At 38.3% G+C, this 60,948-nt stretch overlaps 1 protein-coding gene across 1 annotated transcript; it reads left to right on the top strand.

Moving 5' to 3' along the window:
- Positions 1-5,896: 5,896 nt before the first annotated feature.
- IL17REL (interleukin 17 receptor E like) lies at positions 5,897-49,553 on the top strand. The gene is made up of 17 exons (XM_054280275.1): positions 5,897-5,998; positions 24,128-24,155; positions 30,029-30,178; positions 30,920-31,029; positions 32,446-32,560; positions 34,264-34,308; positions 35,106-35,245; positions 35,510-35,581; positions 37,896-37,950; positions 38,624-38,787; positions 41,049-41,096; positions 41,752-41,809; positions 42,185-42,330; positions 44,778-44,837; positions 45,877-45,934; positions 48,502-48,556; positions 49,526-49,553. The coding sequence occupies exons 1-17, from the start codon at positions 5,897-5,899 to the stop codon at positions 49,551-49,553; spliced, it is 1,434 nt and encodes a 477-aa protein (XP_054136250.1).
- Positions 49,554-60,948: the final 11,395 nt, after the last annotated feature.

Here is a 60,948-nt window from a genome sequence, read left to right as displayed (position 1 = left end):
AGGTTGATGGTACCCTATTTTTTTGAAATTTGCAAAGGAATAGTTACAGTTCTACCTAAAAATAAACATCTAACTTCCTAAATCTCATGCATGAAACTGGAAAAAGACTGTAGACAGTGTAGAAGTTCTTAATGAATCATTTAAAGTACAAAGATATTAATTTTAATAAGAATAGTGTGAACATAACCATTTCCTTGATGGTTTGTTTTACTTTATATGGTAAAACACTTCTACAGATCTTTAATAGATTATCTCTATGTTTTCTGTCAAGTGAAGATGGGCATTGGTTTTTCAGGTTAGATATAAATAGATATTACTTTTGTAAATGATTTAGGTGGGCAAAGAAATTAAGGGAAGTTGCACAGCTGATGGAATTTCCTTTCCACAAAATGCTTATATCAACAAAGCAGACAAAGGCACTTTAACTTCCTTTTGAGTTAAATGGCTTGAGGTGCTCTCTTAAAGAGTGAGAGCATTTTAAACAGCTCCTGATTTTTTAAATTTTTTTAAATTTTTTTTTATTTTTTTTCTGTCAGGAGTGACTATGAAGAAACAAAGCACATATAATAGGAGATGTTTGCATTTCTCTTGGGGAACTTAAGTGTTTTAGTAAGACGTGAAGAAAATAGGATTAATCAAAAAAAGAGCAAAAAACTAAATAGCCTAAACAGGATGACTGAGTTAAAATTTGAATTGACCTGGAGATAAGAAATATTTAAGACATATGAGTGTATCTGAGGTTTTTTAGTCGTCTTAGATTGACAAGGGATGGGAATAAAAGAAGAGGTTGTAATAGAGCTGCCAGCCATCGATTCTGCTTTCCAGTGAAGATGAACATCCCAGGGCTCCCTGCCTGGCCATGGCTCCCTTCCTGCTCTGTTCAGCACAGCAGAGACTGGACAATCTCCCTGCATGCCTGGTAAACAAGGAGCCCCAACCATGGATACCTCTCTGGAGGCTGAATTTTCTCATACCCTGCAAGAAGAAAAATCACGGAGGTAAGAGGCAGGCTTTTAAAATCATAATTAATGTCGGGCTGGCTGCTGAAATGAAAAGCATTTCTCAGGCAGAGAAAGTTTCACTGTAAATCTCACTCTGTGTGTCAATGTTTTCGTAACTCAAACCAGCACCCTCATCCTTCTTTACTAAAGGACTTTTTGTATTGATGTTTGACACAGTAAATCTTGATAGCTTGAAGCTTTAATTAGTGTCTGCTGGTAGATGATCTGTTTCCAGAGCAAAGCTAGAAAGCCTGTTAAAGGACAAAAATCACATCCCTCTCTGAGGTCAGCCTGAAGAGGGAAATGTCTATGTGCCATGTTAGAAGGGTTTCTGCTTGGAAATGTGCCATTTTTGCCTTGCTGGGTATCACTGGAATTAATGCCATGGCTGACTGCTTAGCTGATACCAGGAGTTAGGTTCCTAGCTTAAAAAACATAGCTAAAATTACAAAAAGATTTAACTGGGTAAAATGAAAAAAAGCAGACTGAAGTATCTCCTGAAAAAAATAAGTTGTGTGCACATGGTGCATGAATGATTTACTTTTATTGCAACCCCTCCACATGTGCTAATAATTCCAGTTTCTCTGAGCTTTAAGTTCATAAAAGTATAGATTGTCCACAAAAATTTTGGAGAATTGTGAATATGCTTTATTTTTTATTATTCTTTTACTTTTTTCTAAGCAGATTTTTTTTTAATACCCAAGTTTTTCATTTTCTTCTTTAATAATTTTATTAACAATTTCAGAGGGGTCTAAAATGATTTTTAAAATAATAATAAAAAAATTTGTTTATTTCTTTAATAACGCACAGGACTTTCAGCAACCTAATTTGGAACTAGATTACCTTTAAAATTCCCTTCTATCCCAACCACTTGATGATTGTATGATTCTAATCTTAGGAAAAGAAAGTCTTCAGCATCTGTGGGTTGTGCCTGGGTTGTAAGCAGTGCACCTAAGGTGCTGCCTATGTTTGCTGTCATTGCTGAATGCTTGTGACTCTTGAAGGAAAGGGATGGTGGGTGAGGAGAGTGAGGGTCCCCTTCAATCACACAGATGAAATGAGTAATGGTTATCTTTGCACTGTGAATCAGTAACTTGTTGAGTCCAGAAGCCGTGGGCAGCTTGTGTTTCACCAGCCTGTCTTGTGTCTCTCTGGGGTACAGGTGCCTCTGCTGCTCACCTGCCCTGGCTGCACAGGCTCACTCTGGACAGGAGATACAGGCACAGTCCCAGAAAAGTGCAGTCCCCAAGCAGGAGAATCCCTTGTGAGTATTTTGTTGTGATGACAGTAACACCTCACACCACTCCACTCCAGAGCATGACAAGAAGCTGTTAAGTTACAATATCTTATGTTTGATGTATGTGATCTGGAGGCACAATGTCTGTTGCTTGGAGAAATCAATACAACTGCACACAGGGTTAAAATAATAGCCAGGGGACAGTTCTAGTATTGCATGTGTGCCTGTGTTGGTGAAACTGGGAAGAACATAGTGATATGTCACAGGATCCTCTTGCAAAATGTAGTGTGAATGTGGCTATTGTGCTGCACAGAAGGCTGGGACTTCTCCAACATGGATGTGACAGGGACATGCCTCCCAGCATGGACATTGATGTTAATTTAACAAAGTCAAAAAGTAATGTGGCCAAAGCAGAAATCTCTTTGGATTTTTGTGCTTAAACTCCAACACATCAGGTCACAACATCCATTGCTGGCTGCTTAGGTATGTCTGGTGATACATCTGTCCTAACTTTCATTTTCAAAGGTTTCCTGTACAAACTTGACCAGTGATGGAATGATTTTCTGTTTTGAAGGGGGCCAAGTATGTATCCAAGCATAATTGACTAATTAAGAAAAAGGTACATGAGCTGATGGTCCAGAGATCCAACTTGACCCAAGAGAAAATGGGGAATCTAAAATACTGGATTTCACTCTGTACTCTAAGGTTGACCTGTGCATTTGATTAAAAACACCCTGAACCATGAAGCTAGCATCCTGAAATGTGAAAGATTTGGACCCAAACCTTCTTGGACTGAAATGTTTAGATTCTGGCTTTTCTATGTTGTTGACCAGTGCTTTAATAAAGATCTAGTGTGCAAAATATCTCTATTACCAAAGTGCAAAAGAAGGCCCTTCCTATTAAGGGTTTTTAAAGGGTCTTTTCTTCTGAAGATGGAGGGAGCATTGGTAGAAACAGAACAATACTTTTTGCTATCATCCAGTCTTCAGGGATAAAGTAATGAAAGCGTCAAACTAAAGACAAATGTTGATTAAAATATAGGTAAGGTATAGTGACTAACAAGGATAAAATGACATATTTTAGAAAAAAATTTCAAAATTATGATCACGAATTAGAGTCCCATTTGAGCACAGAGTCTAAGAGATATTGTCCCTGTAAATTTCAAAAGCATCAATGCTTCTACATAACTGATAGTTTTCAAAAAATGTGGCATGGGTCAATTATACAGCCCAGTTTTTAATGAGAATCTTAATGGGGGTTCTGAAACCTGATGTAATATAAACAGTGGATGAACACAATAATTCCAGGATACAAATCATGCAGGAACAGTGAAGTAGCTAGTTTAGACATGATTTAAAAAACAAGGTTCAAATGAAACAAATAACAATAAAGTTGTTGCCTGATTAACTTAATAACAGCTTGAGTCCACACAGAAACTCTCTTGACTGAAACACAGTTCCTGCATAGAAAGAGTACATTGTTAGATCTGTGCTTTGATCAGCTTTATTCAGAATGTGACAGAGGTGCCCTAAGAAATACCAGAAACAGTGAGACAATAAAATTTCTTGAGGCAAGTCACACCATTAATTTTTGTGGAAACTGGAGGTAAATGATACACTAAGGAGAGTCAAAATGACATTTGCTAGAGAGTAAAACATCCTTGAATAGCTCACTCCTGAATATTGTCTGCAGGATCTTCATCTTACAAAAGGATATAGTAAAAAGCTGTGACTATTTTGCAAAGGTGAGATGAAAATGGGTATTCTGTATTTTTTAAAGCAACAAGGGGGAATCCAACTGAACTATTTGGAAGCAGTTTTAAAATCCAAACAAAGAAAATAAACAGGTTAATTGTACATTTCATAGCTCCAAAGAGATTTGAAAACTGAAAGAATAAATAGATAAAAGGAGTTGTTTTACAAATACATTTAAGAGAGTTCCAGAAGCAGCTGTTAAAATCAGTGATGTGCACGTGGCTTTTGGCTCAGTAAATCTGTAAGATCCAGGTCATTGCAATTTGTCAGCATACATGTTAAAATAATCCATGGAAGTAGGATATTTAACTTTGTTATTTCTTCTAAGCATCCCCTCATCCTCTTAGGCACAGGAGAGTGGACTGGGCAGGTTTTTGATCTTGAGTATTTTTGTGCATAGGTGTGTCACATCCCATTTCTATGAGTAGTCAGGATTCATTGATGCCCATGATCCAAGTTTTTCTGGATCTATTTGGTAATGGGCCAGGGGGCTTTGAGGGCATTTAGGTGGTCTCAATCCACTTCCTCTGGATTGACCCTTTCTCAATAGCTCCTGACTCCTTCATGTCATCCCCTCTGTGCTTTATGTGGTCACCATGGACCAGAAGAGGGAAGTGGGCCCCAGAAAGGTGCTGCCCTACCTCCGCAGGGCCCCCCTTTCCAGCCACCACCTGTTCTAACTTGCCTACTTGAGTGGCCATCAGCATCAGAGTTTGAGGCATAGCAACAAATTAACTCCTTAATGTCCAAGCTCCTATAAGATGACAAAATTTAATTGTTGTTTTTTAACCAAAACATATAAATTACATTTTATTCAGTATGGTGATTGATGGTGCTTATCTAAAAAATAAAGTCTTGGAAAATTGGCAAACTGGACTCACATGAGGTATCTAAAATACAAGTGCAATAGATACACTGGCTGAGTAGACATTGTATTTTATGTATAAAGCCAGATCCCAGCAGATGCTGTTGGTTGTATATTCCCCACTGTAACTGATGTAAAAGGTTTGGTAAGAGCACTGAGTACTTGGGCCCTGGCACTGTCCTACTGAAAGATGTCTGTCAGTGGTGAGCAAGCCCTCTCTGCGGAGGAAAACTCCCTTAGGCATGTCACATGTAGCCTGCACACCAACCAGAGAGTGTGTTTTTGACATGTTCCTTACAAAGGGCAGTGGGACTGTGTGAAACACAGCACCCAGAGAGGCAGTCCTGGGCATCCTGTTATGCTAACAGGTATTGAGGTATTGTGACTCACTCCTGCCCTGCTCTCAGAGTTGGTGGGGTTGAGCTTTGAAAAAACATGCCTATTTCCAAAGCTGGAGATAGGCTATAGGACAAGGTGCTGCTACTGATACAATTGGATAATAGTAGAAAAAAATTCAAGGCTCAGATTTCTAGGGTGAAAGAATCTGGTGTTCCTGCTGATGAAAAAGAGGAAACTAATCTTCCAAGACCACCCACCTTGGCAAAGCTGGTTTTCTTCTCATTGAAAGCACTAGAAAACCAGAAAAATAAGACTGCATTTGAATACCCATGAACTTGTCTGGTACATCACTCTAGAAATAAAATTCCTATTTATATATGGAATTTACAGAAAAGAAATCTGTTGAAACTGATCTAATGCTGATGTGATGAAAACCAGAAGGAAGAGGTTTTTACTGTGATTGTCAGAAATCACTGTTTCCTATTTTTCAATTTGGAACATATGAAATGGGTTGAGCATGCTTTATGTTTCCCAGAACTAGCAATTTTCTGTCTTTGGAAAGTTTTAGAGGGAGGAGCTCAGAGGTGCTGTGGGAGGGACTAAAATTCATATTAAAGTTTTGGCACGAGAAGGAGAATTGTCAGAGTTGAAGGTTTCTTCTGAGGTTTTGCTTTTTGTATTTTTTTTTTTTCAATTTAGGATGATAAGTTCTTATGTTCAGATTCTTCTAATAATTCTGTTTTGGAATGCTGATTGTCAGATTATTCCCAGGATTGAAGAATGTGGACTTTCTTGTTCTCAGGTAATCTCTTACTTGTTCCAATTTGCTGTCTATTAATATAGTAGTTATAGGCTACCAAAATAATTGTAGGAAAAGCAAGAAAGCAAAAAGGGAAAAATATTTCAGCTGTCCTGAACATTCACTTTATATTCCTGTCATTCTGAATTAAGTATCCAAAGTGGCAAGAATTACTCTGAAAGGGGGTAGGAAAATTCAGCTTTGTCTGTTTGCAACTGCTGCTGTTAGTTTAAAATCTGTCTTTTGTATTTGAAAAAAAAGATTTTGTTAATATTCATTACTTTTCCAGTGTCAGTTTTTACAACAGCAGTGGTGCCAAAGAGATGTGAGAGGGAGGAATGAGAGGTTTCAGAAATTGCTAATTATGTTAGGAACATATGAAACACTGAATTTGCTGTGAATAAATGAATTAAGCATGAGAAAGAGTAAAACATGTTCTTCATCTTGTGGTTTGAATGTAACCAGTATTAAATTTAATGACTTCTGTATGTGCATGAAGGGGTGTGAACCACACCGTCTTTAATAGCTTTGGGTTTGTACAATTCCAAATATCCCCGCAAAGGGGCAGTATGGAGATAGTCTGCTCTTGGCATTCTGAAATTGTAAACTTAGCATACATTGAAAGACCAGTTAAAACAAAAAGGAATTAAATAATAAGCAATCTGACTTTCAGTCTTAGTGGAGGATGATAACTCTGTGCTACCTACAGAGAAGTGAAATTGATATTATGAAAGAATTTGGCTGTCTGTATAAACTGCTTGAAGATTTCGGTACTTAGGACAACCAGTGAGACATTCTAATGATTGTTTAAATGTGGTGGTACTCCCAGATATTAAGTTAGTTCCTGTTAAAGTAATTTATTTTATATTTAATATATGTGTCCTAGAAAAACAGTAGGAATAAAGATCCTTATAAAACACTAGACTGAGCAAAAAAAAGCCCTCTCTATATTTAAATATTCATGTACTAGAGTTTGTTTCTGTATTCAAGTTCTGTAGTCTCTATCTACTTAGATGTTTTTAGAATAATAAAATATAGCCATAAGAGATTAATCTCTAGATGTACTCAAATACTTTTCAAGAATTTTTATGAACTTATATTCATGAATGCAAATACACATGCATTTTAAATAATTTATGCTCCTTGGTCTGATGCAATGAGAGTTTGAAATAGAAATGATTTGTCATTCTAATTTATTCCTCCAAAGAGTGTAGGACTATCAGACTCAGCATGTAAAAATCAATATCAACCTTTTTTTGATGGGTTTCAGTCTAAGGGATAGGATTTACCTCTGGGGGCCCTAAAGGGTATCTTTGTCAAACCTTAGGTATGTGTGTTATGAAGACTGATTCACTAATTGCCTCTAGACACAGCCCTAAGGTTTGGCAAACTGGGTCCCTTTCTCTACCTTTAAGAGTGTGTCTTACACTTCTCAATACTTAAAGATTGATTTACTGAGAAAGGTGTGTTTTATTTGTCTTATTTACAGGGGAAATACATTATTTCCAGTATAGCAGAATCAATCAATCAATCATTTGTGATATTAGGGACAGGATTCAGTTAATGGTCTGGATGTGATGTTTCTGCTAGTTGCATTCAGTAGAATCTTGAATGCATTAATGACTTTTTAAGACAAAAATGTTTTCTCTGAGGGAACAACAATGATCTCATCAGGATAAATTACTGCCAGCATAGCATTTTCAATCTAGTGCAAAGCACTTTAGCTACATGAATTTTAGAATCTCATGACTAACTTATTAAAGGAAACTTCTTTCTCCTTTTCCTTTGAAATTAACTTCCATTTCTCTGCATCACTGACCATGATTTGTGGGCTAAATCCATCTCATGAGTTATTCTAAAAGGGAGCAGTCAGTCTTCCCCATGATGTGCTCTTCCTAGGGGCACTAGTCAGGGGTTACAGTTTGCCTTTGTCTGTGTGAAATCTGTGTGTGCTCCCTTCTGCTATAGCACATCAGATCAAAAAGTAGAGAACCAATGACTTATTTCTAGCAATTTCCTTAATGTGATAATGAGATATTGTCATTTTAAAACTATCAGAGATTTCTGCAGTGGCTGTTGTTACAAGTGAATATTGTAGAAATTTTTTTTCTTATGAAGTTTTCCCAGAAGTTTTTACAGTAAATTTCTCTTCTGCATTCAAACTTGAAGCTGTGTGGTTCTTTATAAGGCAAGGAATATGAAAAGCAATAATTTGCATTTTTCTGTGTTTTTCAGACTATGGGTATTGTCAGAAGTTTTTTAGCAGGTTTAATAACTGAAACTGTTGAGTCTGACCAGTAGACTAGATTTTAGTGTGGCTTTGTCCACTAGATATTTGTGAGCAGTTTTGACCTCCATGGGTACTTCTTGTCAGAGTAAAGCACTGACAAGGTTGTACTTACGAGGCAAATGGTGACATAACTATTTTGAGGCATATGACTTGCAAAACATCTGCACTGAACTGTTATCTCAACTTTAGGAATTATTCTTAGTTTAACATGGGTATCCAGCAAGATATCCTTACATTACCTTGTGTAAGGCAATATTTGGGCTTCATTACTGTAACACAAACTGTGCATCTGTTCAGTACAGGAAAGGAAAATAAAAGAACACTGGATGTTTATGCCAGCATTATATAAAATTTTAAACAGTATGAAAAACATACAGCTGTGGGTTGAGTGATGGCAAATGAACAACTAAGCTTTTATTAGGTTTTATGATTTATTTCTTCTTCCTTATTTTAATAGCTTGGCTTTAGAGCTCACGTGATATTCTAGTATTCAAAGATTAAGTGTTATGGGCATGGTCTCCATGCCCCACCCAATAGGAAACACAGTTATCAACCAAGTTTCCCTGTAAAAGCATAGGGGAATCCCAGCCTGCAATTGAAATTGGGTTTGTGCCCTACTAATTTTACAATCCACATTGTTTGCAGGCTGTACACAAAGAAATAGGCTTATGCCAAATTTGATTCAACAGCTGGTAAAGATCAAGAGCACTACATTTAAAAAACACTCCCCAGAACACTATGAAATATTATTTGTATTGTCCGCCATTTAATGCAGTAATGTTTCCAAAGGCTATGGATAAAGAAGGAAACACTAAACTGAATCTGGGATTTCCCTCTAATTATAAAGGCTATTGGCAGCAAATCCTTGATATATAACTGCTTCTTGTTCCTGCTATTCATAATCAAAATACGTGGTGTTTCTTTACTGGATATTTATACTATGACTATGATCAGTCCATTTTTGCTCAATACTACACACTGAAAAATCAGTGATATAGTATAGCCCTTAGTCCACAAAGTCAGCTGACATAAATTGCTATTCTTTGTTCATTATTAAGCAGTTAATATTTTAAAAGTGATCCCAAGCCTCTAGAAAATGGATATGACAATGTGAGCGGCATAATTCAGTTGTCCTCTAAAATCTGATTGAAAACATAATTTTAGACATGGCAAATGTCTAAAGAGACTGATCAGAGACCTGACATCCTCAGGGTGAGTGAGAGAGGTACATGAAATCTCATCATAGGAGTATAATTCAGCACAGACTTTTTTGTAAATGCATTGATATATCTGATGACTGAAGGAGATGTATAAAAATATAAACATATCCTTTGCTAATATTTGCTGAGCTGCAGCACAATCCACGAGAGCATGCCCTAGACAGAGAGCCTGGGGTCTACTTCTCTGCCTGTCATCAAATCACTTGTGTGGCTCTCTTCAAGTTATTTCATTTCTCTGATTTTCACAAGTACAAAAGAGTTCTGACCTTCCCTAGTGGTGTGTCTTAATTATATGTTTTCATTAACTGCTTTGAATACTATAATTATGAGTTAAGTACTTATTAGTTAAAACTTCAGGGGCCCAATCATATTGAGTCATTGTATTAGAGAGATATTCACCCATTTGCTTAGGTACCTTTGCTTGTCTTTGCTGGTGCTTAGAAGAGCTACAATTTAGCACATTTGGGTGGCTTTTCTCTTAGACTGTGTTTCACATTTGCTCTTTGGGTCAAAATATCTTGGCAATGATATGAGACAGTTTCATGTTGTGTCCTTTGCCACTGGTTAGGTGCTGTCACATTTCCTCTCCCCTTGAGAAGGAAACAGCCAGTGACAGGCACAAACAGGGACTTAGTGCAGTGTTCCTCAGTGTTACAGCATGTACCAGCAGCTCCCATAAGAGAGGTGGAGATGGAGAAAGCTCTGCAATTCAGAACTGGCAAAAAATGCAATGGTAGCTTTTGCATTTATCCCTTCTCTGTTCCTCAGGAACTCCAGAAGAAGGTTGCAAGGTCTGGAAAGAGACTGGAATAGCATGCACAGAATACAAGAAGTCATGGAAGTTGAGGGCATAGACTTAAAAGGTGTTGAACTGGACCTTACAAAATGTCTTGGAACTCAAACACAAGGCAGTGTTAGAAGCTTCACCACGAGACATCAGCATCACTTATGTGCAATCAGTATATAATCTCCTGCAAATAGCAGGAGACACATTTTTGATAAACCCAAAAGGGGATATATAAGCAAGCTAAGCAGAAGATGCCTTTATTATTGGCAGTGAATTTTAGCTTACAAATCTTTTTCATCCCTAACCTTAGGGATCTCATCTGTCCTTCAGCTCCATTTGGACACAAAAATAAGTAGTGATGGTATTGAGACTTGGAAGTAGGTGCTTTCCACAGCCATCTGACTGCTTTGCAGTTGGAAAACTACCTGTAATTTGATGAAATCTGGGTGGGATAGGTTTTCTAGGAGTGGTAATAACTTTAACGAGACCACGTGGTGTGACCTAGCTGGAATTCTTGCAGTGAGGTCTAGGAATAGTTTAATTTGCACTTTTGTGGAGCTGGCAGTGCTGTACCTATTACATTGTCATGTCTATTTACACTGCTCCATTCTTCCTCTCCTGCCAGGATGCCTGTGCATAGGAGAGAACCAGGGATGATCAAAAACGAGAAGGACCAAAAGAGGTTTAAATGACTTCTTTCTAAGGATAGGTTTGGATGCTCTCCAGGTTTTTCGGCTCAGCACTGAAATTCTAGGCTTTGCTGATGGATGGAGGGATGGATGGCTGGATGGATAAATTTGGACCTAAGAAAGGAGTTTCCTTCTAGCTCTGCCTAAAAATTATTTGATTTCTGAGAGCCACAAGTTTTCCCTGTGCTGTGTTGTGGCTTGGTGGTTGTTCAAACCAGGATCTCACATTTGAAATTCTAGGAGTTTTGTTATCATTATCCTCAAGAGAGGTCCCTGGGTTTTGTATCCCAACCTATTACAGATGTTTTCATAGTATTCATACTGCCAGAAAAATATATTTCCTTATAATTTTTCCTGATTTTGTTAACATTTATTGGCTAGTTTTTGAAAACCAGGAAATTATTTGCCATCTTAAAAATGCAAACCAGAAAGTATGCTCCAAACTGCAGTGTCTTGCTGAGGAAATTTCAGACCAGCTCTGAACTACTTGTCTAGGAACGATCACAACACCAATAAATTAATGTATACTCAGAAGTGATGCAGATATATCACAGCATTACCCCTGCATTCACAACCATAGGAATTCAGTGGGTCAAAATTTTCTGAGGTCATGAACAGACTGGAAAATCACAGTAACCAATGATGCTGAGCACTGGGATGGATTGTCTGTGGAGCTTATAGAGATCTCCACACACACACACAAAGAAAATATAGCTGTGTAATGTAGCTCACATATGTCTCAGATAAAGGTCTTTCTTCCTAAGGCAGAAATGTAGAGTAGGTGACATATTGAGTTTTTTTCTAAGACAAGTATCTCTGCTTTCATTCATTCATCCTCTTTTGTGGGATCTACAGATGGTCCTTAAAATAATATTTGACTTAATCCTTTGGAACAGTCAGCAGAGCAAAGACCTGTTTTGCTCTATTGCATATCAAGTTCTTCCAGCATGCAAAATATAGGACTCACCATGAAAACTGTATGGGATATGCAACCTCATTCAGGAAGTGTCTAAGCAAAAATGAAGAGAGCTCAAGTTTTAATTTGCAAATTACCTGTGGGTCTTCCTCTTGCAAGGAAATGTTTCAACATAGTTGCTTTGAATAAGTGTGGTGAATTTCAATAATTTCTGGAAAACTGTTTGTCTTGCTATTGCCTCTACTTGTCTGCATATTTTCAGAGAGTATGAATCACATAAACAACACTGTACAGTACTAGATGTACATTCATTGTCTTTTCTTGGAAAAACTTTGAGGAATTAGAATTTATTGCAGTTAAGATTTTTCACTGTGCCCAGTTTTATTTTTCCCTTTTATCCCAACATATCCAAATTTCTTTCCTCTTTTTCCCACTTCCTCATCTCCCTGACATGCTGTTCTTTTTTCTATGACTATAGTGTTTTTTCTCCACTGCTTTTTGTATTTTGATGTCTTTGTGAAAATTTTCACAATTGCAGTTACCATTATTGTGTGATGCTTCATGCTCAGTTTTGATAAGTAATACCTGCTATTTGGGGTTCCCCCCCTCATTTTCAACATATTATATTTATATGTGATACAATAGCATAATTTTAAGAGCATGGTCAGATCTGTGTTACATTCAGTCTGCCTTTGTAGCTTATTTTCTCTTCCACTTAGAGGTTAAAAGTCACGTACAATTTTCAAGCAAATGTATGGCATAGGTGGCTTGCAGTAAGTGCTATCATTAAAAATGAGGCAGAGTGTAAAGCAGCATATGAAAGTAGTGAACACTGATGGGTTTATTTAGCTTTTGTAAAATTAGTAGGATTCTGCTACTTTAGAGGCCCTTCTCTTGGACCTCTGCCTCCTTTAATTGCCCTGTGCTAAATTTAGCAACTACAGAACAAGGAGGATATATTATAAAAAGGTAAACTATGTGATTATTACAGGGATTTTCCCCCTTCCCCATACCCCCACAAAATTATGATTAACCCCATTAAATTATGATTAGTAAAAATTTTGAGAAACAGACATATGTAATGACATTTCAAATAATTAATTTGTGTTGGATATGATTTATTTTTCTTTAAATTTTCCAAAATTATATATAACTAGCATCTCGGTCAATTTTCTCAAACCGCAAATGTTTCAGCTACAATACACACTAGATATTTTCAGTAGGGTTTCTTTACACAGTAAATCTTGAATATTTTAAATTTCTTATGTGCTCACACAGCTAATTCTTTCAGGGAAAGGTGTTTTTGGCATTCCTTGCTCTTGATAGGAGAGCATAGGCATGCATTTAGGGATTCTGGTATAGGATTTCTGATGCAGGATTCAGACTTTCAGACATCATAATAATACAAATATGAATAGCCAGGAAAAAGTTTTCTCTAAAAATTTTCAATAATACAGCTGAAAAGAATTTAACGTAGTAAGATTTCCCTCATTTTGTTGTGGCTAGAATGTTTCTGTAACTCAAGCAAGCACTTTTAGAGCCAATCAGGCTTGCTTAGCAGTGTCTTTAATAGAGGCAGTTCCTTAACTGAAGCTGTGGCACAGGCAGGAATGCAGAATACAATCATCTGAGACTACCATGGCTTCTACCACGTCCTGTGGGATCATTTGTATGGCCTTACATCCTTACACAACATAACCAGCTAAGGCTAGAATAAAACCAAAGTCAGCATTAAAAATCACTTCTCATCTGGAAGAGATATAATCAGGGATAGTTCCATGATTATTTAAATTTCAAATTTTATTCTGTTTAAGGAGAAGAGGGAGAAACATCATTTTAATCAGAGTTGCAAAACCCAGAAACATGTGCTCCTGCTTTGAAGGGAGTTTCAACCCTGAAATGTGACCTCCAAAGTCTTGGAATTGTTATAGGAAATGTTTGCAAAGTGTGCTGTTATTCTAAATTTTACTATGAGTTTGTGATCCATGATGGCAGGGCCAGAAAATTCTTTTTTATTTTTAAGTTCCTGCACATTTCAGGGTAGTGCCTACAACATTCACCCATTTTGTGATGCTGCTGTGTTCCTGTGGTTTTAGGTTATTAAATACAGATGCAGTGGAGATCCTGAGAAAGCATTAGGGTCTTGTCAGGGCAGTATGAGAAACTTGCATGCTCAGCATGGTGCTGCATCAGGAAAGGCAAGGGAGAGAGCTAAGGACCCAGTTAGTCTGATCTCCACTCTCTAGAACCCACAAACCTGAGTTATGAGTGAAATTTTCTTTGTGGAAACTCTCTTCCACAAAGAAGATGTTCTCTTGCAGAGCAGCTGCTGAGAGTTGCTCTTTCAAAGTTTCAGTTTCTGGTTTGTTTTCTGGTCACTGCTTAGGATAAAATGTAAGTAGGAAACAGATCTCCTATGTGAATGCTGAAAGCACTCAAAAAACTCAGCTTAAAATTTTCATAGTGCCTTCCCTGTCCTTCTCTCAGACCAGCATTCTCTGTTTCCCCTCTGTTCACTCAGACTGCTTTGACAGGAGGCCTGGAGAACTCTCTCATTTACCAGGCTGTGTGGCAAACAGGCTGCTCAGAACTGCTTCAGTTTAAGGAGGATGTTGAACTTGGTGGTCCCTTGAGATAAGAACTTGAAAGCTCGAGTATGAAAAGAGCAAAATACCCATATTCTGTTTTCCTCTTCTATTATTTACAGTTTGATGGAAGCTTGAGCTTTGCTAGTTTCACTGTTACTATTAAAACTCCAGCCACGTACTATGATGGGTGATGTGGATGTGTCTCACTATGAGTGTCTGCTATCCCTGACATGAGCTAGAGGTCATTCCAGTGTTGTTCTGGTCACAAACTAAACACCAAATTGCATGCATCCAGGGCTATTTCAGATCAGAAAAAGAGGTGTCTAATAAGCTTAAGTGCCCCAGTGTTGTGTGACATTTCATTGGGTATTATAGATCATGGTCCTGAGCTGAGGTTACCACAGTTTGCTTAAATTATATTTCAGGTACCTTAGCTCTCTTCTAGATTTGTCTGACTTAATCCTTTTGAAAATGGCTGAAAACTTTTGCTTTATTTCACTACCCACTAATGCAAAATTCTCACAGAGAAATTGCCTTACTTGGGAATTATGTGACCCTTTTGTCATGGGCAAAGCTGATGTTTGCATAGGTGTGTTGGCTTGGAGAAGTTTTGGTAGCTGGGCTGGGGTGGCTTCTGTAAGAAGCTGCCAGCCAGCTCCAAGACAGACCCACCACTGCTCTCGACCATCAGTGATGATGGTACCCTCTGGGATATCAGCATTCTTTATCCCCTGATGGAGCAGGTGGATGCCTTAAGGAGATTGGGACCCTGTGGGGAGCTCATGGGGAGCAGGCTCTGGCAGGACCAGTGGCCTGTGGATAGAGGAGCCCCACTGCAGCAGGTTTGGTGGCAGGATTTGTCAGCCTGTGGGGACCTGCACTGGAGCACTCTGTTCCTGAAGGACTGCACCTTGTGGAAGGGATCCACTCTGGAAAAGTTCACTAAGAACTTCAGCCCATGGGTAGGAATCACTTTGGAGAAGGCCATGAGGGACTGTCTCCTGTGGGAGGGACTCCTTGCTGGAGCAGGGGAAGGAGGAATAGCACAATGAGTCTTCTCCCTGAGAAGGAAGGAGTGGCAGAGACAATGATGATGTGATGTGTGATGAACTGGCTGCAGCTCCCCTTCCTTGCTCCCCTGAACTGCTGAGGGAGAGGCAGTGGACGAATCAGGAGTGAAGTTGAGTCTGTGAAGAAGGGAGGGGTGGGAGGAAGGTGCTTTAAGGTTTGTTCCTTATTTTCTCATTAACTTACTCTGATTTTAATTTGGAATAAAGCTGAATGTATTTTGCCTGTGATGGCAACTGCTGGATGATCTCTCCTTGTCTTTATCTCAAACCAGGAGGCTTTTGTTACGTTCTTTATTCTCTGTCCAGTGGTGGAAGGGAATGACAGAGGCACTGTCACTATGGTGGGCACCTGGCATCCAGCCAGGGGCAACCCACCACAATAGGCAAAATAATGTATCCCCACTTGCATCAGATTCAAAGTTCATTCAAATCAGTAGAATGTGTCTCACCCAACCAAACTCTTCCACAATTTCTGGATGAGAGCAGCATGGCATTTTTCATTTATAAATTTCACAGTGTACAGCTGAGCACTGAGTGTTGCTCTTGGGACTGACTCTAGACATATATTAAAAGGATAGTTGCCTAGAGGAAAACAGTGAGCTTTGCTGTGTATGCCAGAACACTGGAAAACAAGGCCTGCAGTATGTCCCCTCTTTTTGCTGAGCAATAGTGTTAGGATAGCTGAGAAGACAGTAACTGGAAAAGTATCTGCAGGCAAAAATAAAAACGCATATTTCCAAATGAAAGAATTATTACTGTCTCCAGCAGCAGGAGGAGCAATTCTGTACTGGAGAGTATCTTCTCATAATCTTCACTTGAACTCTTGCTATTTTTTTCTTCCTTCTCTGTTCTTTTCTATGGCAATCTTACAGCCCACTGATTCCAGTCACCTCTGAGACTGCTAGTCTGGGTTCTGTCAGTGCTGCTGAGGGAGCTTTTTTCTTGTAGCCTGTTTTGTGCTGCAAAGATCATTATAACATCCTAACCTCAAAGCAACCCTCAAGGTTGTCTGGAGGGCATGTGGAATCTGTGTCCTCTAGTTTTTCCAAGAAACGACCAAAATAATTGCTGACTTGTTCTGGTGGTGGTGACAGTACTGCTTCTAACAGGAGGCTGGACTTGGTGACCTTCAGAAACCTCTTCCACCCTACATTTCTTTGATTCCATTGATCTCATCCCTGTGTGAGATCTCCAGAAAGTAATTGAAATAATTAATGCTGTGTCAGAGTGTCCCTGTCTCATTGTTATAGTAGAAGTGCTGATTTGGTAGATTACTTCTCCTTTCATGTAGCTGAGTGGTCTGAAATTTTTGACAGTCTGTGTATGGGAGGGTGCTGATTTATACCAGCTGACAGTATGGCAGTCAGAGTACATTTTAATTTTACTGTGTCTATTGTACTCTATTCTGTTTTGTTAACAACTTGTGTTAATAGTATAGGAAACGTGACGTCAAAATGATTGACAAATTTTTTGTTTGGTTGGTTGGTTCTTTTAATTTCTAAAAGAAAGAAGAAGTTAACACATATTGTTGCTTCAAGCAAATTCTGCTGCTAGTCCTGGAGCTGAAGCATACAATAGAATAGGCAACTTTTATTTCAGACAGTCATAGCTCCCTTGGTCCAATAAATTTAAAAGCAAGTAATTTATATATAGGTCCTTTTTTGTATCTCAACATTACTTTTAAATAAAATTAGTTTTAAAAATTAGAAGCAGGCAATATTCTTCCCAACTGAGAGACCTCAAAGCAATATTGTTTTGTCTGACTATTCACTTATAGGATAAATGCATGTCACTGCCAAGAGTTCTAACTCCTTCTGTCTTCCAGTTGTTCTGCTCTGTGAAAAGGATTCATCCATGTGGCTACTGTGAGGGCCAGAAGATATTATATGCCAGTACTGATAACATATGGAGCAGCGCAGTTAAAACGTAGGAACAGGATTCCTCTGCATCAGCCAGTGCAGGAGGAAATGCATCCTGCCTGGAAAACAGAAACCTGTTATACCTGACTATGGCAGGTAAACAGAAGGATGAAAATCTAAGGGGGCTGAAGGTCTAAGTCAAGTGCTCCTGCACTCCTGAAGTGCTGCTGAGCTGTGATGGAGGTGTTGGCCTGGTGACAAGGAGCAGGTTGTGGAAGTCAGGGTCTGTACCTTTGCATTTACAGGTGAAATGGAAGGTGGTACAAAGACAATTGGTAACAGTCTCTGCTTGAGATCCCTGTGAAGTCTTACTGGAGAGTGTCCAATAATCTTCAGTAAACACAACCATGTCTTCCGTGTTTGTGGCTGTTTCATTGATGAGCTCAGAGCTCATCAACAGAGCAGTAACACAGCCTGATGTTACCTTGCTCAGGCCAGCTCTCATCCAAAAAGTGCATGACCTTGTCAGCACTGTACTGAGCCTGAGCTTGATTTCCCACTTCTCAGGAGCAATTATTCTTTCAGATTGAGCACTGCACTAATGTGATGGGATGTTTTCCACTCCACTTGGAACACACAGAGAAAAGACCTGGAGCTGGATATTGTGTAGACGTGACTCAGATGTTTTGTTTAAAGCATTCTGTAAAACAATCCAGCAGCATCCAGGTGTTTTTGTAGTTTAAAATAGTCCAAAATAATGCTTTGCCAAAAGTTTGGGTGGCTTTTCTTTTCTGCATGGATAACAGTCCAGATGTTTCCCTCTATGACTGCCTAGCTAACCCCCCTGCACACTGCTCACATGTATCAGATCATCACATTGTCAGTAAAAGCTGAAGAACAACCTTGTGGTTTGCCAAAAATTGAAACTGTCATTAGTAACATAGTTTTACCTTGGCAATGAGAATAATTACACTTGATGTCAAAATAAATACAGATTCTCTTTTAGAGAAAAGGTCTTTTGAGGGCACTGCATCAGCAGTACTAACTACAAATTTTTAATAGTTCTAAATTTTCATTGCAATTTCTGTGGTTCTTGGTAAATGTAACCACAATTTAATTCACTTGCCAAGTGTGTTTTGGAGGTCTATTATTTTTCCTTTTCACCCACTTCCAATTTTTTGTATAAATACTTGATTTAGTTAAGTCTTCTTTCAGTGCGGCAGGAATCATTGTTATCACTGTGCTTTCTTTTACTGTAAAGAATTCTGTTTCCATACATTTGGTAAGATAAATACAGCAGTGAGCTTTCTAAGAACATAATGAGAAAAGTTCTGTGAGGTTCCAGTCCCCATCATCATCATCAATGATGTGTAAATTGCAAAGGCATTATGGCCTTTATCTATGAAAATAGCTCTGGAAAAAGCTAAAGCATACTCAGTTATTTCCCTCCATGAAGTAATCCCTCGATAGTTTCTGGGGCTGAGTGTCTCAGAAAGGAATTACAGTGATTTGTTGATGGCCTGTGAAGCTTTTGATACAGCTAGAGCTCTGAATCTTTTCTTTTTCCATCCAGTGTTCTTGTATGTTGGAGATGCATATAACTTTGTGGCTGTCCACTGCTCAAAGACCTTTTCCTTATGGAGGTGACTGAGGTGACACTGGCACGCCAGGTTTTTTACTAGGGGCCATGAGAAATCATTGAGGATTCCAATGGGCCAGCCTCCTCCCTGTGTGAGCTGAATGGGTGAGCAGCTGGAGAAAGGAAAGCTGCTGCTGGATTGTTTACACAGCAGGCTAAATCAGCTCCCCCTCTGTGGTGGAGGATATGACATGGTTGTGGTCTTCCCAGCTGAGCCAAAGGTCAGTTTGACTTTACAAGGCACAAAATGAACCCCGGTATTTTCACAGCTGTGGATGGTTCTGGTCACTCCATTTGGACAGATACATTAAAGTAGAAGAAGGTGCTGAGAAGGGTGATGGTAAGAAGGAAAATCTAGTTTAGTAGAGAGTAGTAAAAGAGCTTGGCTTTTACACAAAAAAACTGAGAAAAGGTACATTACTGGTTGCAGAAAAATGAAAAGTAAATTCCAGGGTGGAAAGCATCTATTTAAGCGAAAAGATAATGAGTGCAATCAGAAGTCAGTAGAAGCCAACCACTATTGTGGTCATGTAAGAAATTAAAAGCTTTGGTGCTAGAAGGCAACAAGGTCTTCTGGAATAGCTTTGGCTCTCACAGCAGTGCACATGAAAGCCTGACTGATTTTAAAATTATGCTTTGCCAGTTTTTGAAAGGGATTAGATTATATGGTACCTGTGGTTATGAGGGGACTATACCCAGTGATCTGGGACATCCTTTGTATTTGTGTGCAGAATAAGATGGATTTTTGCAGAGCAGCTCCTCTCAATTGGAAATCAAAAAATAGCATGTTCAGATTAACCGTCTTTACTGGCCTTTTGGCTACAATTTGAACATCAATTATTGCAAACTCACCCTTTCCCTGTGTTGTAAAAGTACAGAGAATCCCATGCTTGCTCTTAATGGTGGTTAAAGAATATAGATTGTTGGAATAGAGGGAAACATCAGAATATGGTCATGTTCCTTTGTCTTTGCTTTCTCTGACAACTGAACCTAAAGTAGAGATGTAGCTAATAGCTTTGCCAGTGAGCATCACTCAAAAGGGAGGATCCTACATTCACTGACTAATGTAGGTGTCTTAATGAGTGAATGTTAAGTGTCTGATAATCTGGTCTCAAGCAAAGAACACATTTTAAGGAATTTTCAGGCTTCTTACTATTCCTTATAGAGTTGTGGAAGAGCTGCCACCAGCTCTTCTATGAATGAGTACAACAGAACTAACAGGTAGACTGTGAACCCAAATTTTCCTCAGACTCTTTCCTTCATGACAGAACATCCAGGGAAGAATTTCCACAATTCTGCACTTGATTTAGTGCCTGGAGATATGAGAGGAAATGGGAAGCAGATTTGATCTTTGTTTCTTTTTCTTGGCAATTTTAATTCATGCAAACACTCTCTGTGCCCCTAATCCAAGTCTTCCTCTGCTGATCTCACTCTCTTCTCTGCAGTTGTTAGAACAATGGGATATTACAATTGTCTTAGACTGAGGAGAAGTTGCTGTGCTAGCTAAAAAGTTGGCACCACATCTTCTATTCAGAATGCTGCATGCTGGTGGTGTCTGTTCAGATAACCTCTAGCTACAGTTGAGTAATACCACAAATGGGGAAAACCCCAGAGAAACAGGAAAATCCCTAACTGTTTGTGCATTGTGTAAGTATATTTTATTTAGGCTCTTTGCCAAAGAAGATATGAATCAAAGATTCTCTCTGTATAGGAGTAAAATGTACTATCATGTTCAGGATCTTATTTTTGCATAAAAGATGCCCTAGGCTTTTGTAAAAGGGGAAGAAAATTTCCATTCCTGTTTTAGTGTGTTATGTTTTTTTATTGCACTCATCACTGAAAATTCCTGAAAACAAAAGATATAGAAAGTGGGAGAGGAACTTGGTTAATTCATTTGAATTATCCTTTCAGACAAATGGTCTCTTTGGACTGTTTTGCAAACTGATTGTAAAAAAAAATACCACCCCCACCCACTTGGTATTGTACAATAAAAAGAAACACTTCTTAAAAAATAAGAAATTGGGCTGTGAACAAATATTGCTGTAACTGGCAAGTGTTCATGCAAATATTTGATTATTTATGTAAACCTTCCCAACAACTCCTCACCCAGAACACAACCAAGTGCTCAAGAATGACAAAACATCTCCTTACCAGATCAAAAGTCACAGATGGATGTTTCTTTCTTTCCTGTGGAAAGGACAAGAAAATAAATGTAAGAGTTCAGATAATAGGATTCCTCTATGCAATAGTGAAAACCAATAATTAATTAGGATAGACTAAAAGGTATGTAAGAGAATAAGGTATAAGAGAATTTCTTTATCATGCCATAGCCCACAGAAATGGGTGTTTCGGTTTTTCTCCTGCAATATATACAATTCAATTATTTTACATTCAGTTTTCAATTTTCAGGTGTCATAACAGGAGGATGACCTTCTCTAATCAAAAGGCTGAATCCTTTGATATTTGTGAGATTTTTTTCTTCTTTAATTCAGTATGATCTTGATTTTTTTGAATATTTTTTTTTGCACTAAGGTTGTAGCCAGAAAGAATGGTTAGAGAAGTTAAAGATGCTGTTCTAAGAAATTTTGACTGGCAATTGGGAACTCTGTCAAGCCACCTAACCAAAATATTTTCAACAGTCTGGCTGCAAAATGGGAAGTAAAAATATGGAAGTAATTTGCTGAATGATAAGCCTCATGAATGATTAGTTTCTTCCAGTAAGTAATGACTGAGAAATTAGTTGATCCAGCAGTTCCTTTCTGAAACAATTAATAAATAACTAGTATTTCTACAGCAGAAATTAGGTCTTATCAGTTACCATTTTCAGTTTTCATGGCAATTTGAGGAAATTATAAAACCTTTTAAACAGAAGTATCCCAGTTTTAGAACAGTTATGTGAAGAAGTTTGGTATACTTTATAGAATCATAAAATGGTTTGGGCTGGAAGGGAACTTCAAAGGTCATCTAGTCCCCTGTGGTGAGCAGGGATAGCTCCAACTGGATCAGGGTGCTCAGAGCCCCATCCAACCTGGCCTTGAATGCTTCCACCACCCTCACTGTAAAACATTTTCTTACTTACATCTGATCTAAATCTACTCTCTTTTAATTTAAAACCATTACTGTTGAAAGTGAAGGGAGACGACCCATCCTTGTTGATCAGCATCGAACTCCAATTTATTGATCTCACTTACACACTTTTATAGTGGTGTTAATTAAGCTCATGCATATTGCAAAATCCGAGCTCATCATAGGTCACAGATTACACATTAACCCCTCCTTTTGTTTTCAATACCTGTGGTTTGTTATTGAATCCAAGATTTATTTTCTCACCCTGTTATGAAAGTTCTCAAGGCCTCCTTGTTATTGAAGACAGGCTTGAGAACTTAGCTGTTTACAGAAACAGGCTGTGAGAATTTGCTCCTCACAGCTGCCTTTTAAGCCATTTCTGAGCAAAATTCTCCAACACATTACCCCTTGTCTGTTGCAACAGGTCCTAATTTGAGTGTCAATGTACTATGCTGTAGAAGCAGCCAAACCGATATCTTTAACAATGTCACAAATAATTTTTCTAATCTTTAGTCTATGACAGTATATGACCACTCTGTCTTATTATAAAATGGGGTTTAAAATACCACCTTTTATGCATTTGCACTTTTTTGAGTCATAGTACCAAATTGCCAGTAGTAAAAGATGACAACTGATGTCCAAAAGTGATTGTTAAAAAATAGAACTGCCAAAAGGACAGAAGAATGGGAACTGATACAGGTTAGACAGTGTTCACTGGTTTTCTAAAGGCCTCCTTTAAGAAGGAGCTTATTTAGCTCAAATAAAAAGCTGTCATGAAGGACAGGACACACTTCTCAGGTACCCCAGGCAGTTGGAAGTGAACGTACTGCCATTTCTCACCTGCTGCAATAACACGGTTTTGCTCCACAGCTTTATTTCTGTGGATGAAAGCCTCCTGGAAAACCAAGCAATAGTTATTTTATGATGTGCTAGTGCTTGCCCAGGCTGTAGCCTCTGTGTTTCAATTAAAGAACTTCTAAATGTTCACCAGAAGACTTTTCTGGCTCTGAATCTCACAGATTGTTGGTTTGTTGGCAGGATCCTAAAATGTTTTAAAAGGACTGAGAGCAGAGGAGACAGGGTGCTGCCTATACTTTTGTGGGTGTGATAAAAGTATCTCTGTCAACAGGACACGGCTTTTAAAGGAAAGGACATGGGAACATATATTCTGTATGCAAAAGAATACTGGGATAAGGGCTATGCCAGAACAGCAGCAACCAGTGTTTGCTGGCTAAGGAATAGCCTTTCTTTAGAATGTCATGCATAGCAGTCAGTGTAAGATTTGTTATTTTTGTACTCTACAAAATTTTAGTGTGTGGTTAAGTGTTTATTTTACTGGGAAAATGGATGTAGTCTGTCTGAAAGATAGCTGGAAGCTTGTTAAAATCTCAATGCCAGGTTCACTTTGCCTCTTACAAAGACACTTTCCCTTGAACACAATAAGTACTGTGGTTGAGTAATTTAATTTTCAGTCTTCTAAGCCAGCTGTCTGAAATAAAAAGTCTTATTTCTAGACTTCATTTGCAATTGCCATAATGCTTCCTTTCTAGTAGGGTCTTCTAAAAATAATATATATTCAATAATGTTCTAGATATTTTCCATTGTAAAATAATTAGGTTTCTTTGCCCTGGTCTAAACAAATCCATTGTAGAATTTAATGAAATAATGCATGAACTCTTGGTCAGTAGGAATGGTAGTACCTGATAAAATAATGTCTTTATTTGATGGAACTCTTATTCTTGTTAAAAAACTACACACCTCAGTAGAAATACATGAAAATGAGGATAATGGTGATCTTGTGCCCCTATATGTATCAGGCTGTCATAGGCAGAGCTGATGGGCTTTTTCACTGTACTGGAAAATAATTTGTTTAACTTTGAAAATTATTTCTGTTGTGGACTATGAATATATTTATCTGTTTAAGGTATGTTTACTTGTGTACAATGACGGAGCAATATTTATTTTTATTACTACCTCAGATTTTAAAATATTTTTTTTCTGTTTGCAGGGGATTCACTGCAAAAGCAAACCTTCTGGTGAGTACACATAATTTACATTTTTACTATGTTTATTTTTAAAGATAATTTATTAAAGATATTAAATCCATTATCCTAGTGACATCAGATTGCTGTCATGACAGTGTATTTACCACCAGTTCTTTCATAAAAAACACTGGAAATTGGTAGGTTTAAATAAATACTATTTAAATAAAGACTATTGCTTTATAGTTTTCCTTAACATAGTGAAGGAAAGAGAGTTTGCTCAGTCATTTTACATGTTTTTCTTGCTTCTACTCATTATAGATGTGGCCTACAGTAACAACACAGGGGCTTGAATTACCTGACCTCTGGAGCCTCCATCAGTTACTCCTCCAGTGCACACAGCCATTTGCAGGGAAGTGTGAGGCAGCTGCCTTGGAAACAGTCCCCCTGAGAGGGCACTCACAGTCATAATCCCCACTGAAAGGACAGTCCTAGTCCCCACTCAGAGGACAGTCAGTCCCCCCTGAGAGGACAGTCCTAGCTGGAGGCTCGGCTCTGAGCACTGCTGGTGTCCACAGAGCCTTTCCTGAATCCCCACGGCAGTGAGGGCACAGACAGGGTGGAGATCCAATGCTGAGCTCAAGCATGTGAGATGCTGATGGGACATGAGCTGAATGCCAGCTGGCACGAATCCTTACTCAGAATGCATGGCACTTATGGGACTGTGTTGAGATGGAGAGAAAGAACATGTGTATGGAAGGGATGCAGTTAAAAGTTCCATCAGAAAAAATCTCTGGTCTTCTGCAAAGTGAACCTTTGGTGGCTGGTTCAGGGGTTGTAAATGAATCCTGTTAGGACTGGGCAGCTGACCTGGTAGTTGCACAAACTATGTGGAAGGTAGAAGAAGAAACAGGGGTGTCCACCCTAGCTTTGCTAGCTGAAGCATGCCTTTACATCCTTGAGCAGTACAGGCTGAGAAAATCTAGCCCTTCAGCCTGCTCTCAAAGGTAAGAACACCCGTAATTCTGTTGGTTATGAGTTAAAATCTCTGCTGGGTGTTACACAAATGCAGATCTAGATAGTGGAGACTCACAGGTACCACGAGGTGGTGATTCATTCCATCCATTTTAGGACAAGGGGATTTCTATGCTGGGAGAGAGGCAAGAGGGGCTGTCACTCTCTGTTGACTGCCAGAGCTGCTCAGAGCTGAGGCCAGAAGGCGCTTCTGGGAGTCATCTGGTCCAAGCCCTGATGCAGATGATGCACATCAGATAAGCTAGATGTTTCCCTCAACTGGAAGGCCACTGAAGGGTTTGTAAACTAAAGATATGTATCTTTGAGGATGATATACATGAAGCTGGTTGTAGGTTTTTCAGTGCTGTCTGAAAAAACTTATCAGCTATCTTCAACACAAGTAACATGTAGAATGACTCAGCCTTAGAAGGGTGATGAAAAAGCATTTTTTGTCTTCATCCCAATTTGCTTGTGCAACAGTGGGTGTATAATCCTTTGCATACTTCCTTTTCTATATTATGTTTTAAAATTATTTGTTATTTGAGATAAAATTACCTTAAAAGACCTTAACTAGGTCTAGAAGAGGGCTTTTGCAGTAGTAATTTCTTTTAGCAGCAAAAAGATATTTCCTAAAATTTGCAACCACCACCTCAGTAGTATTTGGCAGTGTGACTTTGACTCTGCCTTCTCCTGCTCTTCTAGACATAAGAACTACTGTAGTATTTGAAATTCACTGTAATATATCCATACATGGATATCAAAGTATCAATGATTTAAAAAAAATTTACATTTTCAGAAAATGTATTTGGCACAGTATATCACAGTGTTGTTCAATATCTCTAAAAGTTTGAAATGTTTTCTGAACACATAACCATGAAACTCTTTTAATTTACTGTGCAGTGCCATCTCTTGTGAAAGAGAGGCTGTCAGTCTAAAATTTAATCAATTTCATAATTGCTGTAAGTACTTACAAGTAGTGAATTTTGGTACTTATTAACTGAAGTGCACCATGTGGTTATTGTAGGACAGCATATCTACTTTGCTGACGAATTTTGTTGAATCATCCTGATGAACAGATGCAACAGATACTGTGGTAAATCATATGCAAATAGGTTTGAAATACTACTGTAATTTATAGTCATGGATTGATGTGCCAGTGAAGCAATTCTAGAGATGCTCCCAGATTTAGCACTGTCAGTATCCTTAAGTAGTTCAGATTCTTACAATACTTTAGGGAAGATATATCAGATAAAAAACCAGTTAAGATTTTCTATTGGGTGTTGTCTCAATCTTGTTATTAACAGGTTTTCCCTGCCTTTTTTTTCCATGCTCTTCTCCAATTTCATCTTCTTACCTGAGGCTTCAACTTATCCATCTATTCATTTCTTTTGCATATCCATTGCTCAGCTCTGGCTTCTATTATCCAACTGTACATAAGGTGTGATTTGCTGTTGTGACAGTTCTGGGTTGATTGCTGCATCATCAGATTAAAAAAAAATATCTGCTGTGGTTGAGTTGATGGCAAAAGTACAAGGAAATGTCTACATGCTGAATAATAAGCCTTGGTTTCTTTATGCCTGGGCTTATATGTGTCCATAATTGAGGAACCTTTCACTAAAGCAACAATCCCTCTCTCATGTAGGGCTAATTACAGCTATTATTCATAAACAGAAAATTTAGGTAAGATTTACCCAACAGATGGTTTGTGTAGCAAGATGTATCTTTATGTCTTCTGTGGTATAGATAAAACTACTTGTGTAAAAAGGAAAATGGGGTGTGTTCCAGAAGAAAATATCTTAAGGGGGGATTAAAAGATGATAAAGTAGGAGTTTACTGAAGAATTAGTCAGAAATGAGTCTCCTACTGTGATGATTTATACAATGAAAATTATTTTCTGTCAGGTCATCCTGACAGAATCAGTAAATACATGTATCATGTATTTACTGTAATCCAATGCTAGTATCCTCATGCATGATATGATCCATTTAAATTATTACTAATGAGTTTTGCAGCATGTTTTGCAATTCTCAAAATCTATCATAAAATTAATGGAAAAAAATCCAAAGTGGAAGCATAATATCATTTATTCAGTTCATAACATATTTGTTCTAAGTTCGAAAGTAGAAACTGTGACCAAGGAGAACAGTGTCTCTGCTGATGGGACAGCAGGGTGTTTGTGCATCTGTCTGATGCTGATCCAATTTCAGGAATGCACCCAGGTTGACTTGGAATTTTCATGAGATAGTACCAACCCTGGGACATCTGATGATACCACACCTCAGGCTGTAACAGCTAAGGAGAAAATTCAGCTAAGTCATGACACTTTCCTCCCCCCACCCCCTAAAAAATAAGGTCAAACACACCCAAACAGAATGCTTTGTAAAGACCTATCCACTTTCAATATCTATCTATCTATCTATCTATCTATCTATCTCTCTATCTCTCTATCTCTCTATCTCTCTATCTCTCTACATATGTCTACAAACAATGCCCTGCCCTTAAATAATTTCTATGCAGACATGGCAATGGGTGAGGTTATAAGCCTGGATCAAGAAATTTTCACCAATGACCAAACCTTAAGCAGAAACAATTACTCCCAGATACCATTGTGTATCCACAACTGCATCTCATGCCGTGTAGTCAGGAAAACAGATTTTTGAGCAGAGAGACAGAGCTCAAACTAATCATCACTTTTCACATTATTAGTAATAATTACCAAGTAATTCTGCAATATGATAAACTTCCAGTTTGTTGTGGGTGGATTAATTGTGTGTTGTGTAATAACTTTCCATCCTGAGATACCTTCAGGATTATTACACCACACATTCTTGGAACATGGAATACAGTGTTTATATCCAGCTGCTGTGCACTGTACTTCTGAGGGCTGTCTCATCTCTGTGGAAATGTTTATAAATTCTTCAAGCGTCAAGGTATTCCAACTGCTCTTAAAGCCTTATGTTGTATTTTGAGTGATCTGTGTTTTTTCATTGGTTTGCATAAATTGTCTCTGCTGGTTGTCAGTATTTCTTTGGACAATTCAGAGTTGACCAACTGCCTGTGGAGATAAAGTGTCCTTGTTTTCCCATGCTTTTCCACTTGGTTCTTATCAGCATGTCCTGTTGCCTCCAAAATATGGTCAATGACACAAAACCAGGCTAACTGTGGATGGAGATTTGGGTGTGAAGGGTTTGTCTCTTCTGACACTGTGTAAGTGATATGTATCACACAGGACTTATTTCTCCTGATATCAGGTGTGAGGGCACTTAAGGCCTAACAGATTTAACAGATTTAAGGGAAGGTGCCACATTTATGCCAGCCTGTGTTCACATCCTGCAGTATCAGTATCTGATCTTTGACAGTGGCCTGCAGCTGCAACGGGACACTGGGAAAATGAGGATCTCATAAGGCCGGAAGAAGTCCTGTTCAGGTTAATACACTTTCAGTCTTTGAATTTAGAGCACTTTCCTTTACTGGAAGGCTTGGAAGGATAAGTAAGGATTACCTTGTGTTTCCTCCTTCACCATACATTTCCTCTGTGAGAACTGTGGATGTCAATCCATGTGAGTCAATGAGCATCCACACTTGACAACAGTTCTTTGTCTTGACATTGAGGCATGTGCCCTTTCCTGGTGATTCTATTAAGAGTGCTATCCTGAATTTTATGGCAAGCACAGTATTGTGGCACTGCTGTTTCATACTTCCATACCTTTTGCCATACTAGTTGAACTCCTTCTAGGAGCATTTTGAACAGCTGAAATATGAATAAATTTTTTTTGTTTGGTTTATTGTGTTTTTGTTCTTCTAGCCTCTCACCAGGGAAAGGAGAATGGTCAAGAAAATACTTTTTAATTTACTTGGGTGGTTTTTAGCTTTCATGCTGTATATGAAAGGGAGAAGTCTAGGAAATATTTCAAAGAAATAGTAGTTACATAGTTACAGATAAAAAGAGCTGTGCTGCATTGCATACCACAAAGCCAAGGGACGAAACCCAATTCTCTGGTTGTTTGTTCTGATAGTTTCTTGAATTACTAGTTTTTGGGACTACAAACAATGGATGTGAAGTAGAGAAGCCCAAGGAATGCATTGGGGATTAAATTGTATTATAATTCATAATATAAATTCATAAATAAATACCTGATTTCTGTGTAGGGCAGACTGAGAAGTAGAAAGAGATGAAATATGCTAACTGATGAGGTTTGGGGCCTTAAGACTATTTTTTCCTTTTTTCCTAGCCTATAGTTTTAGCTCTGCAAATCCATTTCCTACAGCTTTGGAATGTCTAAATTTACACAGGGAAATAGAAGAAGACGTAGTAGCTGTGTTCTGTGCCTATGGATTACTGTGTTCTGTGCCTTGAAGAACACAGTAATCCGTAGGCCTTGAAGAAGGCCTGGATAATATTTATTCTACTCTTGTTCTGGTCTAAAGCAGAAGGAAATCCTGTAGGTGTAAGGTACTCCTCCATGACTAGGAATGCAATGGTGCCCTCTTGTGTGAAAGTGAAATTTTAACAGCAATGGAGACCGTCAGAAAGTCCTAAAATTAAAGTACTATAATGAGAGTGCTCACAATATACAGACAATGGTTTTGGAAAAAAGTTTATATAAGCTATCAGTTTAGCCATGATCTAGCAGGTCTAACTAATTAGAACCAGTATTAGTCTACGTGTGTTCTGCTAACCATAGTTTTTAGAAGTGTGATTGCTTCCTCTTGTGGGTTAACATTTCCCTAAGCCTAGAAATTTATTCCAACCCCCTACATGTTTGCTGTGTGAAAGTCTTAGGTAAAGTACTGGCTTTGCTGGTCCTTTCTTACTGATTTCAGGAGAGCTGGAACTTCCCCTGTAGTGCTTGCTCTCCCCCAGACATCCTGAGTGCAATGAGTTTTCTCTGCCCTTGTGTTTGCATTTGCAGGTGGCATTTTTAACGGCTTCTGCCATGATGCTCCTGCATCTTTATCTTCTATGGTACTGAAAAGCATGAAGATCTCAACAGTGATGAAATGTGTGCAAGGAAGCCCATGCTCTCTTCATTTAAACATTAAAGGAACACTGAGTCTGGATGGTAGGAATCAGCTTTGCTACTGAGCTCTTTCTGTTCACTTTGTTTTTATGGCTGTTCAGCCAAAGTTTGTTCCATATTGTAATGTTTGGGACCAAGCTGTTTTCATGTAATGTTCTCAGAAAAATATTTTTGTGAAAGCATTTCACTACAAAAAAGGATGAAGTTGTGACCCTTCCCAAGTGAATGAGAACTGAGATAATGAATTCTGGCTTCCAGCATGCAATACATGTAACTTGTCCTCTGCCAGTGCCCTGAGCACACAGCTGCCCTTTTCCTTCTTGCTCTGGCATCCACACAGGCACACACACTAATTCTGTCTGCTCTGATAGTCTGAACATGAGTGACTGCCCCTACAGAAGGAGAAACAGTTTATTCATCTGAAGTTACAGTTCTGCACTGCAAGAAAATGGAAATACATGAAGTTGCTGTGCATAGTCTATTTTTACTAACACCTTGCCATTTATGTGCTTCATGTTACCATTTAGATATTTCCTAGTTGCTTCTCTGAGTTAATAGGTTTATTTTTAAACTTGCATAATTAAAGCTTAATTTGTAGCATCTGTATTAAATCCTTCTTCCTACTCCTATGTGTGAGTTATATATGATGTCTCTTTTTTAACAGAGATACATGTGCCTTTCACTTAGAAGGAAAGCTTACGATATGGTGTATTTTAATTTGTGTTTTTGATCCTAAACATGCTTAAATTATATTTTTTGCAATCTGTTCCTAACTCATTTCAGAGAATGTCCGTGGGCTGGAAATATGTTCTTTTTCACTGGACACACAGCAATCTCAATGCATAAATGTGAGATTCACCAGGAAAAAAAGCAAGATGCTTAATGGAAAGAAGGTAAACTCCTTTTTTGGGGGGGGAATAATATTTCATTTAAACATTTACAAGCCTTTGGAAAAAAAATATTTTGCATCTCTCTTATTTTTTTTCTTATTGACTTTGTGGAAAATTACAATGAAATATATGCTTCAGGATAGCCAAATGAAAATCCACAACGAAATTCCCTTTTACAACATATAAATTCAATTTTCCACCATCTTTGTACTTCTTCCACTTACCTTTTGACAAGGGAATCTGTCTCTGCAGAGCCTAATTTTCCTACCAGTCCTGCCAGCTTTCTTTTTGTGCCCTCCAAATTGTGTGGAAGCTTTTCTGACTCCAGTGTCTAGGAAGAGCAATGCCACAGAGATTTTAGGTGCACATTACTTCAGTCAAACATATCACTGGAGTTTACACATCTAGAATACAGACGGGTGCCTAAGCACTTGTGCTCATCTCTCCTAAGTCCTTGGAAGGGGCAGTATCTGTTAAGGGGAAGTATTTGCTGCTAAAATTTGCAACTGAGGCAAAAAAGAACCACCCTTGACCAGGTGTTTGAAAGGCATGAATTTTTGCAGTTACTGGTGGGCAATGGTTACTAATCCTGTACACAAAGTGTTGCTTCGTGTGCTTTGTACAGTGTTACACCGATTGCACATGTGGAACAAAGTTCTCCCAAACTGCAGCTGCAGTTTGCACTTGGTGTCTCTTGATGATGGAACATCCATCCCTATGGGCAATGCAGGGCCACCAGTCAGCAGCCAGCAGCTTTTAGAGTAAGGCAAGTTTGTAGGCAAGAATCTATAAACAAACATATTTAATGCCATTTTCCTAGTTTTGGTTCAGTGACTAAAATGTTAATATAAGACATCTTTTATTCTCCAAATGCCTTTTACCAAGTAAGAGACTATCCAACAGGAAAACCTACAAGGAATTCAATAGTTAACTGATAGCAGTGAGGGAATGACCTGCTATAACTGGGCCTCAACTTTTGTTTCTTAAATTACTTTCTGTTTCATAAACTATTATTGGAATTATTACATTTTCTGAAGTTGCCATTAAATATTTAAACACTTCTTTTAAGACTTAAGACTTTTTTTTTTCCATTCTCCTAATGTTTGTGCTTGAAAAATGTGTATAGACTGGGGCTTTTGATATTTCTATGGCTTTAGGATTATTTGATATCTTGTAGATATTTGGATTTCTAAAAGTGAAGGTGATAGCAACAAGAAATAATGATACTCCTTGAAATCCTTTTATCAAGTTGTATCTGCTTCTTTTACATTCCTGATGCAACCTTATTGACTGCTTAATGCTGCTTTTAAATGTAAATATGTCTAAGCAAAGAATATTTTTCTCTTTAATATCTTAACCAAAGGTTTTTCTGTATCTGGAAGTCATATGAGAACTCAATTTTATCAATGTTTTAAACAGGTACAGGTACAATTCAATTGCATTGAAGTCAATGTAGCACAACACATCTATGTGACCATGAAAACTGTACCACATTACTGTGAAGTCAAGCTGAGTCAGCAATACTATGTTGAAGGTAGGAAACATCTTAAATCAGATGCTTTTCAGGAAATATCTTGTAAAATAAAAAAACCCAGACCAACCAACCAACCAACCAAAAACCTCAAAGGCAAAAGCACATCCAAATCACATTCTGGGACACACTGACCTAACTCATGGTAGCTCATGAATGCCAGGGCCAGTCTTAGTTTACGTTTCAGTGATTTCTTTGTTGGCAAGTAAAGGCCTCGACTTGGTATAAAACCCAGAGTTTATGTCTAAAGCTATGTGGAAACTGAGCTTACACTATGCATTTGTCCCTGTTGCCCTCCTTGTGATTGGCACATGCTCCTTCTCTGCCTGCAGGTTCAGCCCTGCCTGCTCTCTGTGCCTCAGGTGGATCTTCTGCTTCTTTGCATGGGTGGCCCAGGGGTGGCTTCAGAAGCTGAGGAAAGCTTCATAAGAAAGTCTATAGAAATCTATTTTTACTTTCATTAACTACCTATTCTATAGCCTGTTTACATGTAACTGGAAAAGATTAGGTAGCATTTTTCCATGTTTTGGGGTGAAGTGCCCATGAATTTTTTACAAATTATGCCATGTGCACACAAAAATAGATTCAGCACTGTGGTCCAACCAAGATACAGTGTGGGCAGAGAAGGAAAAAGCAAAAAATGACATGAGACCCCTTGTTCAGTCCCAGGCTGGGATTGTCCTGCCTTCCCACCTCCAGAGCCCATGGGTGGATGGTTCCTGCCCTTGCCCCTTGGTACAGTGTCATTGCTGCTGCATGGTTTGACACTTGGGTACAAGTAAGGCCTTTCTGTGCTTAAAAAGCCTTCAGTTTTCTCATCAGTCCTGATTCACTACTGAATTTTATATATTTGAAGTATATATATTGAATTATATATATTTGAAGTTTTCTTATCAGTCTTGATTCACTATTGAACGATATATATTTGAAGTATATTCACTATTTGAATTATATAATATTGAAGTATATTATATATATTTTGTGAACAAAGAGGGGAGGAAGCAAGGTTTTACAAAGCCCAGTTTTAGACACATTAGGATGAGTGAACAAATGAAAATAGGAAATATTTCTTGGTGGAAAAGGACTCTGTGGGGAAATTAGAGTAAAATGCTGCTCCAATACTGTGTTATGCAAGGAGGGGTGAAAGCAACACATGAAAAGTTGTTTTAATGTTCTTAAAAGTTAAGTTTTGGAGATAAAAATACCAGATATTCTGAAAGTGTTGCCCGGCTTCTAATTCTGGTAAGCTCCCTGGGAGCTAGGTAGGGTGTTTCTTTCTAAGGCTGGAGTCAGAATAGCAAAAATACAGAATTATTGATAACAGAGACCTGAGCCTGGTAAACAATAGGAGTTGTTTTTTGAGGAAAAAGTAACCAAAATTAATATTATTGCTCACATTATTGTTAGGTTCTAGGTAAAGAAGTGTGGTGCTAAATCCTCAACTGCAGCCTTTACTGCTGATGAGGTTTCCCAGTATCTCCCCAGACAGGGGGATAGGTCCTTAAGGCATATTGTGATATAATCTCTGTGTGTGGGAAGAGTACTTATCTTTTTTGCAGTTTATCTAAAAGTGTATACAAGTCTGCCCTTAAAAAGAGGGATGAGAGAGGTTTCCTGTTGGGAATCTACTGGATAATTTGGCAGTTTGTTTACACAGTTGTGTGAATAAAGCAGCACTGAAACAGACTCTGCCTTCTCCCTTGCAGATTGCAGAAACAGTGATGTGGGAAAATATATTCCAGCTTGTTCAGGTGAGCTGATCTCCTGTGCAGCTTAGAGCCGTGAGACATTTCTGGTGACCTACACAATGACATGTTTTCATACTTAAATGAGCAGGGAGAAAAAAATTATGATTTCCAACTACCACTACTTATAATTACCATGTAGTTGATAGGTAATGTTCTGGAAATATATTGAAAATGCTACATGGGAGATAAAGATTTTGATATTCTATATGATTTATAAGCTTTTGGAAACAGATTTGTGTTCTTTTAATGCACTTTGGATTGCTGGTTTTATGTTTTATCTATTGAAGACCTCATAAATAGATTGAAATTGATTTGCCAAACTGCTATACTGCTTTTGGCATACCTGTGAATATATGTATTAAAAAATATTCCTTCTACATATTACACTTGTCTATCATAAATGCACATATTCTCTATGTAAGAAAATTACAATCTTGGGTTAATCAGCCCTTATAGTGGTATTATTGTGTATATTTCAAATATTTGTACATAAACTATATAAGATTCCAAGTACTAAGGTTGAAGTAAAATTGGCAGGTGTCTTGGTCTCTCAGTATTACAAGTGCTAACCTAAATAATGTTGAATGAAAATTATATCTCATAAAAAAAAGAGAACTATTAGAGTATAAAGTAATAATAATTTCAAAAATTCTAAGTAAGATTCTAAAGATGTTGATTTTCATCTCCATGAAGTTATGAAATATATTCTGTACCTTTTATAAACAGATAAAATAAAAAGAATAAAGTTATAAAGAAACAGATGTAATAATTTCATGCTTGATTTTATTTTTTTTTTCCAGCTGGAAAGTTAGCTTATAATTTAGACAGGGCAAGGAAAATGGTAACAGTGAATGTGTCCAACTTTCCCCGAGATCAAGATTACTACGTTCGCCTGTGCCACAAATGGTTCACCTGTGAAGATGCTGGGGCATTTGCTGTGGTGAGATAAACTCCTGGTGCTTTGGGGAACTGGGGAGGGTGTCTTGCAGGTGGCAATGCTCATTAAGGTCATAGTCACAGGAAATGCCACTTATGTCTATATCTACAGCTATATCATCTGTATCACCTACATAATCTATATCTGTAATTATCTATATCATCTCTGTCTATATTTATCTATATATCATCTATATCTATATCTATTATTTAGCTTTATTAAAAGTAATTTACTGTCCTGGATTTATGACCATCTTTTTCATTTCAGATAAAAGGAAAGGAATCTTTTAAATCCGTTTCTCTGAAATATTCTCAGCTACTCCCTTGTCTTTGCATTGAGGTAATACACTCTGGAATTTGGTATATATTTGTGTTTCTGACTGAAGAAATTTTATTAAGGATTTGTGCTAAGGAAAGGAGGAAAAATCTGAAGAAAAAGGCTCTAGGCCCAAGTTTTTGACTAAGGCTTTTTTTGACCTCAGAATTACATAAATGTAAGGAAGAGATTTTTTTTTAGTAGATGCTAAAACATGGCAATCAGAAGAAAATGGGACAAAATTGATAATAATTAATGGAATGTGTTGAGTAATATTATTTTGACTGATTTTTTATAAACAATGAAAAGACAGAAGACTTAATCTGACTGAATGTCAGCAGCATTTGATATAGTATGAGAAACTAAAACAGGAATTGAGGAAACTGAGAGTGATGGCAAGATTTGAGTGGTAGATAATACCTGGCTGCAGGGCCAACTCAGAAACTTCTGTTGGATGGGCCTGTGCTGGTAGGGAGGTTATTTAAGGATGACATGGGGACAAAATGCAGGAATGTGTAATAGGATTTGCTGGAACACAGTTGGGACCTATAATAAAAATGGAAGAGGGTCAGGGTGATTGGAGAAGACTAGAGATCTTCATATGTGACATAAATGAAGGATGATGAAGTGTAAAGGATGAAGTGCAAGTTCATGCATTTGCTCTGATAAAAAGAATTCTTGCTGTAGGATGTGAGTCCTCATTTAGAAATAACAGTGGAAGGAAAAAGATCTGGGTGAAATAGTTGATCACAGGGTGATTAACTAGCTTGCTTCAATGATGTCAACATGTAAACATGAACAAAAGTGTAGTGAGTTAGATTATTCCAAACTAACAGGAGAGTATGGGCAAGGCCTTCTTTGAAATACTGTAAGGAATTCTTGTATTCATCTTTAAGAAAGATTAATTCAAAAGGAAGATGCACATAAAAAATCTCTAGTGATCGGGGAATGAAGAGACTGTTTTACAAAGGAGATTCAAATACCATGTTTCCATTAGCCTGGTAAAACACATGCAAAGAGAAATTATGTTTGCTGTGTAAATACAGACCAGAAGGATCACTTATAAGGAAAAATAAGATAGGTTTTAAATGGAAGTCATTCTTGCAATGAGAACGAAGGGGGAAAAAATTCATTCCATGAATATATTCAGGATAGTTACAGATTTTTATGATAACCTGAGAAGTGAGATTTTGGAATGTCTTTCATACAAGGAATAAAAGATCCCAAACAAATTTAAAATTATCCTGCTAACATAGAAAGATGCTGTGTGAACCTAGTTTTCTCACTGAATTTTGAGGTTAGATTTACCTTGCAGATTAAGATACCTAAATGTAAATATCTAAATACAGATATCTACATTTGAATTAGGTGAATAAACTCTTAAAGTCAATAGAGAGGTAATTAATACAGTCAGTGCTCAACTGACCAAAGGTAGATGGCCAATCCTTTTGGGATGTGCTGGACTGCACTGTAGATTCCACTGGCTGCTCTGGCTAAAAGAGGTCTAAATAAGGCTACTGTGACAGTGATTTTGGCACTTTACTGACACTTAGATGTGTACATTGTGGGACCTAAAACCACATACCTAAATAGGCAAGCTGAACCACAAAGTCTTGTCGAAGCCTAGGGAATTTTTTCATTCCACTCTGAAAATATGAGATCACTAGAAAAATTTTATTTCTCTCAGTATATACTCTGCAAATAGGATTGCAGGGTAGAAATAGAAAATTCTGCAGTGCAGATAGAAAATTCTGCAATAAGATTGCTGAGCAAACAGATGGGAACAGAAACATTTGCACATGAATCTAAATAAATAGGGCATAGCAGCAGCCATGCACATATACTTGAAGATTGGGTTAAGTGTTAGTCTTCAGATATTAAGGATGCATCCTTTACCATTGCCTAGGCCAGGAGATCGTATATTATGACTATTGAATGTTTTGAGTCACCTAGAAAGGGAAATCAAAACATTCAATAATCATAATATAAGATCAATCACTGCAAGAAATTTAATGAAAATCAAAGTGGAAGATTTTCTAAATGAAATTGGACCAAATATGCAACTTAGAAATAGGATATAGTGTTAGAATGGATCACCTTAGTTCAATGCCCCTAATGATGAGCAACAAAATAAAAAAATGCTGCAAAACCTTTAAAAAATGACTTCCAAAGCTTTCTAACAAATATAGCATCCTTATCTTTGGCAGGAAGAATTTCTGTCACATTCTATCTGAAATGTTAAAAACATTAAAAACATTTATGTTAAAAATGTTTAAAAAATGGTAAAATGTTAAAAAAAATTGACAACCTGTAACTGATGTCCACTGTTTGGTTGTAGGGTTGGCTGGCACTTCCAGATGCAAGGAGGGTACAGCTTTGCCCCTTTGAAAATGGCAAGTACTGTGTGCTTACCCTTTATAGGAGTGACTTTCAGCAGCTCCATTAGTATGTCACAGGTTAAATTAATCTACACTGGAAATCATGTGTTGCAAAACTTCAAGGAAATCATCATATTGGTTTGTTTTACTGTGGGTAGATGAAACAACTTACTGTCAGACCAAATAATTCACCAAGTTTATGCCAACAAAAACACTAAGTAACTTTCTGGTCATTTCCCGCATTTGCTTAGGTGACACACAAACTGGGCAGAAGGAATAACGGGTCAGCTTAGAAATAGTGTGAGAAGAGGGCTTCAAGGAGACATTTGAGGGTGTCCAATACCCAACTCAAAGGAGGGAGCAAGGAGTTGAAAAAGGAGACAGTTAACTGTATATGAGTTCTATGCTTAACAGGAAATTATTCAAACAAATATTCCAGCAATATCAGAAATTCGTATGAGATGACAGCTCAGAAAGAAACAGAAAAACAGAAAAAGAAATTGTCTTATTTGCACCCATATGAAAGTATTTTTTTTACCAAGCAAATAGAAAAAAAGTGTGGCCTAAAATGTGTTTTATTGTGTTAAGTCCAAGATTTTGGTTTAAAGCACATGTACCAGACTTATTAGCTGTGTTGATTCCTGTCTGGACATTTTGAGTAATGTTTTCTCTCTCTCTTTGTGCACAGATACACAGGTGCTATGGGACAATATTGTTTATAACCCATCAACACAAACCCTTGCCTGGGAGCCAGCCTGTCCTGTCCTTGTCATGGTTAACCTCTGCAGGTTCACCAAGTTGAATGACCACTGTGAAGATATAGAAAAATCTTTCAAAAATTCTTCTGAGAAAGTAAGAGCTGTGGGGATTAATTCAAACTGTGAGATCGAAAAGCATCACCAAAGGCAAAATGTGAAGATCTAGATTTTGGAATAAGAGCAGTTGCAAATTGCTCTCTTCTCTGATACTTAAAATTATTCATAATCACAGTCTGTTCTTGCACATTAATCACATGATTTATTCAAAATAGTCACTGACTCATTATAAAGAAATAACAAGTGGAGATGACTGGGCAGCTAGTAATGTTTGCTAAATTCTTTGGGGTAAATAGGATCTGCTTTTTATTTATAGTTCACGTCAGGTTCCCTTTAAAGTAAGAAACAGACACACTGCGAGGACAACTCTTCTCATCTCTAGATAGGCATGGTAGGTTGGAGGGATTTCTCTCTGATGGTACCACCTTCTTTTTACTGTCACAAGAGTCTATTGTGATCAGATCAGATGTAGATATTTAACATTTAGACACCAGAAATATAAATTAAATGAAGCTAAACCTCTTTACATATTTCTGGAGACATAACAGTACTTTGGTTGGGCACAATTGTTTTGTAAATAAGATCTTCCTGAAGTGCCTTCCTCAACCTGGTCCAGTGTCTTGAAATTGTGGGTGCTGAAATATTGTGTCCCTTAGTTCTTCCAGCATTTATTTTCTCAAGTTGAGATGGGTTTTCAAATGCATATGTCTTGAATGGCTTAACACTTCAATACTGAATGCTCTGGCTTTTTGAGTTCATTAGAATTAGTTTTATCATGAAAAGTAATCACAATCAGGCTTGCCTGATTGTGGAGAGAAGGCTGTAAACTTAAAGTAACAACTGGAAAGGCAAAAAAAAAAAAATCAAACACAAGAGATTAATTCTGAAACTTTTGGATTAATATTATTATTCTGATGACATGACTGGGGAGGGGCTGACTCCAGACTGTCGAATACTTTTGTGATTAGGAACTCCTGGCCAAGCCTTTAGTGATTGTTCAGATTCATCATTTATGAGTTCCAACAAAGCTTTGATCTTGAGAAAACAGATTAATTTAATTCTAGATGTGAGTGATCCCTGTGGGATTATTCATCTGCTGGCAGCAAGTACAGTTCATTGCTTGCAGGAGAGAAAAAAGGGAGAAAAAGAAAATAAGACTAAAATGGGGTCTGGCTGGTAATGGTTGTATCTATCACCAGAACAGAAATCAAACTTATTACAGAGTGTGAATGTTTTTCTGTATTTACTGATTGCATTTAATGACTGAACATTAATATTAATCATAGAACCATAGAATATCCTGAGCTGGAAGGGACCCACAAGGATCATCAACATTCATGGATAGACTGGATTCTCTTTTTTTTCCTCGTTAATTCTAACAAGTTTGATAATGAATTTGGTCCATTTATTGTACTGTAACCCTGAAAACCACCCCTGTAGTATTCTGGAAACTACTGCAGATTGCTCAGACAGGGCCAGCTGCCCTGTGAATCCAGACAAGGGCACACACTCTAATACTGTGCACATGTACTGACTCAGGCACAAAAGCTGCATCGCTCCTCCTAACTGGGGCTGGGGCTTCCTCTGTCAATGACAAAGCTGTCTCCAGGTCTGAGCAGACTCCTGCAGAGCTATCTCCTGGGACACTGCTGTTATGTTCTCAAAAGAAGTAACAGGAAGGGTTTGGCCGTGTAGGATGCTCAGTCACTTTAGCAGCAGGGTTTATTTAAGTAGGATCATGTGTATAGCAATATGTGCAGCTATTGTTTTTATAAGAAAAGGCTCTTTGTGGTGAAGCCCTTGGTGGGTAAACAATTGTTAATCAAGAAAAACAACATTTTGTGGATTGCTTAAGTGTATTTCCAAAATTCAGCCTGCGTTTCACTGTTCTGAAATAAGGATATGGAAAATTCAAAGATTTCTCAACTGATGCTGGAATACTTTTGGATGTATGTTTAGGTGTTCTGATGAGTTGTTCATGAGTGGAAAATAAGGAGTTGAAATAAGTTGACTTTGTAATCAGAATTTTGCACAAGCCACCATAGAATCAATTAATTTAGCTCTAATGGGTCAGTCTGGCCATAAAAAATGCTACATATTGCAGATACAAGGGAGCACACTATTCAGTAATCCAAAGCAGCAGTTGTTTCTAATCATTTTATGTGATTAACTTCCTGGGAGATTTATGAATTAAACAAACCAGTTGCCTTTGCAGTAATCAAGCCAGGAAAATTTCAGTAGTTGATTTTGTGAAACTAGTTAATAAAACTAGCTAATGTTGACTGCCCTGTCTTCCAGCAGGTCAAATATTCTCGTGTGGACACTCACCCAAGACTTTGCATGAAGGTAAAGGAATTTCTTTGTAAAACACATATTAACTGCCCTTCTGTCTCTAAAATAAATGAGCTGCTGATGTTCTTTATGATCAATATTTTGTTTCATAGCTCTGATAAATGGGAACGGAGAATGAAGGAAAAGTGAAGGATTAGATTAGAAGGTGATAGTTTTGAAGTGCAACAGCAATGATAGATAAGACACAGGTCAGATTGTTCCCTTCCTTTTTGTCTATTTAAGAAAGCAGGAAAAAAAAGTTTTTGGACAATGCAAACTCTGAAGAATATGCTAAATTTAACATATAAAGTTTTTAATAGTAAATATTTGAAAATAAAATGATCAACACAGTACATTTAATGGTGAATCTCTTACTATTCTATTTGAGGGAAAAAAATCCAAATAAGGCCAATACAGACATATTATTGTTTTCTTTTTGATTACTTTCAAGTCAGTGGGACCAGATATTTCTATAAAATATGCATGATTAGAAATACCTGAAGAATTAGGGGATCTAATTTAAGTCAAGGCTTGGAAGATACAATAAAGAAGGGAAGCTGTGAATTAATCTTCTGCAACTTTCTGGAATGCCTTGATCATCACTAATTGAATATTTGCCACAGATTGAAATGGAAAATCCAGTTTTCATAACAGATTTCTCTGCTTTCAGTTTACCACCAAACGAGGATCCTGGATTAAATGTCCATTTGCTCATGGAGAATTTCCAGGTAAATATATATTTTTAAAATTGTAAATAAACATTAAATTGTAAAGAACATTATATTGTGGAAATTGTAAAGAGCATTATATTGTGGAAAATATTTAAATCACTAGATATGAGAAGTGAGAAATGTTCAACAACACTGTAAATTGTAAACTAAGTCAAAGAGACTTGACAGCTTTTTACTTCAATGTATCCTCAGCAGACCTAGTGTTCAACAGTATAAAAACTAAATCGTAGGAATCAAAATAATTAAAATAATTACTTGCATATCATTTGATAACACTGAAAAATACAAAAAGCTTTTATTTTAGGCATAAATTTAAGAGTATATTGTATGGTCCTTGCACATCTAAAAGTAAGTATTTTCCCCTAATATCAGCCTGGAAAATGAGGACTGCTGCAGTTGCAGAACAAATACAAGTTTTCTTCACATCCCAAACCAAGGCACAGTTCTCAGTGCTTGTGTGTAACAGGACGCAGATGGCTTCATGTGAATCTCTTGGGATGCACCATTCAGTCTCTGTGGTTTGTATATATTATTTCTTAAACTTTTTAAGGCTTTTAAACATACCTAATTTCATTAATTTATTATTCCATATATTGTTCTGCAGCTTGAATCCATTAATAAACCATGAACATATTGCAACAATTACTGGAACATTTTAAAAGCATGTAGTTCTAAATCTGATCTCACACTGAAACAAGAAATAAATAAAGATGCTGAAGTCCAATGAGTCACATCAAATGATGAGACTATTGAGGGGAACTTTAATATTCCTTTAATGTCCTTTTTGTAGTGTGGTATTTGTATTATGTATATAGCAAATGTTCCTGTGAATATTTCATATATGGGTCACTGACACAGCTGACCTGGCAAATCACACATCATGAAATGTAAGACTTGAGGCATCAATCCACGATGAACTCTAAATATCACAGCTGCCAATACAAACTCAACACGCAAAAAGGGCTCGTTTTCAGCCAAATTATCTATTTGAGCCAGCTGATGGTGTGGCTACACAACTGCTTCATCCAACAAAATGGGGACAGAGTGGGGAAAGATTATGGGAGGGTCAGATTTCAGTGTCAGGCAGCAGCTAGTCATGAGAGCCTCTTTCCTCTCTTGCAACTTAGTCTATGTCCCACACATTTTCAGTGCAGCACTGTGCTTTGCCCTTTAACCCTGCCTATCAGTTACCTTGTTGGCCCAACTGTGATCTGCTGAAAGACACATCTAGGAAGTGAGCTCAAAGAGAGGCCATAGTATTATTTTTCAAACAGGAGAATATTAGCAGGATAGATCCTAGCAGCTACTAGGACCACCATGCTGAAATACATCCATCTGGTTCAGCAGCCAGCTCCTCAGATCCACTGCTAAATAATAATCCACTGCTTCACTGACCAGGCACATGAGCTGGCACACAATGAATTTTGAGAAATTTGAGAAATCTAGATATTGTGATTTGAATTGTCACTCCTGGCTATGCCTGCTGCAGGAGGATGTGTTTTTGGACACACAAGCACAGCTCCTACCTCTGTCCTCTCTGTAAGATATATTCCAGCTGCACTTGTCACTATGCAGGGACACAATGCAACTCTGCCTTTTTCAGGTACTTGTGATTCTTCTAGTGGGAAGAGTGCACTTACCAGGCAGTTATGAACAAGCGTTTCTTAAACATGATGGGCTGGACACTGAATACTGAATTTGTTTTCTAATGGATCAGTTTAGATTGTTAGTGCACCTCTGGTGCTGAATGTAACAGAACAGCTGATAAAAAGAGTTTTCCAACTCAGCACAATCTGAGGACATGCAAAAATGGAAGATAATAACTTGCTCCTCTAGGAGTTCCCAGAGCTGAATAATCATGGCAAAAGGCTTGGGAAAAAACAGCTATCCTAATTAACACAGACCACAGAGGGCATTGGTGGCAATATCAAGAGTCTATCCTAAAGGGAAAAGCTGTCTGGAAAATGCTGTATTACTGGCAGAAATGGAGATCTTGTAGAAGAGTTGTCAACACTCAGGGAAGGTTCTCTTCAGCTGATCTATTTCACATGAAATCTGTGGAGTCTGTATTTTCTGGTTTTAAAGGTTCCCTGTGTGAATAGCTAAGTGAAAGGCATAATGGTGGAACACCAATAAATCACAGCTAGATATTGAAATGTGTGTTTCATGAAGGCACTGATGCATTTAGACATGTTGTTTTCTTCCCTTTGGTACACAGCTGTTATGTCTTCTGCTACTGTGACAGAATGGGACCCCAAATAAATTATATACAGTTCCTGTCTGAACACCATGAGCAGTGTACACAAAGCTTATATCAAGACCTCACTCTGTGTTCCCAGAAACCAATGTTGATCCTCTAACTACGAATTCCTCTTCAGTCATGCTTGAATTTATTCACCTAATTTGCCCCCAATTACTTTAGGAGTTTGCCACCCTGAAGAGAGTGGTGTAGGATGCATAGCTAGTGGTGGAGTAACAGACATTATTTTGAGGACAAACCATAATCAATCAGATATTAAATGTCAAGCCAGTCATTTAGGACAAATTTGCCCTAAGGCTCAGCTTGTTCTCTGCATACAATGGGATGGGAAGTCCAGAAGAGCTGTAAAGACAGGGTCATTCCTTCAGCTCATACACCAGGGAAAAGAAGCGAAGATGAGGAAGCAAACAGTAGGGGGGGGGGGGGGGGGGAATTTCCTCCTTGTGATGCTCCATAAAATGCAGTAACATTTGTCCTCTTCCTGTGCTGCCACCCTGTGCTTGGCAAAACTACACCAGCTGCTTATGGTCATTGAGATCTGGGGTTAGCTCTGAAAATAAATAACCTTCCATTGATTTTCTAACACAGTAGAATACTAATAGCATTATTGGGAACCAAAGCAAAGAACTGAAGAGACACAGTGTGTTTTCATTGTTTCCAGGTATGGAAAATGGCGATTTTCAGCTTCTTTTTTTTATTCATTAGGGAGATCCTGTTTCAATCACTATGTCACAGGAAATGTGTGGGTCAACAATTTGCATTCAGGTATGTGTCTTGCTTTTTGCCAGGTACCCTGTACAAAATGAACTAATAAAAAAATCATTAAGACACCTAGCAAACCAGCAAGTACTCTCACTGCTTTCTCCTCTCAGTTAAATCAGATTACTGTGCAAATCAAGTTGGCAAAGAGCATTATTTAAAGCTTGGTATGCTGCCACCACTTCTCTTTGAGATGACATTAATTAACTGAGAAGTTGCTCTCCATGATCTTGCTCCTTTGTCAGTGGCAGATAAAAGGATATCATCAGGATATTGCTAATCCTGTCTTTATGTGTTCCTTCATAAATAAAAAGTTCCAAGCTATCAAAAGATCCAAGTAAATAATAGATGAATTTTCAAAAATTGACATCGACTAGAAAAGGTGAGGCATATAGTAAACAGCACAGCAAGTGCATGGTGTCCTAGAATTAGCACTCAGGAAAGTAGAACTGAGCAAATTATTTCTGAGATTTCTGCACACTATTTCTGTAGCTGAACTTCATTAAGAAATTTTGTTCATAGAAAATGAGCATGAAGCTGATAGGTTTATGCCTCTCTGGAGTTAATGTTCTCAGCAGACACTGAAAGAAATGAGAGTGAGAGTGGAGCTCTGAGGCTCCAGCAGCTGCCCTGGAAGGCCCTTCTCACCTTCACTTTGTGCTGCTGGGAAGAAGGAGGGAAGATGAAAGTGAGATTGGCAAAAGCCTTCTGAGTAATGAGAGTGGTAGTTCTTTCCCTAGTGAGAAATGAAATTTGGTGGGGAGACTGATAATTTCCTGCATAAATTATTTATTTTGTAAGTAAGACATTATCTGTCAGTCAACAATAGCAAAAAAAATTATGATTAGCTCTATCATTTAGAGACCTAAAAGTGATTGCAACTCAATATATACTAGACCAGCAATCTCCATATGTGTATATTTAGAAACAGATTTAAAATGCAGTCCCTTGAGTAAACTAATAAAGCCATCTCGTTTTGTCAACACAAGTGCTTAGTAACAGCTCTGCTGAAAGGGGAATAAGCCTCAATTCTTTCTTTTGAAAGGGCTGGAGAACAGATGTGGATTATTCAGTTCCACTGCAGATCTGTGATACCTTCTGTGGTGAGTAGAATGTTAACAAAAGAAGCTTGGGTCTTGATTCTGTACAAGAGCACATTTGAAGTGAAGTGTGTTTTCACTGTGAAACTGAAGTGGGATTCACCTGACTGGATGTGGATGTGTGCATGAGAGCTGGATATGCTCAGAGTCTTTTATAGACAGTGGACTGATACACCTCATGAGCTACTTCAATTATCTCTGCAAGGGAAGCCTGTGTGTTGGCTGCTGTCTCTGCTTCCTGGGTGAATTCTTCACCTTGTGCCAGTTTCTGTGTGTCACACCTGTATTTACCTTGCTGTCAGTACATGAGGTAACTAGCTAAAAGCACACCTTGGCAAGAGGCACACACTGCTGCCATTGCAGTGACTGCAGCACAGCCCTGCTCTCAGTTCCCCCCCTGCAAATGGGACAGCAGCATTTCCCTCCACTTCCCAAAAACCAGAAATTTGCTTCTGGACATTATTATTATGATGACTTGAGGTACACTCAGATACACAATGGAGCCAGAATACTCTAGAACCTCCAAGCCCTGAAAGTAAGGTGTTGTAGAAATTAGTGAGTTCGGAGCAAACCAAGGCTGTGGGGTTTATGGTGTACAGTACAGAAGTGGATTGGCTAATTTAGAACTAAAAAGTCTAAAAGGAATCATACTGACAGAAGCCTCAATCTGAGCATTGCCAAAAACACTTCCCCAAACTCACACAACCAACCAACCTACATCTCCTTCTAGTTCACTGCAAATACAGTAAGCCCTGTGACAGATTTTCCCTGTTGTCTAAAAACACCTGTCAGTTAACTACAGCTTCAGACTTGGAAGCCTGATAATAAAAAGAAGGGAGCTTGAATTTGTGGTCTGAATGTAGTTCCCTGTGTAATCATTTGTATAATGCCAGATCAGGTTTCTTCTCCACTGAAAAACTTGTAACAGGCCCACTCAAGATGAATAAATTAAATTATCAGTGTTGTGGTTCATGCAGTGTGGGTGAACCACAGCATTTTCATTTTCCATATTTAAAAATATGCTATTAAAAATGCAGAGTATGACAAAAGCATGTAAAGTAATTAAAAGCTGTAAAGATGGCAGTCTTGGAATTTCCCTGCACTCATAGTAAGAGAGAATGTGTCTGTGCAGTAAATGAAAATAGCAGAACATCAAAAACTGACTAACGAACTTTTTGTGCGCAATATTTGATTTAAATATTTAAATAGTGAACATTTTTTCACAAGCTTGTTTGTTTGGTTTGGTTTTTTGTTGTGTTTGTGTGTAGGGTTTTTGTTGGTTTTTGTTGTTTTTTGGGTTTTTTTCCTTCTGATTAGGAATTTGTGGTGATTCAGAAAAAGAAGGAGAAAATGTGCACTTATCAAGAATGTCAGAACTGTAATATGTGATCACTGTATTTGTTGTACATTAACCTCATGCTTCATGGATCCTGACATAATTTATGGTTTTGGGACAATGTGATCTATATCAGTTGGTGATCAATCCATCTCTGTCTGTGGACCAGTGTTCCCAAAATCTCCCTGTAAGCAAGATGGTACAAGTCAGTGTCAGAGGTGGGACACTGCAGTGGGTTGGTCTGTCTCACTGCAATAATTCCAATGTTCTTAACGACCCATTGGAAGCCACCAGCTGCTTCTCAGGTGTAAGGTTTTTAATGTATCAGTGACAGCAAAACTACTAAGGGTTTTTGTATTCTTAAATGCATATTTTATATAAAAAAAGTATTTCTTAAACACTAGCCTTTTAAAATCAGGATGTGATGAAAGTTTCTTAAAGCAGTTACCAAGGGTGATAATTGTTACACTGGGATGCTGTTGTGTTTGGGCCTAAGATATTAAGGAAAGCCATCCATGTAAAAGTGAAGGCAATATTAAACTTGAGATTTGTCTGTAATCTGTGACAATATGGTTTATACAAATGTCAAAGCAAATGACAAATAATCTTGTAATGGCACAGTAAAAATATATACTGTGCACATCTTTGTAAAATAGAAACGTGCATGTTAAGTGTAACTGTTAAAGATAACAAGCACTGTCAGTGTGTTCAGAAGACTCATGATGTTATTAAAAAACAAGATTCCAGTCATAACAACATCTATTACAAAAGAGTCATTGTGTCTAACCATCAGGAAGGCTGCTCTTTACCCAAGCTTTTAGAAGAGCTTTCTGATATGTATAACTTATTATTCTACAATGGATAGCATTTTTCTATAAAGCTGTACATATTTTTTCTATATTTTATATAAAGCTGTGGAAATTACAATGGCTTGATCTTGTTTCCTCTACAATGGAAATGGGAAAATAATGTGGTGGTTTTTTAAAAATTTTGAATTTATTAGCATTGACTTGGAGGCAATATTTTGTGCTTCTTTCAAATTTTCTATTTCTTTTGACCACTTTTCTGGATTCTATTTAATAAAGACAAGCATTTTGAGACATTATTTCCTCTATAAAATAAGAACTTTATGTATTTTGTATGAAACAATAACCCATATCAGTTACTCTGAGAATAAATATGTGAATCATAATTAAAACCAAATGGCAACCTATATTTGAACTTGTTCCCTCAGGTTTTCATGGTCAGTCATACAGTGATGGAAATCCACCAAAAGCCATGACACACAGGTATCCATCTAATTTACAGTTTGAAGCATCTGTGGGAATGGGTGGGTTTTTAATCTTGAAACCATATTACTGTCCTTGTAACAGGCACAGAAGGAATATCTGAATGAATTTTGTATATGGCTAGAATGAATATCAGTTTCGTAACCCTCCCTTTCCCACTGAACACATTCCCTGCTTTTGTGCTCTCTCTTCTCTTGCTTTCTCTCTTTGCAGTTTAGTCTGGAATCAGAGGTAGCTGCCTTGCTGCCAAGGCGAGGAGAAAGGGAGGCAAATAACCAGTGCCAGTGAGAAGTTTGTAAAGTAACATCACAGCCTTCAGGAGCCCTGAAACCAGCTCAGATGTGCTGTGTGTGATATTCACATTATTAGCCCCTGTCCCCTGCTTTCTCACTGATGTTTGCATGCAGGTCGGATTCCTCTGTGCTCTCACTGATTAGACACATCTGCTCAGCTGTTCCAGTGCTGCTTCTTATTGCCACAGTCCTTTACTAAACACCTCTCCTAGGCTATAGACAAATAATCAGTAAATAATGCAGCCCATGGAGGTACAATTTGGCAGACCCTGAGCCCTTAAAAATTCTCTTCCTTTAAGGATACCTTTCAGAGCCAACCTAGAAAAGTGGGAGCAACCTAGAACTCCAGAGAAAATAGAGATGGTCTGAAAAAGTCTTGTTCAAAGATGGGGAAAAGAAGCAGCCTTGCAAAAGCTCTGCAAATCATGTGGTTGAGAAAGGGCTGCCATCCTTGCCCTGAGGCAGTCTTTTCCCTTTCAGAAGATACCACTCAGAATAAAGTATCTGATTTTGTTTATATGTTCATATAAACACTGTTTAAATTGTGACAGTCAAGTACACAATCTGTGGACAAATTGTTAGATTTGTTATTTTATACCAACTATATAGCAATGAACTTTTTCACACTTTGGAGAAAATAATAATAATCTTTTTTCTTCTTCTGTTTTTCTCCTAGGATGAAGAGTGTGGAGTCCTTGCATTGAATCTAATAACATGTTTTCAAGGTCCTCAGGATCTTCTCAACATTGTATTTTGGTGCAACTTGCAATTCTGGTCTAACTGGTCATCTCTCATGACAGTAGTTTCTAATTACTGTGAGATTATTCTCATGAGTGAAGAATTTAGCAAGTTGAGCCTACTGTAATATGACAAATTCAGATTGGGATTCCTTATTTCCCAGTATTTAAAAAAAGGGTCTTAGAATGACACAGACACATTTTATGAAAAATCCTTTCTTTAGGATTTTTTCTCCTGAGAAGTTGAGAGGCCTCAGGAACATAATGTAAGCATTGATTATCTGCTGCTGTGGAACGCAACAGGTGCATCTGTGATTGGTCTCATGTGGTTGTTTCTAATTAATGGCCAATCACAATCAGCTGGCTTGGACTCTGTCCGAGACACAAACCTTTGTTATTCTTTCCTATTCTATTCTTAGCTAGCCTTCTGATGAAATCCTTTCTTCTATTCTTTTAGTATAGTTTTAATATAATATATATAATAAATTAATAAATCAAGCCTTCTCAAACATGGAGTCAGATCCTTGTCTCTTCCCTCATCCTAAGATCCCTGTGAACAGTGTCAGTTAGATCACCTAGAAAATCAGGTCCACATTTCCCATCTAAAGTAGTATTTATATAAAACATGCTATAAGTGAATACTTTCATGGCACTTTGTGTACTTATAGAACAAATATTTGAGATTTTCTTGTTGTAGCTTTCATTTTTAAGCCATAAGCAAAAGTTTTTGAGAAATGAATAATGGAGGAAGTTTTCTCAGCTTTGATACATTATTCTTCTTTGCAATTTCCTGTCTTGATTTTCTCATGCCATTCTGATGATCTCACCATGACAGACCATGTTCTTTAAGTATATTTAACAACTGCTTTCTGTGTTTGCATTTGTGTTTGCCTTGGAGATAATTTTCCTATTTGTCTGAGGTCGTACATGTCTTTGGTTGATTGCTATTTAAAACTGTCTTGTGGAAATCTGGTCTAGAAAGAACCAGTTTAATGGAAATAGTTTTCCCCATTATATCAGTATTTATACTCAATTGTTCAGGATAATATTACACACTGTACTGATTAACAAATATTTGGCCTTTATTTCACTGAATAGTCCTGTCAAACATGCTTCCTGTTGTGTAACATGGGAAAAAAGTAAAATAAAAGATGATTAATAGCATATCCTGAAACCATGTGGAATTGATCATGTGAGATCAGGAATATGGGTGAGGAGTAAGGGAACAAGAAGTTAGTTGATCAATAAAAAATATTTTCCATCTGAATGTGTGGAGTTTTAAGAATTGTTTGTTTTGTTTCAAGCCATTCATTGACACTTTTATCAGTATGGTGTAAGAGACATGTCCATGCATTGAAACACAAGAATTTTTGAGGTGCCCTGGAGAGGTCAAGTCCTGCTTGACTCTTTTGATGTACAAGCTTTATTGTTTAGACTGCTCATCTATTAGATCTAGTCTCATTCCTAGCAGTGCTGCAGCTCCAAAGGCAGAGGTGGCAGGGCAGCATTCCTAGAGCACTGAGTTACTTCCTTTGTGAACCTGAAGCTCTGACCTACCCTGCTTTTCCTCTAACACCTTTCAGGCTGCAGCCAGGAACGAGACACTCGGCCACCCAGCTGAGAGAGCATCATTACTCTCTTCACTTTCTTCCAGTGGAAAAGTCTTTTCTGCAGGAAAGGTTGATTTGTACAGAGTGATTTTTATTGCCATGATATCTTAAGATCAACTTTATGAATATGTTCTCAGACTGAAAATTAATTGAAATGATACAGGTGTATCTAAGGCTAAAGCAAAACACCACCTCCAATGACAAGCTCATCTGATATCCTGAAGCAGCAACAGCTGTACTAAGCCCTGTGCTTTCAGTGAGAAAGTCCTGTTTCAGCTGCATAGAAGATGACTCTCTTGCAGTACATCATCTCTTGTTGGCTGCAGTGCTGAAAATACCAAAGAAAACAGTCATACCAAAGCATGGTCCTGTTTTACAGGAAAATTTGGACAGGGGACATAGCAGATGTAATTTAACCTGAGAATAAGGTGCTTATCCAGAGACAGTACTCTAAGCTCCCATGATGGCCACTGGGGAGAGACAGGTACTTTCCAGGCATGTTTCATTTTGCTTGGATATTTGTTTTAAAGGGAGCCTAGGCAGCTCCACCTAAATGCTTACAACATTCCTGCTGATGGCAAATGTTTGCAAATAATCCTTAATAGTATTTCTGTACTTTGGCTCAGGTCTGCCTATTTGCATTTGTGTAGTGAGAAAATTGCTGGTAGCTTTTCTGACTGACTCAGAGCAGATCTGTATGAGTCCTTTTCTGACACTTTTGCTTCAGCCAAACATTGTCTCTTCTAATTACAAAATTCCTGCTTCCTCTGGGAGCAGCTTTTCTGCTCTCTCAGATGGTGACTGGACCATCCCATACATGTAACACATTTGGAAGAAGTTCCACTCAGGTACAGTATTTTCTGGAGAAGTTACAGCCTCCTCTGTTTTGTGACTTCATAGCTGCAGAAGTAGAAGTGTTTAAATTTTTTCACAAGACATTTTAAACACTGGTAGGTCAGTCCTGAAAGAAGGTAGTAATAAAATCTTTCCTAACTCTATAATTATTCATTACACTCTGCTGATCACTGAAATGTTTTCTTTCTCTCAACCAAAATATGCAATAATTTTGCAATATTGACCAATGTACAAGTAAACATGTTGTAGCAATAGCCAAATGCAAAAATCCCCTATGTGTTGCTTATAGACTTGGCTAATTGTCTAGAGCCTCCATTCCTTTGTTGAAGGAAATTCCCTTCTTGCCTATTGTAGGCGCAGTCCACAATAAGCTTATTGAGGACCCTATTTTGCGGTAACCTGCATGTATTTGTTTTTCATTTAATATCTACATTCTCAGTATTATCACAGAGCATTAATATCCCAGTTCTTCTGAGATCTTAGCATGTAACAGAATATCATTGAGCTATAGCAAAAAGACCGATAAGATGTTTTTTAGTTATGTTTTAAAAGACTTTCCATTATTTTCTACTGCATTGCACAAACCTGAAAACAACATTTAAAGTTAAGACATAAATTAAAACAATTTTGTTCCGCTTACTTAGGGATTTATTTTCTTGGTGTGCTGACACATGGTCTGGTGTGGGAAACCAGCCTGGTGCTGCTGCAGTATTCTTTATTTGCAGTAAAACACACACTTCCTTGGTATCAGCAAGTTGCAGTTGAGTGCTGTGCTTGGATTGCCACATCCCTCATTAGAGCAGCTGTGTATTCACCAAGCTGTAACAACAGCCACAGCAGAACGAGTCCTGCTCTGCAGGCTCTGCTCCTGACCTGTCCCTTTTGGACTTCTGATAAACTACTTCAAGGAAATAAATGGGAAGAGAAATTATGACTACTTTTGTACTTTACTGCTGATTTCACTTCCTGGACTACACAATCAGGGCTGTGTGAGCCAGCAGAAGGGAAGGAGCCCAGCTCCAGGGGAGTGCAAACAGTTCTGCTCATTAGCTCCTTAGGTGGCAGACTGACTGAATTGTCATTACTGACAATAGACTTCAACCTGAAGTCTAACATACCTATGCTTAATAAACAGAAGAAAATGTACTTGCTTCAATTTAGTGTGAAAAGTTCCCCTTACTCACATCCTGTAACAGCTGGCCTAAAAAAAGTGGTGACTTTCTCTTATATCTCATATCCCCTTTAAGTTTCTTTATTGCACACAGAAATATCTTTCCTGGATTAAGAAAACATTTTCTCTCTCTTACCCAGAAAGCCCTTTTGTGTAAACCTGCAAAGCTGTTACAAGTCCAGTAACAATGATATGAGTTATTCCTCCCATCCCCCTGCTGGTTTGCCACCCCTTCAAGCTGCAGGCACACAGTTTGTGGTGATTGGGATGGGGCTGGGCTGAGCCCCATCCCCAGCGGGCACAGCTGTGAGCAGCAGGTGAGCAGCACTGACAGCCACGAGCCAGGGAGTGCCCGGGGCACTGACCAACACCAAAGGGAGCAGAGGGCACACAGGGGCAGTGCATCAACATGAGGGGGATAAAAGGCTGGGCTAAAGAGCAAAAAGGGCAGGCCCTTGAAGCCTTCTGCTGAGAGGTTACTCTGTATGGGGATGTTTAAAGCCTTCTGAAATTGAATGGTGGTCCTCTGTGTATCGTGGCCATCTCCACTGTGGTATGTGCTGTGATAAGCATATCAAGCCACTGCCAGTATTGGTGACTAATACTTTGCAGGAATAGGCCCTTTCATGTGGCACTCAGTGCCATTTTTAAAACCTTTATCTAAATGGATGAGGGCTAGTTCTGGTATTGGATTCACAAGCACACTAGAAATTGTTATTTTCTGGGAACCATCAGACAGATTAATAGTCCATCTAGTATAGATCTAAATAACTTAATATATATCTGATACAGTAAAACCAGGACATCTTATCTACTGAGAAACAGATCCTAATTCCTAGATTACTTTTTTTAATAGGTAAAATTTGTCAGATATATTTTATGTCATTCACTACATTCTAAATAATGAAGCCTCAACCATCCTCTTTTAAAGCTATATAAGTTCTTACCTAACTTCAAAAAGTCAGTTTTCAAAATCAGCTGTGCATGGGATTGTGTTCTCCATTGCTCTCTCCGCATGAGTAGTCTAAGGTTTTGTACCTTTTCCTATCATAGCCAATAGAATAAACCAACTCTTGCCTTTGGGTTCACAGCCACTATTCTCATATATTTCACAGGTTCTAGTGTCTGATCACATACTGCAGAGATTTTCAAGCTTTGCTTACATTGCTTATATGCACTCTGAATCTGGATTTGTGCTTGATGGACAGTTTTGTCATGGGAGAGTCCCTGACTTGATGTGCTTAGAAGTAGAAAGGATGAAAAGCAAGAAGAATTCCCAGAGATAGGATGAGATAAAAGATGGGGGGAATGTACATTTTTTATCCCAGAGATAAAAGGTGGGGAGAAGGTACTTTGAGTCCTCTATGGGCACAGGCAGGGAGATGCACTCAGAAGGAAATGCTGTACGTGGAGCCTGCAGAAGGAAGCCCATAAAGGAAGAAGAATGATGCAGGCATGCAGAAATCAAGGTGGGGTGACTGGAGGTGGGGCAGGGGAGATGGGCTGGAGGGGACAAAGACTGTGAGGTGGGAGAGGGAAGGGGGAGGTGAAGTTGGGCAGCCCTGGTGTTATTCACGTTCCTGACTCACAGCTGCTCCTCACTCAGAACCTCCAGGTAAAATGGGAAAATGAGTGGAGAGTAACCACAGATGTGCTGCTCTGCACCCAATACATACATTTTCCCTACCTGGTTGCTTCTCACCTTCATGCCTGTTATCCATCATCTTGTTGCCTTCTTCATGGGGCACAATGCCAGGATGAGTGGGAGGCAAACTGACCCCGAACCTCTCTGTGTAACAGGGAGTCCTCTCCAGTGAGTCTGTGGGCTTCTTACCCATGGGACCTCACAGTTTGTTGGGCCTGTGGAAACAGCCTATCATTTTTATTCCTTTCCTCAATTATAACTGTCTATCAGTGGTGAGAGAAAGCAAAGGTGATTCAAACAAGTGGAGAAATACCAAGGTGCACAGCACCCACACACCCTTGATAATTCTTGCATGACCATTTCCCCCCTTAAAACTAGTGAAACTTTATAGAGCTTTTTCTTTTTCTTTCTTTTGCATTACATCAGTTTCCCTTAAATTTTTAGAAGCAAATTTTGACTTTAGTTATGTAATATTATAATGAATCTTACAGCACTGGACTTCTATGGTAGTCAGCTTCCTTTCAGGTGGCTCTTCCTCTTTTGGTCCCTGTTCACATTCCTTGTGAAATCCAGATTGTCTTTCTACATCTGTAGTTTTCACTCACTGATATTTTTCTGCAAGACCCTGGCCAGTTGAGAGGCTTTGCATTGGACTGTTGCCAGCTCATTCTGGAAAGGCACAGTTCTCTGTCTGTCTGCAGGTGCCAATATCATAATAACCCTTGAATGTTCTGCATGTTCCATTGAGGCATTCTTTTACCTACCCAGTTCCTTACCCATGCCCTAACCCTTCACATGAGTGTCCAAAAATGTCAGAATATTTCTAGGCTGTACAAGCATTTTCGGTCTTTGAGCTAAGATGGCTGAGTGTGTAGCTGAGTAGGAAGTCACTTAACTGTATTTCTGTGTGAATATGGTTAATCTGAAAAGGTTTACTGGAAGTCAGGATAGATTAATTGATCAACACTAATGTGGTTTCCAGATTGAGGATAACTTGCTCTGCAAGAGCATAGACAGCAATTTGGTATCTGTCCTCACTTTTTTATTTAAAAAAATGTCAGCCTTTTTTCTGGATACATGTTCTGTAGTGTTATTTGAGATGCGTTTCCCAAATTCACCCTTTTTGTCTTGGCTTATTTAAGGTATGAGACTGAGCTGAGCCAAATGAGCTACCTCAGTCACAGTCCCCTCCTTCAGAAACTCAAGCTGAGGCTGTGAGTTAATGACCAGAAAACTGTCATAAATATCAAACCTGACTCAAATCCTTTGTCACATTTCCAGGCAGCTCACTTCTGTGGTGTTTTGTGACCATCAGGTTTCATTCTAGAGGCCCATCCCTAGCTCTTCAAGGCTATGCTACAGATGACATTGTTTTGTAAGCACCAAGGTGACCAGACTTTTATCTGCTTCTATATTCACCAAACAACCAGTTGTTGCTGTGCTGCACCCTATGTACAACCTAGGCTGCACAAGCAGACTAAGATTTATTCCATGAAAAGGACCACAAAGACAATGTAAATGTACTTGTGAGGGCTGTTTGTTACTGCTTGGTGCAGAGACATTGGATATCACAGGAAATAATTGCACAAAAATTGCTGCTCTTGTGTTACTGCCTCAGATGAAAGAGGATTCTGTGATTCCTGAATGGATGCTCTGCTGTACTCCAGCTTACCAATGCTCTGTTTCCAATACAAGAGAAGAGTAGAGACTGTGTTTCAAGAATGCACCATGTGTGTTTGCAGTATTTTAAAAGACTCAAGCTCTACAAGTTAATTAATTCCGGACTCTCACAAGGTTTCATTCTCTTTCTCCAGAAAATACTCCAATATATTCTTTCTAGCTCACAGAAAGGAAGAACCATTGAACCAAGTTTTTAATGAAGATAATTTTTGTATGACTCAGCATACAGGGTAGCAGCATTCTCTTATCTATTTCTTAAGGTCTGTAAAGAAAAGGCTTTTAAGCATAATAAACAACTTTATGGAATTCTGAAAAACTACAGCAAAGTGTGAGTGTCACTAAAAGAATGTTCATTGTAATATAATTCATAACCACAACTCCATATGTTTAATCTGATAGCTGTGAATTTTTGTGAAGGGTGTGTGCTGCTCATCCGTGTGAAGCTTGAGACAAAGGGAGACAAAAAAAGAAAATTGCAAGAAACTTTCTCTTCCGTATCATCTGCCCTGTGAACCACTGCCTGACAGCAACAATTTCCATGCCCACCAGAAACTATATTGTTCCCTGCTCACTTAGTATTGTCATGAAGAAAACAGACATTGTCCTGCTCTAGGAGTATGCCTCGGATCTGTAAGCCATCTGTTGTAATTAGTACTAGATTCCAGTCAAATATGGATTCCATTTTTCATTTGTATTCCTTTTTGCTTGGCAATACATGCACACTACCGAGTTTCATTTCCCAGAAGCAAAAAACCTCTTCATTCTTCTGTGAAGTCCAATGATTCATTTCCAGGTAAATGGAAACCAAGTTTTTACACTATGAGGCATAGGGAACAGCTTTTGGAATGTGGGTAATTATAGGTTTATTTCAGAAAGAACAAATCATATGCATGAGGAATCAAATCTATTTCTCACTAGGCAAATTTTAATCGGCTTTGGATCAGAACATTGTAAGCCTCTGTGCTTTTACTGTCATCCTTGCTAGTTCCTCTACAGGCTAAAATTTATGTCCCTGTTGATACTAGTCAGGGCAAGATGCTGTTGGGATATTTTGTGGGGTTACACCCACCTTTTCATCGTGTCCTGTGACAAAGATGCTCCTCCTTCAACCATGTTGCATCTCATGATGAAACAAGCTGCTTCCCTTAATGCCATCAAGTCCACCCTGAGGGAGGGTTGTGAGGCTGGAGTTAGAAGCACACATTCCCATTTTGCCACACAACAATATATTTTCTCTCCTGTTAGTGGAGCCCAGATAGTTGACATCTGGGAAAACTGATGGTAAGGAGCTGGAAGAAGCAAAAAATACTGTCTGGGGAAAGTAGGAAATCACAGACAGTTAAATATTTTCCTCTGTAAATCCCATCCTTCCCTATCTGTTGCAGAGTGCTCCTAGTCAGGAGCAGAGCTCCTCTGAACCATTCATTACCTTTTCCACATATCTATCCAGGCACCTCAGGCTTCCTTAACTTTGTGTAAGGTGACATGAGAGCTTGTACTGCATCAAATCAAATTATTGTCTAGTTTGTACTCTGTCTTCAACAGGTTCATCTGCATTTCTTAAGAACTTAATGAATGAATTATTCTTATGTGAATGAATGAATGAATTATTCTTATGTGTTTAGTATATCTGGAAGGGGTTTTCTTATAGAAATTTACCTAAGTGATTTTTTGGACTCATGTAAATCTTGTATTTTCTATTACTCATTCAATTAAACTCCACAGTGTAAGCAGGTGATGTGTGAAATATCTGTCCTTGCTTTAAACCTGTCACCAGCCACTATGACATTCACTGAGCTCCAATGTTTATGTCAAAAAGAACAATGAACTGTTTCTTTGTACTTATTTTCCCACATTCTTTATTCTTTATTGACTGCTATGTTATCTTCTCTTGATCTTTTTGTCAGTTTGAAGAATTTAGGTCTATTTAGTCATTCTTCATATGGCAACCACTTGAACTGTATACAGTATACAAAATATGATAATTTATGATTTTATGCAGCAGCACAGAGATGTTCTGTCCTGTTTTCTCTTCTCCATCTAATAATGCTGACAACTGCCTGCCTGTTTTTAACAAGTAATTCTAAGTACTGAACTGCTGACAACATGGAACTCTTGGAAATCCAGGATCTCAATCCTTAGTGCTTATGGCTAAACACAACACAGCGCTATACTACAAAAAAATGCAGTTTTATGCTTTCTTCAGGCCCTGCTTCTTGCAGATTGAACAGAAGAGACAGATGCTTCATTAATATCCCTTCAACTAAACGATTTCATAAGAAAAAATAGACAACTGCTCACACTTCCCTTGCATTAGACAGTTTCTGGTAACACTTCCATGAATGTTAATATGCCCTGAGCCAATCTGCAGGGAAGACCCAGGCACAGGATGTTCACTTTTTACTGGGATGTTTGTACAGTAAGTAGGGTGGTAATATGGTATATATGGTGTGGCCATGCAGTCATAGCTGGATTTGAAGGGAAAAGAGTCCTGATCCTCTAGTCCAAATCACTTCTGTCTAGAGCAGCAGGCCATCTGACAGTATCAGATATGGACTGTAATCTTTTTGTGCAAGACAGGCAGCTTTAGGAATGTTTTGCAACTTACTCATTATGGTAGGTTTGTTTTCATGAGTCTACCAAGGCCCTGTGAGCCAACACAGGACACAATCTACATTAGTTAAGGTTCATGGTAGGAGTGGTGATGGTCGTGGGGTGTCAGTGGTGTTTTCTGTAGCTACAGAGATAGGATTGTTTTTTTCCCCCACACACATCACTTTTTTTTATCAGCATTGAGAATCGCCTACTATTTTATCATCAGCTGCTCTCTGTTGCAAAACCCATTTGTAATTTTTCATGTTCAGCTTGAATACTGTAAGCTCATTGGCAAATGTTTTATACTGTTAGCTGGATATTTTACAAGCATGTTCAACAGTTGAGAAATCAACATTTACTTCCTCTTTAGCGGTAAAAATGTACATCAGTGTCTCTTCTTTAATTGCCAGATACCCTTTCCACACCCTCTATCTTGTCCTCATATTCTTCTCACTAGAGATATCAGCGTCTTCAGACAGATTGTTAACAGCACAGCTGGGGACAAAAGGGAAAATTGTGGAACAGCATTGCACTGAGTGGCAATTATCCATGGAGTGCTCCAAAGGGAAGTGGCCCAAAGGGAAGTGTGCTGCAGTGAATGATACATCTCTGTATTAATCTCTTAACTTATGCAAAGCAGTGGTTGCTTTGGATTAGTCTTCTTCACCTTCTCAGCTGTGATTTTTATCAAGTGTTTCTCAACAGCTGCGTAGGTTTAGCATTTATTTGATTAATTGTGAAAATCTGAACACAGTTTTTAAACCATAATGACTGGTAAGGAAAGAACAGACTACCCATTGGTCCTCAGCTCAAGTCTTGCTGCATTTGGGAGTCTGATGGGGAAATTTCAACCTATGTTGAAAAGTACTTCCACAATTGCACAGTTCCTCTGAAACTGCATCACAAAATTCTCCACACAAGACCCAGGACACTCAGTTATCTGCTTTGTTTTTACTTTAATTTCTTTATTCATTCCTTGGCATTCTTGACAAATCTCTGATTTTTCAGTCAGTCCATTTGGAAAATTTTCTGGATGCCATTGCTCTGTGTGTTTTCAAAGCCAACAAGACTCCTCAGTAGCGATACATCTTTTCTTTCTCTTAAAAGTGGCAAAACGAAGAGGAAACAGAGGCCTTCCCTCTCTTGGTGCACTGGATTACTGAAGGCTACAATGTGATGGTTTAAAAGTTTCCAGAAGCTCAGTCAGTAGGAGGTGAAGCCAGGCGATTGCCAATGCCACTGTGTGTCTGAGCTCTGGTGCTGACTTTTTATCCTGCCCTGCCTCCACAATTTGGGAAGTGTGCAAATTACCCATTGGATCTGAGAGAAAAGAGGAGAGGGAAGATGGACTCCCATCCAACTGTGCAATAATAAATGCAAAGCAGGGTCTTGAGGTACAGTGAGGAGAACAAACAAGGTTGGAATCTTCCTCTGGGGACTGGTGAGACTGAATCTTAGTGCAAACTTGTGATGATCAACATCCCGACTCTGATGTGTCTTTGAGCTGCCTTTGCCTGGTGTGTGAGTAACTCATGGCAAGGAGCAGGATTCCTTGGTCAGAGCCCAAGAACTGGCCCTGGAGCACATGGCTGTGCTGGGGTATTTGCATGGCAGCACTGCAGCTCTGTGGCAGGGACTCTGGGGAAAGCAAGGAATGCAGTGTTGTGCCCCAGTGGAAATAGACTTAAAAACCTGGTGTCTGAGCCAGACTGCAGATTGAGAAAACCAACTGTGTGCCAGGAAAACATCTCTGAAGCATTTATTTGGGAAAGAGTATATATAATAGGTAGATGAAATGCTCTGCCC

The sequence above is a fragment of the Melozone crissalis genome, unplaced genomic scaffold, assembly GCF_028551555.1.
Source record: "Melozone crissalis strain CALT ecotype California unplaced genomic scaffold, PUWL_Pcris_2 ptg000004l_1, whole genome shotgun sequence".
Classification (NCBI taxonomy): Eukaryota; Metazoa; Chordata; class Aves; order Passeriformes; family Passerellidae; genus Melozone; species Melozone crissalis.
This window is presented reverse-complemented; position numbering and strand designations above follow the sequence as displayed.

Coding starts and splice junctions, on each gene's coding strand:
- IL17REL (XM_054280275.1), top strand. CDS start 5,897: ATGATAAGTTCTTATGTTCAGATTCTTCTAATAATTCTGTTTTGGAAT. Junction 32,561..34,263: donor TCAGCAATACTATGTTGAAG/GTAGGAAACATC, acceptor TCTCCCTTGCAG/ATTGCAGAAACAGTGATGTG. Junction 41,097..41,751: donor ACCCAAGACTTTGCATGAAG/GTAAAGGAATTT, acceptor CTCTGCTTTCAG/TTTACCACCAAACGAGGATC.